Here is a 72,089-nt window from a genome sequence, read left to right as displayed (position 1 = left end):
GTGATACGGAAACCCATGGTCCCGAGCGGGATAAATGCAATCTTAGTGTGTAAGTCTTTTAGCCTTGCCGCCAAAGAATTAAAACTTGATGTGAAATAAATTAGATTTTTTTTATTAGAATATTTCTGCATTGAAGATTGAAAATATTTTTGAACTTTACCTTCGAAAGTTGTTCGGAGCAACATGGCTCTAAATGCGTTTGTTTTTTCAGATAATCGTTCAAATTTACAAAAAATTGAACTCCTTAAAGAAGAAAATAAAAATTGGAGTTTGGGGAATCGGTTCTTTCGAAAACAGATGCAGCAAATCAAAGTGAAAATTGGATATCTTTTTTTATTCCCGCAAGTCTCCACATTAATCATCTACAAGTTCGGGTTTACTATGATGGAGTGCAGAACAAATGCTTCGGTTGTGGAGCAACCGATCATCTCAGAGCGTCGTGCACTAACCGTTCATCGGTTAACGCACGTGTGCTGAGAGCCGGCACCACTGGTTCTCTTTCGCTCCCTTCGGCAACTGCTGAAAGAGAGACGAGAGTGAGCTTTCGGTATACTTTGCTCGGAAAAGTTTCACTCGGTGACGATCAGAGAGAGACGGATACAAACGAAAACGAACCAATAGATAATGGAAAGAAAGCTCCGGCTACCGACTCTCGGAAGCCGTCGGTGAGTTTTGCCGACCCGATTATGGCTATGGACGACACAAACAATGGCGATGGTAAAGCTGACGTGGAGGCCACAGGCATAGTCGGCATGATGGAAACTCCTGAAACAAGACCACAGAGTGGAGAGCTGATTGAAACAAGGAAACGTGCCAGGAAAACTCCGAGTAACCAGAAGGGGAAGAAACAAGGAGTGGATTCTGATACGTCGTCAACGGAAAAAGAATACGAGAGAACTAAGTTGGTACCTCCGAAACAAAGAACAGAGAACAAAACAATTAAAGATCAATAAAAGTTAGCTTGAAATGTATTAAAAATTGTTAACCGTGAAAATGCTTAACCTTGTAATTAGTTTTTAATGTTTTTATTTTAAATAAATATATAAGAAAAAAAATTAATTTTAACGGATATTTTGCGAACAACTTGCAAGGTTAAGTTCACGTAAAAACATTAATTTTTGAACTAGAAGAACTTCAAAGATGGCATTTAATTGAAGTTTACACAGTTGCGCAAAGAATAGAAATGAGAGCTATGAAAGATGTTGACAGTACAAAATGGTTCCGCTCAAGATCATATTTTGATTCCACTCAGATTCTCAGATCAGAATTCTTTCTTCAGTAAAAGAGCTCTAGAATAATTGAGACAAACTTTAAAATATTCTGCAAATCATCATTAGAAAGCAGAAACCAAGATCTATCCACAGAACTCAAAAAAAAAAATCATTCGGAAGTAACCCCTATCCATACCTTTTGATCATCTGTTCCGAGTTGCGTTGAATTGAGCTATTTAGTTTAGCTCAAGATCTTACTTCTGAGTGAAGGAAATGTATGTATGGCGTCAGAGAAAATAATATTTAATGAATTTCTTCCAAAGAACTTCATTCACTTGTTTAATTTCGGTCAAAATTCATTCATCTCATCAAAATTTAAAAGATAATTCAGAAGCTAAGAAGTTGAAATGAATATGAAATTGGTAACTGTTCATTAGAATAAAGTTGACGCATATACATAAGGGACAAATCGAGACAATATTTCGATTAAACAAAACTCTTCATTTCATTTCGTTGTTCAAATTTTGGTAATATGTAGTAAATAAATAGTCAACGAGCCTAAATTTCACACAAGAAGTAAATCAACAAAAGTTATTCGGTAAAATTCAGCCGAGGAAACTGAAAGTGACAGCTTTTTGAATTTGGATGATGGAACTTTTTCGACCATAGGCCTTAAGTGTTAAGAACATCAAACATGAATTTAAATAATTAAAGAAATAAAAATTTTCATAAAAAAAGATTCATATAATTTTTTATTCTTTTGAATCTTTTGCGACAACCTCGGATAATTGATGCATCACGAATTTGATCCGTTTGCTTGGCACGTAATCGATAAAAGCTTCTCCTTCCAATTTGTTCTTTACAGGGCTGTTTTAGTGGCCATTTTTTAAGGACCCTCTTTAACCTCATAACTACAATACCGTATAACGTCCTGTCTCTAGCTAGAATTGATTTCTATTAAACTGTCGGAGAATGTGACGGAAAGATTCCTTGAGCCAATTTGCCATAAAGTATGTCGTAATAAAATCTGGCACATGGACATTCTCGAAGAAAATGTACCTGTCATGCCAACGACACCTTCGGGTTTTGCGTTTGTTGCATGGGGAGGAAAGCAAGTCAAGAATTGAAAAAAAAAATTCGCCCATAATGAATGAGTTTCTTCGGTGCATTTGCTGTTAGTGCTCACTTAGACTCGAGAAACCCATATCGAATCCTCGGAATGAAGCAAACAACAGCAACAGCAAAAAACTTGAAAGAACTACACAGGCAAACAAGCACGTTTGGGTGGCGCGACTTTCGACGAACATAATCCAACATGTTGCATGATTTTCGCTTTGATTTGTTTCCAACCTCATCGGCTGATGTCGTTTCTCCTAAATAAATCTGGTCGCGCCGCCCGCCATCGTCTTGTAAGAATCCAAAACTTCCACCGATGCCAACATTGGCACAAAACACCCACATTTTTCCCGACCTTCCTTCCGCTTCCATCAGAGATTCTGGGGTTCCTTACCGATTATATCTTTTTTCTTAGATTTTTTTTTTCTCCGGTACAAATTATTTTGTTTTTATTTACAACACCTTTTTCGGACCGAGCAACACCAAAAGGCATGTCTTCGTTTTGAGCACGTGTTGATTACGGCGGGAAGGCTCGGCGTTTTTTTTTCTTCTGCATGACGTTCGGTCCTCTTATTTTGCACTTTTATTTGCGCGGTAATAATTCCTTCCCCCATTCATTGGCGTTTAATCCTTTTTTCCGCGTGTTGACTGGCTTAAGGTGCCAGTTTGATAGTTCCAGCTGCGTTATGTAAAATAAATTAAAGTTTGTTGAAATGTTTAACAACTAAAAGGTTCATTAGAAAAGTGGATCAATTACTTTACAACTTTTTTAATTTGTCAATTTCATCTGATTTTCAATGCTTAACAATTTAGAAACATTTCGCCTTAATTTTTTCTGACTCATTCAACTGGATACAGAGTTGAGCAGCATCCAAAGAAAGGTGAATGAGCATTATAAACCGAGCACACCTTCAAGATTATTCATGCCAAATTTTTCAGTGAATGCATTATTCTTTTTCTTGCTAACATTTTCCTCTTCTACTCCAAAGCGTTTTGGGATGAATGAGTGCGTAAAAGAGCGAGCTTCTAACGTCTGGAGATGCAGACAGACGACTTAAACATACCGAAAGGCTGGGTTTGGTTTAGCGTTGCCCACCTTTAGACCTGATTTCAGGCTTGGATCACACCGATGCCTCATTGACAGATTCCGATGATGTCAACAGATTGTGACGGTACGCATAAAACGGAAGATAAAAGCATGAAGGTGATTTCAGAATAATCGTTTTCTTCATCATCTTTCAGCATCATGCTAGGTGTATGAAACTGATCGCGAACGTAATTGAAAACAAAATCGGCATGAAGGTGGGATATGAGGCGATGTCAAAAAAAATTCAATCTTGTTCTTCTCTTATTCATACGTCGGGCGAAATAAACAGAATTCAATCTATTATGAAATAATACTTACTTACTTACTTACTTAATAATAATAATTTCTTTATTTGAATTCACTTGATGATTTCTAACATTCCCAGTGAACATATTGTTCTTTTAAGGGGTTGTTAAATATGATCGTTAATTGGTGGCTAACTTATTACTGTATGTTATAATTTTCACTTTACAATTTTCAACAGTTTTTTTTCTCATCTCTTTTCACTTCATTTGTGTTTGATATCGTTAGTTTGAATAGTTGATTCTGCTGCGATTTCTAATTGGGGGTTTTTGGCGGTGGCTGGTGGTGTTGGCGATTAAATGAGCAGGTGGGCGATGGTGATGGCAGTTGGTGGTGGCGGTGGGTGGAGGCTGTGGTTGGAGGCGGTTGGCGGAGGTGTTGGCGGAGGTGGCTGAAAGCGAATGTTAAAAGAAAATAGCAAACAGATTTTAGGCCAATAGTCTTTCAACGTTGCTCTTGAGGTGGAGTTTCAGGCGATGTTTGAAGTTTGATGAAGGGCAAGATTTAATGGTGGCAGGGATACTGTTGTAAAGCCTAGCACCTATCAGGCTGAACCTTTTCTTTCCAAACTCAGGGTTAGATCTCTGAATTGCTAGTCGACCAGCTTGTCTTCTTGCTCTGCTTGATCCAGTTCGTTGTACCGATACACTGGGTTGAATGATTTGTCCTGACGCTATAGAATGCATATGAGCAATCGTTTGAAATTCAAAAAGTCCTCTGATTGGAAGAAACGAGTCCTTCTCGTTGTGGTAGAGCGATATTGTCGGGAACAGATGAGGTTTTCTAAACACTGCCTTCAAGCATCGATTTTGGAGGATCTGGAGTTCACGCAGTCTAGATTTGCTTGCATTTCCCCAAACTGATACAGGATATTGTAATCTAGAGTGTACCAGAGAGAAGTACAGTTTTTTTAGCCAAGACACAGGAACATATGAAGATATTTTCCGAAATATTCCACATATAGGAGCAATTTTCTTTTTAAGTAGGTCGAGATGAAATTCCCAGCTCAGCGTGGTGTCAATAACGAGGCCAAGATATTTACACGATAGGACTTGATTGACTTGTGAGTTTCCCACAGGAATGCTCATAAACTCGGACTCTGGACGCCTGGATGAGCGGAAGATCATATACGTCGTTTTGCTCAGATTTAGAGATAGTAAATTCGAATCGAAGTATTCCTTGAGCACAGTCAAATCCTGTTCCATGTGTTCTCTTATTCTTTCACAGTTAGGATTACTGTATGAAATACCTGTATCATCGGCAAAGAAACGTAGGGTAAAACTGTACAAGACGCACCAGTTAAGCATAATTGCTATTTACAGCGATACCAATAATTTAAGAACCAAATGGAAAGTTGACGACGATTCAGTGATCAGATTTACGTATTATTGAAAAGAAAAAATATGATAAAAACACCATTTTGACTATATTTTTGTAAAAAACAAAAACAGCCAGAAAACAAACCGCTGGGTAGAACGCCAAAGCTAGTGGACAGAACGCACCAAACATGAAGGGTGGTAAGAAATGGAACAACGATTATACGGAATGTAATTATTGAAACATCAAATGTTTGATTACATATTTATCGTATTTTTGTAAACTAACAATTCTTTGGCTAAAAATCATTTAGTATTGCTAAACTCTACGAAATTTTCGCTTTTCAAAATACACTTTTTAATACCCTTATATATAAAACGCCTTCAAGAAGGCAACGAAATTCAATTTTTTTGACTGATATAGTGATATCGCGGCAAACATGGCGGCCGATAATTTTTTCGAGTCGAATATAGGTGCACCGTTTTAACTCGAACAAGGACGAAATTTGTTATAATTATGCATTTTTATCGTAATTTGGGAGTCAGCAAATAAAAAGAATGGTATTTTGTTTTGATATTCGGGTTTTCTCAAAAGTTAAAAGCATTCAAAATTTGAGCGTAAAACACGTGGTCTTGTGGGCATTCTGCCCCAATTTGCATATGAACGATTTTTGATAAAATTTTGTAGGAAGTTAATAAAATACAACAAAAATTTTATAGTTTTTCGAAAGTGCACATAAGTGGATAAACGATAAGCTGTAGTTTTATCAGATTGCGCAGGCTGTTTTACCATAAAACCTTATATGTTACTTATGAAAAATAACAAGTTTCACGCTGATTCCATTAATTCTTCTGTTTCTAAGAAATGAAGTAGTTTTTGTGAACTTTTCATCTATTGAATGATGAAAAAGCTTGTTTGCTACAATATAAATGAAGAAAAACATCATTCGAAGCCGCTGGTTAGTGTATATATGCGAAATAATGGCATCGGCCATCTTACCCCGCTGGTGCGTCTTGTACAGTTTTACCCTATTTGGCCAATCAGCTTGAGGCGTGATAAATCATCAATAAATATCAAAAACAAGAGGGGGCCCAGTACACTACCCTGAGGAACACCAGTGTGAATAGATAGTAATTCGCTAATTTTTCCATTTGCTGATACACATTGCCATCGATTTTCTAAATAGTTGGTTAATATGTCGAGAGCTTTTCCTCTTATTCCATAGCACTGAAGTTTTTGCAGCAGCAGTCCATGATTAACAGTATCGAAGGCCTTTTGAAGATCCAAAAAGAGAGCTCCGGCTAACATTTTTCCATCGATTGCCTTGTAGATATCTTCAGTCAGCTCACATGTGGCGGAGAGAGTTTGTACCCTCGTCTGAATCCATACTGATGCTTTGACAACAAGTTAAATCGGCTAAGGTATTCCATTATCCTCGTAGCTAATAATTGTTCCAGAATCTTGTTCAAGATTGATAACAGTGATATTGGTCTATAGTTATTCAAGTCCATTGAATCTCCAGATTTCAATATAGGAACAACCTTAGCTGTTTTCAAGCAATCTGGATATCGACCTGTATCAATCATTTCATTGAACACGTTTTCTAAAAGTTTTGCAAAGGCTAGATGATGTTTCTTTATTGTGTTAGGGCTTACAGCATCAAGTCCAGGTGATTTTTTATTGTCTAATTTCGCAATGAGTATTATTATTTCCAGGGCAGATGTTCTTTTCAAAAACATAGAACAATCATTGTTGGGAAGGGTTCAAAACTTGAAAATGTTTCTATCACTTTTCAGCGTGCTTGCTACGTTGGATCCAATTGAGCAGAAAACATTATTTAGTAAATTACTAACAATATTCCCATCATTCCCTTCTGCATTCGGTGTTCTCAATGTTATAATTGAAGATTTTTTCTTATTTGCTGCCAAGATTCTTTCTGCGATGCATTACCGAGGAGCTGATGATAATAGTTTTTTTTACAGATTGCCTTTTCACGCTACAGTTTTTGTGAGACATGTTTGAAAAGTTCTTTGGAGTGAGTGTCGGTTGGATTGCGTTTACAACGTTTAAGTAGATTATCTTTGTTTCTGATTAGTTGCCACAGGTTTACAGTCATCCATGGACAATGTCCTTTTATACTAGCTTGAATATTAACAGTTTTTGTACAGTTTTGCCGGATTTCTTTATATTTTTGAAGAACGTATTCGAGCTTTCCTTCACCACTTAGTGTTGTTGGAATATTGGCAAGGACGGATGTCAACAAATCATTGAGTTTTTGATAGTTTATAACTTCTTTTGAAAGTACTTGGATTTTCGAGCTATGTTTGCAGTTGAAAGTTGATAGAATTATGCTGTGGTCGCTTACATCAGTAAAAACTGTCTCATTCATCATTGATGATAACATAGATTTTGAGCAGATGGTGTGGTCTAAGATATTGTTACTGCTGGATCTTGTCGTAACATTATTGGTCACTTCAAGATTGAAAGAACTTAGAAGTCGAGTGTATTCCTCAACAACAGGGTTGGATGATAGGTTAGTTGGAACATTCATATCGCCCACAATAACAGTATTTTGGTCACATTTTCTACTCGCAAGAATGTTTTCAAGTTTATTGAAAAGGTTGGCTACAGCATAATTGGGAGGCCTATATACAGCATGAAAGTTGATATATTTCCCTTTGATTAATAGCTTCAGTTGAATGTAATGCAGCCCGTCATCTTCCTCTACTTTCGTCACAATGAAGTCTATGTTGTTCCAGACATATACTACTAACCAACCGTGAGAGGATTGCCGACAGGAGAATATAGCTTGATAACCATCTAGGTTGTACAAATTGACTACGGACTACGGACTGCTTCAACCAAGTTTCGCCAATGACCAACACATCGACGTCATTTTCGTATCGATCTAAAAACTCTTTAACGAAATCAAATTTTTCGATGTTATTCATCCCTCGTATATTCCAGTGTAAAATACGAAATGTTGATGGAAAATTAAGTTTATTATTTAACAAATCTTGGATACAATTGTTAGAATAGTTTTTAAAAGTAGTATCGTTCATATTTAATTTTGTTATTTGTGATGGCTCTTGGAAGACATTGCTGAAGACGTGGATATCTCGAGACGCCGGCCGTTTAGATGCTCCTTCAACTAGATTTTTCACATCAGTACGATTGCGGATGGTTTCAATTTTCGAGTTCTGATCACGTTTAACCAAAACTACTCCGTTTCTCCCTGGCCATACATACTTCAGCTTGAGTACATCCTGTGATTCACGAACGTCACGCAGAAGAGCCATACCATACGCCATACCATAGTCGCAGTCTCATCACGGATCGTTGTGTATCCTGACTTTTCACTAAAAGCTCCACCCAGCAAGTTGGCCGTGGTTACGTTTTTTTTTTTCTAAAAGAAGCTCTTTTGGATTCACTTCCATGAAAACAACTTTAATCGGTGTGTGAGTATTTTCGATCCTTGAGTCCTTTAGTCGCCTTACTTCTTCTAGAGCATCCGTTGACAGGTATAGTCCTAAACCACTGCAGACGTTGCGTATGACTTCGGGAAGCAATTCATCTTTCAGGACTGGTACTCCCAAAAAAATTGCGTTACGTGACAAAGCGGCTCGGTTGAGCCTATCTACCTCACACTCCAGGCGCTCAACATCCGAGTTGATGCTGTTGCACTTGCGTTCGAGCGCATTGCCGTGTGGTCATGTTTCAGCTCCTTGATTTCATGAAGAATATCGTCGAATGTATCCGAGAGGTATGCCTGACTGTTTTGAATCTCCTTGATGGCAGTTTCCATAGATTCACGTGACGATGCATTTTCTTGACGAAGGGCTTTCATTTCTACGAGCAGTTGATGTAATTGATCCGTAGGCTGGTTGTTGAGCTCCTTTGACGACCGCTGATGCATTTCCTGGCAAGGAGCCGAACAAAAATATGGTTTGGAACGAACTTTTCATTTAGCGATTCCAATAATCCGCTTGCATTTGAAATGATTGAACTGATTGCAGTAAGAACACTCAATGCCTTTGTTTACATCGATTTCGGCTTTCTCACAGATGGTGCAAATCATTATGTCATCATCATCTTCCATGGTGATTGGCACAATGTCTCACGGTTAACGATTGTTATGATGACTAAAGACACTCGAAGTATTAGCGTGACAATAGATGTCAGATGACTAGCTCACGTCTCACGCTTGCTATAAATGTTGACGGCTAGTATTGGTGATGGTTTGGATGAAACACTGTGGCAACATATACAGAAAAATATCCGCGAAATAGTAAGCAAAATGGATGATAATCAATGCTATTCCAACAACGATGCTCAAATATATACATACGGTTTTCTGCACAGATATCAATCTATTTTTACTGCAATCAGCTCCAGAGTATCCAAGCCTTATTCCGATACTGTTTTTTTTCCGAATAAGTGGCACGTAGTAAAAAGTTAGCAACCAATAGACCACAGTGTTGCCAGGATTTTACTTACTTACTTACTTACTTACTTACAGAGAACCATTGATCAGGACACGATGAACATTTTCTGCCATAGAAGCTAACAGCGAATTCAAATCGATGAAGTCACTTGAATTATAGAGCCAAAGCTTGACTAGTTTACATCTGACGATTAAGCCTATTGGTTAGGCGTCGGAGAGGCAATCACAAGATTCGAGTTCGTTTCCTGTTCGGTGTGATTGTTTTTTTTTTTTTTTTCATTTATCATTCATAATCGATTATATTGGTTGTTCCATTAAACGGCTTGCAGCATCATCCGGCAAACAAAGCACCAGAAACACAATGTATGAGTTTGTGTTAACTGTTTTTATTCTACAAACAGACATGTATTATTTTGTTATTGCTTTGTTTGAGCGATCTACGACTCACGTTAAGTGCAAAATGTCAAAGTGTTTTAATGTCTGAATACGAAACAATGATGTAAATAACATATTACCAGATAGACTTGAACCGATATACACCAATTAACGAGAAATCGGGAGACACTAATAGCGCTATCTGGCGTCAGAAATGGAAGTATTACACTGTAAATTTTTTTTCGGAGCTTTGATCAGAGATGCCAGGTGTCCTGATTTTTCAATTGACAATCGCATAAAGTGTGGCGTAGCATATAGAAAAGGTGGAAGTAAAATGAGTACTTTTTGAATAAATATAAATTATCAACAGCGCATATTCTTACAATTCTTAAAACATTATCCAAACCATTAATGCATCGGCAGCGGTAAGTGCTATCCCAGGTGTTAAACAGGGATACATTCTATGTCCTTTTTTAGTTTTAGCAGCTCATTTGCGCACAGGTAAGTGCTAAATTGGTTTCCATTTTTGCCACTGGTGACGCTCCGATAGGTGTTGTTGTTTTTTGTGGCTATTTTCGTTTGAAAAATTTTTCTAGACACTTTAGCACCTATCAAATCAAGAGCTGGTCGGTATTCAAATTCCTGGCTTGCTTTTTCAATAACAAGGAACAAGTGTCAAAATTGAGTTTTATTATAGCTATAGGATAGGAATCAACATGGTAAATCTCACTCGCTCCGAGTCAAAATTATATTTTAGCTTACCAGAAGGTCACATGCCAATTTTCAGAACGATCTGGCCATAGGGAAGGGTTTCTTGAGTCTCAAACATGAATATGATTTTAAGGTATAATGCTCGGGTGAAGCAAAAAATACTGTTTTTTTTTTTAATAATATCTTTTTTCTTCACCAGCCGATTGTTTTTTTCCAATTTATTTGATTAAAGTCTAATTTGAGACAAACATTTTACTCGAGGGCTGTAACACGATTGGACTTGAAACAAAAAAATTATTGCGGTTCAAAGATTATATTTCGGCCGAAAATTCTCGTATAAATCGCATTGCGTAAAAAGTACTCATTGCATTTCAGACAAAATTTTCGGCCTTTGAAACGCAATGAATTTTTTGTTTTAAGTCCAATCGTGTTACAGTCTTCGAATGAAATGTTTGTCTTGATTTAGGCTTCAATCAAATTAATCAGAAAAAACAATCGGCTGGAGAAGAAAAATGATATTATTGAAAAAACAGTAGGGGAGAGTGGGGATACTTGATCCCCTTTTCTTATTTTCACCACATCTTTTTGGAAAAATTTAGCAACTCCCCGTCTTTGACATTTTCTGACAGCTTGTAACTTCAAGTTTCTATGCTCCAAAAATTAGAACGATACTTGAACCCGTTGATGAACTAGAAGCATTTTCGTGGGAGTAAAAAAATTGCAATTTTACTGAAGTAAGGGGAGACTTGATCCTCTATTGAAGGAGACTTGATCTTTTATTCAGGAAGCCCTAATCCTTGTATAAAAATCAAACAAAACCCCAAGATAGAATGTTAATTGACTATTTTGGTCATGTTTGTTCTCATTTCACAATTTATAGCAGACATAAGAAGATAATTCTATAACTTTGTCTCAACGCTAATAACATTGCATACTTAAAGGCGATTTTTTATAATTTAGAGAAAATTAATTATTTTTACTCTTTTCATCAGACAATTGTTTGATAAATATTAGTTTTTGGATAAATATTAATAATTCCGTAATCAGCAATCATAACGATCAATTCAGAAGAAGAATATGCCGTTTAGAAGGGGGATCAGTTGTACCCAAATCTAGGGGATCAATTGTACCCATAATCAACATTTTAGAAAAAAAAATTCTGAAAAAAGTTGAGAGTTTTCCATTGCTTTGAAAATATGGCATTATGAAGTTCATCTTACGCTCGAAAGATTGATACATTTGAACAAATATTTTTTTCATAATTTTCCCATGTAAGGAACATTTTAAAGTGATGCAAAAAGATCTTCAAGTTACATTTTGTGAAATTTTTCAAACAAAGTTCAGTTACTCCAACAATTATTTTGTTAAAAAAATTTAAACTGCAAGCATTGTTATTTTGCTCATTTTGTCACATTTTTCTAGAACATTTGATCTTTGTAAGACATTCCAGTTTCGAGATATAGCTAAGGAATCAAGTATCCCCAGGGATCAAGTATCCTCATTCTCCCCTATTTTTTGACTCTCCCGAGCATTAGATATTAAAAGAGATATATTGAGACTCAAGAAACCCCTCCCCATGGTCATTACCGAAATTTACCATGTCGATTCCTTCCTATATTTACATAGTATTTCGTCTTACGACATAACTTGACGAACGTAATTCCTAAAATTCACTCGGTCCATGGCAACCGTTCTCCAATTTCTCGGGCACCCCACGTTCGCCAGATCACGCTCCACTTGGTCTAACCACCTCGCTCGTTGCGCCCCCGCTCGTCTTGTTCCTACCGGATTCGTGGCGAACACCTGTTTTGCAGGACAGTCATCCGGCATTCTCGCAACATGTCCCGCCCAGCGTATCCGGCCAGCCTTCACCACCTTCTGGATACTGGGTTCGCCGTAGAGTCGCGCGAGCTCGTGGTTCATCCTTCGCCTCCACACTCCGTTCTCCTGTACGCCGCCAAAGATGGTTCTTAACACTCGTCGCTCGAATACTCCGAGTGTACGCAGGTCCTCCTCGAGCAATATCCATGTCTCGTGCCCGTAGAGAACAACCGGTCTAATAAGCGTCATATACAGGTTACACTTCGTGCAAGGGCTAAGTCTTCTCGACCGTAGTTGCTTGTGGAGTCCATAGTAGGCACGACTTCCGCTGATAATTCGCCTCCGGATCTCACGGCTGGTGTCATTGTCTGCGGTCACCAGTGAGCCGAGATAGACAAAGTCTTCGACTATCTCCAGCTCGTCGCCGTCGATCGTGACCTTGTTCTTACTGGACAAGCGGGTTCGGTCGGCCTCGGATCCGCAGGCAGGCATGTACTTCGTCTTGGACGTATTAATCATCAACCCAATCCTTCCTGCTTCGCGTTTCAGTTTGCGGTAGATCTCCTCCACCGCCGCAGATGATCTGCCGACTATATCAATGTCATCGGCAAAGCAGATAAGTTGACTGGATCTGTTGAAAATCGTGCCCCGCATTTCGCCCACCGCTCGTCGAATAACACCTTCTAGCGCCACGTTGAACATCATGCAGGATAGACCATCACCTTGTCGAAGCCCCCTGCGCGATTCGAATGAACTCGACAATTCACCCGAAATCCGCACACAGCACTGCGTTCCATCCATCGTCGCCTTGATCAGTCTGATCAGCTTCCCGGAAAAGCCGTTCTCGTCCATGATTTTCCATAGCTCGTTACGGTCGATCGTGTCGTATGCGGCTTTGAAGTCGATGAATAGATGGTGCGTAGGGACTTGGTGTTCACGGCATTTTTGAAGGATATGCCTTAATGTGAATATCTGGTCCGTCGTAGACCGTCCCTCCATAAAGCCGGCCTGATGACTTCCCACGAATCTGTTTGCTTGTGGCGTTAGGCGGCGGAGTAGGATTCGGGACAACACTTTGTAGGCGGCATTGAGAACAGTGATCGCTCGGTAGTTCTCACAGTCCAATTTGTCGCCCTTCTTGTAGATGGGGCATATTACCTCCTCCTTCCACTCCTCCGGTAGCTGTTCTATGTCCCAGATCCCGATTATCAACCGGTGTAGGCAATCGGCCAACCTGTCCGGGCCCATTTTGATGAGTTCAGCTGCGATGCCATCCTTCCCAGCCGACTTGTTTCTATTCAGCTGGCGAATGGCTTCCTTAACTTCACTCATCGTTGGGAGTGGCTCGTCTTCGTCGTTGGCTACGCCGGCGATGTACCTTCCCCCACCGTCTTGATCTCCTGCATGTGCGCCGTTCAGGTGTTCATCAAAGTGCTGCTTCCACCTTTTCATCACCTCACGATTGCCCGTCAGGATACCCCCGTCCTTATCCCGGCACATTTCGGCTTGCGGCACGAAGCCTTTGCGGGATGCGTTGAGTTTCTGATAGAACTTTCGTGTTTCTTGGGAACGATGCAGCTGCTCCAGCTTCTCGAGCTCCTCCTCCAGGCGGCGCTTTTTCTCCTGGAAAAGTCGGACTCGCTGCCTCTTCCGCTGTCGGTGATTTTCCACATTTCGACGGGTGCCTCTCTGAACTACTGCCGCCCGCGCGGCATTCTCTTCGTCCATCACCCTCCTACACTCCTGGTCGAACCAGTCATTCCGTCGAGATCGCTCCACATAACCGATGACGTTCTCCGCAGCACTGTTGATGGCTGTTTTGATGGTATCCCAACAGTCCTCGAGAGGGGCTTCGTCAAGCTCGCCCTCTGCCGGCAGCGCTGCTTCGACCGATTGCGCGTAGTCTACCGCGACCTCAGGTTGCTTCAGTCGCGCGATATTTAACCGAGGCGGGCGCCGGTTTCGAGTGTTGTTCACTACGGAGAGTTTTGGGCGCATCTGCACCATCACCAGATAATGGTCCGACTCGATGTTGGCGCCCCGACAGGATCTGACGTCGATGATGTCCGAGAAGTGCCGGCTGTCGATCAAAACGTGGTCGATCTGTGATTGAGTTTGGTACGGTGATCTCCAGGTGTACTTGTGTGGGAGGCGGTGCTGAAAAAAGGTACTACGTACGGCCATTCGTTTGGAGGCGGCGAAATCTATCAGTCTGAGGCCGTTTTCGTTGGTCAGCTGGTGCGCACTGAACCTTCCAATTGTCGGTTTAAATTCCTCCTCCTGGCCGACCTGAGCATTGAAATCCCCGATGACGATCTTGATATCATGTTTTGGGCAACGGTCGTATTCACGCTCCAGCTGCGCGTAAAATTCGTCTTTGTCGTCACCGGTACTTCCGAGGTGAGGGCTGTGCACGTTGATGATGCTGATGTTGAAGAACCGGCCCTTGATTCTCAACCGGCACATTCGTGAGTTGATCGGCCACCACCCGATCACGCGCTTTTGCATCTTTCCCATCAATATAAAAGCTGTTCCAAGCTCGTGTGTGTTGCCGCAGCTCTGGTAGATGGCACGACCATCTGGATACGTTCGTACCGTGGAGCCCTTCCAGCATACCTCATGCAGCGCTACGATGTCGAATTTGCGGCTCTTCAATTCGTTGGAGAGCACGTGGGTACTGCCCACAAAATTTAGAGATCGGCAGTTCCATGTTCCAAGTTTCCAATCGCTAGTCCCTTTTCGTCGCGTGGGTCTTTGCCGATTTCCATCCGAAATTTGTTGTTCGTTGTTCGTTGCTTATGTTTTTTGTAGTCACAGGCTCGCAAGGCCCGCAGCTAACCCCACTATCTCGCAGGAGGACCGTCGTTATGTTGCTGGTTTGGGTCCCGAACACCACCAGGACGCTGTTGCACTCCGCACGCCGCCCCTGACATGGAGGACAGACGCGTACGAAGCCCCCTAACTCAGTCTGCATGCGACCAAAGCATCCACCGGGGTTGGGTACCCGATCTCCGCTAAGGTTGCTCGCACCCCAGCTAGCACCACGGGGAGGTAGAGAATCGGAGTTGCAGACAAGAGGTGATATGACCACTACCCGAAGGTTGGGTGTATGGGGTCTCGAGTTGCACATTGTCTACTTCGCTAGCCAGCGATAGGAGTATACTAATCATAGTATAGGAAGCGATTCCTTCCTATACTATGATTAGTATACTGCGGTTCGTGAAATTATTCAAAAAAGCAGAAAATTACTGTTTTGGTAAAGGAACCGTAACTTCTTCAATTTTCAACCGATTTTGAAAAATAATCCCTTAAAATCTTTGAATTGAATTCACATTTAAGACCAATAGAAAAACAGATTTTTTAAATGTTACTATCGAGTCTAAAACTTCCACTCGAACAAAATGTTATCTAAAAAAATGCATTTTATATTATTTTTTCTTCCATAAAGCCACCTATATCAACAATATTGTTGTTGAAGCGCAAAAATGATGTTCAGATGATCGATGGCAAATTTGTTCACCTTTAATCTGCAAAACAGAGATTTCAAATAACAGTTATGCAGTCCGAGATATTTCAATTTAAGTACTTTTTTTTATTTTTCCAAAATTTCATATTTGAAGCATAACTCAAAAACTGTTCTATTGAGATTTTTTTGAATTTCATTTTCGGATTCAGCGCCCGATTTCACATTAAAAATATGGGTCGGTCAATAAAGTTCACGATTTTTTTTGAAATTTTGTAAACTAGTGTTATTAAACTCAAAAACCTTAAGGTCAAGCATTTTCTCAAGCAAACTACATATTCTTAATCAAACATTTGCGCCTTTTTAGTTTCTTTAAATCGAATTCCCTAAAGTTTATTTCATCTTTGTCTTCATTTCGAGTTTTTAACAACGATCCGTTACCTAGAATATGTCACACAAAACGGCAAATCAAAATTAGCGGAGTCTTAATACAAATTTTAAATGCTTAGCTAAGAGACGAAAATTAAATATAGGGGAGATGAGGGCATAACGAGCACCCAGGGCATAGTGAGCACTCCTTTTTTCTCCTATTTTCATTAACAAATTTTCATAAGAACTTTTTCGTACTATCCATAGTATTAATTTTTCACCAAAAATGAAATATCCTTTTCATCTTTACAGAAATATTAAATAATTACCAGCTAGGTTCTCAAGTGACGAAAATATTATAATTTTTGAGCACCACCAAATAAGCTTTTATGACTTTTAAATCATCTTGATCTGAAATGTATGCACTGCAACATGATCTACGGATTGTTTCTCAATTTTCACCATCATAAATTTTTTGATTTTTCACATTAATCAATTTTAAAACGCTTTTTTACTTTAATTTGTTCACTAGAGGCGAACAGAGCACTTTCAATGAAGGCATAATGAGCATTTTCTGCCGGGGAATCTAGCAGCGAGTTCAACTCGATGAAGTCAACTGAATAATAGAGCTACAGCTTGACTTGTTTCGTCTGTCGATTTGGCCTATTGGTAAGGTGTCGGAGAGGTAATCAGTAGACTCGAGTTCGATTCCTGTTCGAGGGGATTTTTTTTGCACATACCATTCATGATTGATTTTTTTTATTGTTACAATATATGGCTAATAGCATTAAAGCATTATCCGTCAAACAAAACACCAGAAACATAATGCATGAGCATACGTTAATTCTTTGAATTCTACAAACAGACCTAGATTATTGCTTTGTTTGATGAATCTACGCCTCACCGTTTAGTGCAATCATGATCATGAATGATAAATGAATAAAAAAATCACCTCGACCAGGAATCGAACTCGGGCCTACTGATTACCTCTCCGACACCTTACCAATAGGCCAAATCGACAGACGATACAAGTCAAGCTGTAGCTCTATTACTCAGTTGACTTCATCGAGTCGAATTTGCTGCTAGAATCCCCCGCAGAAAACGCTCATTATGCCTTCATTAATGGTGGTCATACTGCCTCCGGGGGTTTCTCATTATGCCTCTACAGTGACTGGTTTTCAGCTTCTGGCAAAAAATTTTAAAATGCATTTTTAAACGTTTTTATCTACTTTTTCAAGTTTCATCCAAGTAGGCAATAGACTATTTGAGTGTCTGAACACGAAACAATGATGTAACTCACATATTACATCTGTTCTCTATGGTTAAATAAGCGTTTTCCTTAAGGTGGCCATTCTGCCCCCATCTCCCCTAGATAAGGTAATAAAAATGGGAATTCAAAAATGGTTATTATTATTTTTTCCTAGTTATATTTAAAAACATTTGTTGTGTTTTGGATTATCATTTGTTTTGTAATAGTAAAAAAAAAATAAAAATGTTTAATTTCAAAACCAACATACATGCCATTCGGAACCTGAGATGAATTTTTATTTAATTTCGCCACATTCCAAGGCGGGAACAGAATTTTTCCTTCTTGGTAATAACAAATTACATGATGCTTAATGTGCACACAATTTACGTGTTAATTTAAAAAATGTGCTTAAATTTTGTTTTCTCCTTGATAATCGTTTCTGTGAAACTTTTCCAGCATTGACTTTTTATTTGTTTAGATTTTTGTTTTGCGTTCACGTGCACAAATAAATAATGGGAAAACATTAAGAAATATATCGCATTCCGATGATTGATTGAGAATCGAAAGAGTTTTTTTTTTAAATTTATTTCAATACAATTGGTTAAATTAAAAAAAAAAAAACAATTTTGTTGCACACATTTGTCTCAATTAATAAAAACAACTAATTTGCGCCCTTTCAAAATGTAAATCTGAACCTGTCAAAATGCTGATCAGGGATGCTGTCCGAACATATTTTCATCACTTTTTCGTTTCGTTTAGGAACGCATAAAAAAATAAATTCCGCTCATTTAAGAAATGAATTCAAAATTCGCACCCCCAGCCTTCACTTCTTTCATGTTTTTCAGAAAATATGTCACAAGTCTCTTAGGCATAATTCCAAGTCCATTATCAGAAAACATGGATATTAGTTGTTAGTCTTTTATTTTTTTTGGAGCACTTGCATTTTGGAAACGATTTGTTAGCATTGATTTTTTTAATCAATTCATTAAATATAAATATTTAAAGGAGATTATTGTCATGTTATTGCTGGATAAAAGCTCGATATAATATCCGTTGACCTAAGATCTGGATTTGAGAAATGTTCTAACAAACTTAATAGTTTGATAATGATAAACCAATTTGTTTGTAAATGTTCAAATATTAACAAGAAACATCTAGCGTGAGACAAAAACAATACCATTTTTTAATAATTAAATTTTAATTTAATAATGAAGTCTTTATTTTAAATTTACATTTTAGGTCCATGGAAAAAGTGTCGTTAAATAAATTCTACTATAAAGTTCTTTTTTTTTGCATAAATTTAATAATACCAACAATACTATTCATCATACCCTTGAGTGAAGTTCAGAGCATCGATAGAAAAATTTCCACCTTTTAAAAACCAAAAGGAGTTTTCATATTATTGTTATACTGTCCGAGATATTTGAGTCGAAGCAACGTACTTTTTTATTTTCCGAAATCTATGATTTTACATAAAATATTTGGATTGGTCAATGAGGATATTTTGAAATTTATTTTCAGAATTAAGCGATTTTACAATAAAAATTTTGCTCGATCAATTAAGTTTGGTGTTTTTTTTTTTAATTTGGTAAACTAGTGTAATTGGTGTTGACAGTCTTTATTTTCTGTTTCGAAGTAGAATGCAATAGGAACTCAACATTGCGAATATTTTTTTATTGACTGTACCTACTGTTTTTTAATGTGAAAATTCAATTGAAAATGTTTTAATTCTTCCTAAGCTCTCCTACTTTTGCAGTCAGTTCATTGAAGCCTGTTTTTCAATTCCTAAAAAACTGACACGTGAGTTCAATAAGATGAACTATACTCCAGCCAAGCCAAGACATGAACGAAGGAACCAGATTGTAAGAAGAAGAAAAAAAAATGGTATGCCAGGTTTAATGACTTTTGAATTTTATGAATGAAACGGAGCCTGTGCACGACGTGAATGGGCAATGACAGATCACCGTTTTTTTTTTCGCTTGAGGCCTCATGCTGCTTGTTGATTATTTGGGGTTTAAAGGAGGATGGTAGGCAAAACACGTTTGAATTTTAATATGATTTTTTTGTCTACTTCATCTCCTAGCGTCAACTCTTGTTATGCCCAATGTATTTAGAAGAGATGTAATTTTGATCGTGTCTCGTTGTAATGTCGCTTACCTACTGGTTTTCCATTAAACGACCCCGTCACTCTAGCGATACCAGTTATTTTCAAGATCAGTCTAAGTGAGCCGACCTGAGTAACTAGCTACAGCGACGGGTGTGTGTAGCGATCGATCTGATCTAGCTTGGCCTAACCTGACTCTGACTCTGATTTGGTATCAGCCGGGTTGATCTAAATAAGAGCAAGAACATTTAATGCCTTGATTAATTGCAAACCGCCTCCAGGGCAAAAATTCCATCATCAACGTCAACAAAGCGCGTGGCCAGTTGACTCTATCTCGACTAGCGAGAGGGGACTTTGCATACGGGGGACACTTTGGCCGGACCCTAGATTCGGAAGAGCAGGAAACTGACGTCAACCCCCCTTCACAGACTCCACTCGAAAGGGAAGAGGGAAGCAACAAAACCTTTAGGGAAACACTTTTAACGCGGCAGCATTCACAAAGCACGGCTATCCCTAATCGAACCCGTTTTCCAGAAGCGATACCGGTGTCAGTTGCATCACGCGTCCTACCATAAATTGCACTGAACAACCCCCCTTTCCGCCTTCATCCTCGATTATCTGGACAAGCTACAGCCGATAATAATAGCAACAAATAGCTACGAATGTGAAGTTTGTCCCACAGCTTTGGCGAAACTAGAAGTAGAGGTATTTAGCTGTCACCTCGATGAACGAGTAATTCTACTGCGCATTAGAAGAGAATGGATGCAATAATCATCGCTGCACTACTGGCGTCATCATTGCTGTCATCATGATCATCGTTGAAGGAGATTAGGGCAAATTTTTAACTCTAGGAATCGGAAGACGAACTCTTACATCAGCCAATGAGGATTGGCGGATTTGAGTGAATAACGTCATTCGTTAGTAAATTTTCCTACAGTAATTTTGGAGCAATTCAATCGACATATCCTATAAATTACAGCCTTACAATAAGGAAGGTATTCAAAAAAATGCAAACCATTGTTTTTTGAATAATTTTTGCATGAATGGATGAAAATTGATGATATTTTCAGCGAAGCTGCCTAGTAAAGTAATGTTTACATGAGGAAATTTGTGTGACGTTTTGTCAAATAATTTTTGAGATAGCATCCAAAAAAGAAGTTTTTAGACTTTTATTTTTGGGCATAACTCGCGCCATGTAGAATGTTTATTGTGAATTTTTCAAATCAAGGCCATTTTTGATAAAGTTTACTGTTTCTTTAAGTTTGACCTTCAAGCGTACTCAAAATTTCTAATTTGTTCGTAGTTATGACAATTTTAGCCAATTGTCCTCCTTCGGCACAAAAACAGCATATTTGAATTTTCATCACCCTACTACAGTTTTCGCATAATGGCACGATTCTAGAACCAACCAAAACAAAGTTTAAATTAGAGATGAACCGAATAGTTGTATTCGGCGAACGGCCGAATGCCGAATATTGACCTACTCGACCAAACGAATATTCGGCCGAATATTCAGTCGAATATTCTGTTCAGTTTTTCATAGACAAACGAAAGCAATAATTTTATTTTTCTTCTATTTTTCCATCTTATTCCCCTGATGTTTTAAAGTCAATTATTTCCAGTCAGATGTATAAAACATCAGATCTTCTTTAAGTAGAGGTCGCTTTTCTTTTAAAATTATCACCATTAGCTGAAAGGACATCAGATGATTTGTCGCTTCTTGTGCGTTTATCACCGAAGAGCTTGGGATCCAGTAATATCTGGGTCGAAACATGTCAAAACAGGTGCCAAGCTATTTGAAATCGCTCATTTGATATCGAATTATATGAATGTCGGATTTCAACTAGATGTCTCCCAAAACATTTACCAAAAAGAACGATGATCTTTAACCTTAAGCATACCATACTTTCTACTACACGTATCCACACGGCCGGATCTGGACGAATTTTTCGAAAACTTGGAAAATACTTGAAATTTAAAACTTTTCTTTGAATCACAACAGCAGTGTTTTAACCGTATCTAAAGTTTACACAAAAATCGATGTTCATTTTCAAATTTACTCTTGAAAAATCGTTTTGTAACGCCAAATTTAAAAATAGAAATTTGAGTTTTTTTTCTGATTTTGCAAATAAAGTCTGTTTCACATAGAATCTGGTCGCATCTTTTCATTTACTGCAGCGCCCCTAGTTGTCACATCACGAATCTATTGACAGTGTTTTGATCCGGATGGTTTGTTTACTTAGTGGTGAAAATTCCATCAAGATTGAAGCAGTCAGTCAAAAGTTATCGACGATGGAACGCGAAACGTGAGAGAAAATTCAGCACACTCACGTAAAGAAACCGACATGGTCAGGGGTAAAGATCGCGAAATTCCTGAAATATCCAAAATCGGCTGTAAATTCGGTGCTGCAACGTTACCGGAGGACCCTTACGGGAGATCGAGCAACATTTGACCGGAAGCTGCGAGCAAAGGTAATTCGATCAGTTAACAATAATCCTAGAGTCTCTTTGCGTGATTTGGCGAAAAAGTTCAAGACGAACCACAGTACAGATCGACGAATTTGTTTGCAAGAAGGCTTGCGGTCGTATCATGCAAGCAAACACCCCAACATGACGCCGAAACAAAACCTGGTTGCCAAAACCAGGGCAAGGAAGTTGTACGAGAAAGTGTTGACCAAGTACAACGGATGCATTTTTATGGACGACGAAACTTACGTCAAAATGGATTTTGGACAAATACCCGGTAACAAATTTTATCTTGCGAAGCGTAAAGAGAATGTTGCGGGTAGATTCAAGTTTGTTTTCGCAGATAAATTTGCTCATAAATAAGTTGAGGATTTGGCAAGGAATCTGTTTGTAGTTGTGGGAAGAAGACTAAGATTTTCATCACTGGGGACACAATGAATGGAAATGTTTACAAAGAAGAATGTCTCCAGAAGAGGGTTTTGCCATTCATTCGGTCCCACAAAGGTCCGGTGAAGTTCTGGCCGGACCTGGAAAGCTGCCACTACAGCCATGATGTTTTTAAATGGTATAAGGAGAACAAGATAGATTTTTTTGAAAAAAAAGTATCAATCCACCAAACTGTCCGGATTTTCGTCCCATCGAGAAATATTGGGCAATAGTTGAGGGAAAATTGAAGAAATGTGGCAGACAAAACCCGCTGAAATGGAAAAGTTTTGGAACAAGATGGCGAATGAGGTTACCAGCAGTACTGCACCAGCAGTAGTTCATCCGAAAAGCTGACAAATGATTTTTATGATTTTTTTTTAAAGTGCAATGAAAACCCTACAAAATGATATTTTTACGTTTGTTGTCCGTTATTTCTTTGCGGAGAAATGATCTATTTTATCCGACCAGATTCTATGTGAAACAGACTTTAATATGATTTAATTCGGGTAAAATCTGGAAAGTTTTTATAATACCTGGCTTTTCCAATCAGATTTAACTTTTCTCGAATTTTTCAATGAATTTATGTCTAAGCCTGGATATTTCAAGAAAATTTTTTAATAACGATAATCAAAATATAAAGCTATCTACAGTGAAGGATATCTAAAGGGTGATACGGTCAAAATTTCTTCAAGGGAAAACGCGTGTAAATCGGTGAAAACGTTTATTTAATAAATCAAATTAAATTTCATTTTCAAGTTTAATTGGTATAAAATTCAGGAAAATATTCAGTTAGGCTTCCACTTTTCCAAATCCGAATTACCGGGCCTTACGATTAACCCCTGCCATCAGATTTTGTACAGCCACCTTGTCCACCTTCTTCGCCGCAAAAAGCCAGTTTGCCTTGAACTGCTGCTCGTCCTTAGCAGTTTTTTTGGTCTTCTTTAGGTTCCGCTTGACAATAGCCCAAAATTTCTCAATTGGGCGGAGCTCTGGCGTGTTGGGAGGGTTCTTGTCCTTGGGAACCACCTGCACGTTGTTGGCGGCGTACCACTCCATGGCCTTTTTACCGTAATGGCAAGATGCCAAATCCGGCCAAATATGTACGGAACAACCGTGTTTCTTCAGGAAAGGCAGCAGACGTTTATTCAAACACTCTTCCACGTAAATTTCTTGGTTGACAGTCCCGGAAGATATGAAAATGCTGCTTTTTAAAACACAGGTTTAGGTGGCTTGCCAAACCAGATATTTCTTCGCGAAATTTGACAGTTTCATGTGTTTGAAAATATCTGCTACCTTTCCCCTTCCTTTGCCGTATAAAACTCCTGTCCCGAAAGCTGCTTGTAGTCAGCTTTGACGTAGGTTTCGTCGTCCATTACCACGCAGTCAAACTTCGTCGGCATCGTCGTGTACAGCCTCCGGGATCGAGCTTTGGCCGTCGTATTTTGTTTGTCATCGCGATTTGGAGTCACTACCTTCTTGTAAGTCGATAGTCCGGCTCGTTTTTTAGCTCGATGCACGGTTGTAGACGATACACCCAGCTTATTTGCGGCATCTCGGAGAGAGAGGTTAGGGTTTCGCTTAAAACTACCGGCAACTCTCTTTGTCGTCTCAGCGGCTTCCGGTTTTCGATTTACCCCCGATCCAGACTTCCTAGCTGTCGACAAACGTTCCACAAACATTTTAATTACATTTGTAACGGTTGGTTTGGCAACTTTTAGCGATTTTGTCAGCTTTGCGTGCGAGTAGCTCGGATTTTCGCGATGCGCGACCAAAATTTTGATACGCTGCTCTTCTTCCTTGGACGGCATTTTGACAACTTAAGAGTGAATGCCAAAATCAAATAGGAGCAACATTCTACACACACACACCTTCAAAATGAGGGGTGTTCAGGTTTTTCAAATGCAAAATTGAAAGAAATACGTCAAGTTGATATTGATCAATCCTATCCTTTAATATAATGCGATTCTTCAATGTAAAATTCATCTATTGTTTTCTTTAAGTAATGTCTTAAATGTTCTATCTCGCAAGTTTAAGTAGACAATTCGTGTGAGAAAAACTATTTCATAAATGTTTCAAAACTGAAAAAAAAAATTAAAAAAAATCAACTAGGCATGAAACAATCAAACAACGATAACCCTTTTTTCTACGTTTGATCCCTCAAGGGGGCTAAAGAAACGCCATCATTCGGATCTCGCCACCTGCAATCGCATGGCGACGGCTCACCTGGCGACTGACTGGTCTGGCGTCGAAGGCTGCCTGCCATCATCATCATCATCAGCGTTGGTTGCGATATCGAGCTGTTCTTCCGATTCCAAACTTAAGCGACAGTGTCAGAAAAAAAAGGTTGTGATCACATCGAATGGTATTCGATTTCAATTGTAACAAACATGAAAAGTTTTTCAGCTCACGCGCAGCTGACGACATCTCCTCACCTCAGCTCTGGCTGAATTGAAGCCTTGTCGATTGCTGTTGCTGTTTGTTGCTTGTTGCTTGTTGTTGTCATTGCGGCAACCTCCTGTCATTGTACATAAAAATGCAAGTAACTAGTTTGACCGCGGCGTTGCGCCTGGCCTCTTGCTCGGCATCCATCAGCCAGCCTCCATGCGTTTGGGTTGCGCGTCGAGGACACCTTGCTGCACCACAACGCTCGCTGTGATACATTGCCATTTTTTTTTTTTCCTTCGTCATTTCATTTACCTCTTCATATCCAGCTGCAGCCACAGAGCGCCACTCTCTAAAACTTTTGCGCATAAATTTCCACAAACTCGGTGTGCCACCGAACGCAATAAATCATGAAAAGAGCGCTTCTATGAGAATGATAAAAATACTGAAGTGGAGGGCAGCAGAAAAAAAAACACAGCGAAGTTAAAACAAGAACGAAAAACTGGTATCGCGCCTGCATCGGCCTCTCGCTCGCGAGGCACATTTCAATTTATAATTTATTGATTAAAATTCTTATCATTGCACATTGTAAAATTGTTTACAAATAACACAGAGAACGAAATGCCAACATGGGTCCTCGGTCGATTTGCTACAGTGCCATCCTGCTACCGATGCCGTGTTTTACTGTAACTTACCAATAGTGAACGGTTGTGGGGCAGCAGCAAAACAAAAAAAAAAACAAGTTAAATAAAAGTAAATGTACAATGCGCTGAACAAAAACTTCCTACGAATGACGACACATTCGAATTTTTTCTGTTTCCTGATGTGTCCACGCGGTGGAACCAACATTACATACGTTTCAATGCAATGCTTGTAACTGTTGAAGTTACAGGAAAATGGTTTTTTTTATTCACGAAAAATCCTATTCATAAACGTAATTGAACGGTAACTGAGTAAATATCTGGTTGCTAAAGATCTTTGCTTCAGGCTGGCTTTAAATTCTAGAAAGTCATCAGCTAAAAATATGAATTTATGAGTTCAAAACATATCCTTTTCGATAGTATTTTGGAATAAATAAAGAAACAGCAAACAATTTATCAGGGAAACTATCCTATAGATGCAAAAATTATTTCATTAAAAACATGTATCTATGTAGACAATTAAGAATTCGATCAAACTATTTATCTGTTTCTACTTAATCATGATTTCGAGATGGTTTTACAATCAATAAGGAGTGTATTCGAGAAAAGCATTACTTTGTTTTGTGAATAACTTTTGAATGCATGAATGTAAATTGATTAAATTTTCAGCGAATTTACCTGATAATGTAATGTATACAAATGTAAATTTTTGTAATGTTATGTCATCATCTGACCATCACCTCGTCCTTGGCGAGGGGGTGTCGATACGACGTCCGTCGGTTGGAGAATCCAGAGGTGAAAAGGGCATACGTTGAACAGCTAGAATCCCGAGCCTCGGAGTTGCTGACAGACGGAACAGTCGAAGAACAGTGGTGTGGAATCAAGAATGCTTTTTCGGTAAAGTTTGTGGAAGACAAAGTGAATGGATGTCGGATGAAACCTGGAGGATAATAATCGATGATCAGGGCCGGGTCAGCCAAAGCAGCCGCCCGCTTACGATATGCGGAGTTTGAAAAGGCAGTTAAACGAGCTTGTAGACGAGACAAGAGAGCCTAGACAAACTCCCTAGCCGAAGAGGGAGAAAGAGCCGCCGCCATTGGAGATATCCGATTATTATATAATATATCTCGCTGCCGTAGTGGTGCAAGGACTAATACAAGAATGCCGCTGAAAGGCCGAGCAGGTCAGCTGCTGACAGATCGAACAGATCAGCTCAAGCGTTGGACTGAGCATTTTCAACAACTCTTCCGAGTTACAAATAGCAATGGCCAACAGAACCCACAGCTCGAGGCGCCTTCAGTAAGTCGCATTGATGGCGTAAACTCGGAAGCGCCCTCGCTGGCTGAAATATAAGCGGCAATCAAGGTCATGAAATCCAACAAAGCGCCTGGAATCGATTGCTTTCCTGCTGAAATGCTCAAAGCCGACCCTGCCTTGTCAGCACAAATGTTGCACCGTCTTTTCGCTGACATTTGGGATACTGCAACATTCCCGGCCGACTGGATGCAGGGTATCCTTGTAAAGGTTCCGAAGAAAGGAGACCTGACCGAGTGCGGTAACTGGCGTGGCATAACTTGTACAGCTCTCAAAGTACTCTGCAAAGTAATCCTGAACAGGATTCAGGAGAAAATCGACGCTACACTCCGACGGCAACAAGCTGGATTCCAATTCGGACGATCATGTGTGGACCACATCACAACGCTACGAATAATACTGGAACAAATCAACGAATTCCAGGACTCTCTTCTGCTGGTGTTCGTTGATTTCGAAAAAGCATTTGACCGACTGAACCACGAAAACATCTGGGCTGCTCTTAGAACTGGCAGACGATATTGTTTTCCTCGCCCAAACACAACAAGACATGCAGAGCAAACTCGACGACCTCACCGAAAGCTCCAAGGCAGCAGGTCTAAAAATCAATGTCGGAAAGACCAAGTCGATGGAAATCATTACAGAATATCGTTCCAATTTCGTGGTAGCTGGACAACAGGTTGAGACAGTGGAGTACTTCCAGTATCTTGGTAGCCAGATTACGCCTGATGGTGGTACCAAGAAGGACATCGGAACCCGGATCAGAAAAGCTCGATTTGCGTTTGCGAGTCTCCGAAACATCTAGCGGTCACGCCAGATCTCTCTACGAACAAAAATCCGAATCTTCAACTCAAACGTCAAATCCGTATTGCTGTATGGGTGTGAAACTTGGTGCACATATGCGGTGACGACGCGAAAACTGCAAGTTTTTGTGAATTGCTGCCTGCGGAACATCATCCGCGCTTGGTGGCCTGGCAACTGGATCTCAAATATTGAACTTCATCGCCGGTGTCATCAAAAGGCGCCAGAAATCGAGATTCGGGAACGTAAGTGGAGATGGATTGGGCACACGCTACGAAGAGATGAAAACGAGATTTGCAGAGAGGCGCTAGATTGGAATCCAGAAGGTCATCGAAGAAGAGGCAGATTCAGAAAGTCGTGGCGGCGAAGCCTAGCCGCTGAAATCCGAACTGTCGACGAGAATCTTGACTGGGACCAGGTGAAGACGCTGACTCCGGATCGTCAACAGTGGAGGTCTTTTACCACGGCCCTATGCACCGGTGGATCGGCGCGGGATCATTAAGTAAGTTAAGTAAGCTTATCTCTGAAAAATTCTAGGCGAGGCTTGTCAACGAAAAGTTTTCCGTTGAAAACCTGCCTGATGACCGCCATAGAGTTCGTTTCACAGTCCATTATGCAATTTTTCAAAATATCTCTCCACAAGCCGTCTTAATATTTTGCGCAGGATTTCACCACCCGGTGACCACCGTATTTTGTTTATTGAACCGGTGGCCAGCTTTTCTACCTTATATAAATAAAGTCACGCCTATTCATAAGTCAGCTAGATGAACCAGTCAGAAAAAAATTGATTTTTTATCACTTCCTCTACCAAAATGTTCGGATTGAGCTTGAAAAAACCTTTCATATTTCTCTCACTTCATGGAATCAATAATCTTCACTTTTATTCAAATTTTAGGTCACTATTGGGTCCTTTCGGAACGATTTACCATGTACAATTTGGTAAAAAAGTTTATTCCCAGCTCTTTTGGGCTCTAATGGGGACTTTTCTGGATTTTTCTCAAACCAGCCCAAACAAATTTGTCGATGAATTCCAGTGTTGGACGCTATCTCAAAAATAACTAATCAGATTTTCATCAAATTGTGTACACGTACACATCCCAAGCAACCAAAAGTCTCATATCTACTTAAACTCGTTCCTCCAAAGTTCGAATTTCGCTGAATAAAGGTTTCAAAGGGAATTGGTGTGGGACACCATAAGACGAGCTTTTTGGACAGAACGAATAATTATAAATAGACAATTACACAATGCAACTATTCGACCATAAAGACGCCCCTCGGCGATACGTCATCAGATGCGTTCGGCTCTCACGCACACATTCACACACATCATCGTCGTCAGTCGAGATCCAGCACGCCGCGCGCGACGACCACCGCCTTCGACAGTGATGCGTAACCTCAGCGGTCTTGATCCGAAATGTCCAGGTTATCTCCAGGTAAGCGAGGTGTTTTCCCGGGAATAAACACTCTGACCCGACTAGGCCGCACAATTGGCTATCCTGCCATGTTTGTTCCATTTTCAAGGAGCAAATAAAACAGAACTGAAGATTAAGAGAGGAGATTGAAACGTTTGAGGAAGCCATTTTGATTTCATGGTGTGTCATAAATTTTCAAATAATTAGTTGCCCTACGGGAGACGTTGATATGTTCTAATAATATGTTCTGAGTTGCTGCTTCTTTAAAATAGTTATTTAAGATTTTACTTATATGAAAAATAGCATTACCATTGTGATTATAGGGAGGATTTCAGACAGTGGATATGGACAGTGGATATGGATAGTGGACTCTAAAATGGCTGCCCCTCGGTGAAATAAAAGCTTTCTACGGGGCCAAGTTTCCACCCAAAAAAAAAATAGAAAAGCCCTCAAATGTCAAAACAATCTGATTAAATCGCCGACCAGTGAGCAGGTATCGAATTTTGTTTCATTAGAATGATCATTCTTAAAACTCTTAAGTTTTTGGGAGATATTGGATAAGTTAACAAGTTTCACCAAACTGAGCATGCCTCATCTATGAAACAATAGCTTTGTTGATTTTTTTTTTGGTTCCTGAACGAATTTTTATCATAAACGATTACATATCTTTTCAAAAAGTGCTCATTTTTCAGTCGGAGAGTTAAAAATAATGCTGCAGCGAATTTCTATTTGCCTGATCCAGCTACGAGGAAACAAATATTGATACGGGTAATGATTGAATAACGAATATATATATAATAAGAAATAATAAAAGTATGTTTGAATGTTTAACAGAGCCAATATTGAAAAAAATAAGCCTGATCAAATGAAAATAAAAGTTGTTGTTTGGCGCGATGTGAACTTCCGCCTGTTGAAATAAAAAAAAAGTTTATGTTTGGCGCGATGTGGACTTCCGCCTGTTGCAATGGAAAAAGTTGTTTGGCGCGATGTGGACTTCCACCTAATTAAATAGAGATAAAAATTGTTTTGGTGCGATGTGGACTTCCGCCTGTTCAAATGAAAAAGTTGTTGTTTGGCGAGATGTGGACTGCCGCCTGTTGAAATGGAAAAAGTTGCTTGGCGCGATGTGGACTTCCGCCTAATTAAAAAAGTGGTAAAGTGAACTTTTTTTGTGGTTTTTGTGATAAAAAATTAGAAATCTGGAAATGGAATTGACAAGCAATCTTATGCTCATGATCTCTTGAATTTCACAACAATTTATGTTGATTGTTAAATTCATTAACTAGCTGAATCTTTTTCTGAATTATGAATCCGTACAAAATGTACAAAAAAACGATTTCCTAATCTTATTTCAGATCAGAATTTTCAGTGTTCGGTACAAAAACGCTAATTCGCTAATCGCTAGTTAGTCCGATAACTTTTTGTTAGCGGTTTAATTTTGCCGCTAAATTTTGATCGAGCTAGTGAATTAAAAAGTTCCGCTATTTTTTGGTTCCGCTAAATGAAGACCGCTAACTTGCATTTACTTTTTCAAATTCACGAATTATTACTGATAGAAGAAAACTTTTTGTCGTTTGACAAATTAAGGAGACATCGGGTATCATTCTTACACCAATCTGCGCTCCAAGTGAAAGTGGTCACTTCGAATGGTCTCAGGGCAGGAATGCTTCATACAGATTAACTTTTTTTTCTCTTTTAGTACTTTTTTTCTCAACATTCTTAGAAAAAGAATTCAAGAAATATAGTTTAGCAGTATTAAACTATTTTAAGCATCCTTTATGTAATTCATAGCTAAAAGATCAACTTTTCGATACTGTTTTTTTGCCTGCAAAAGTACAGTCTACGGCCTACTTGATCAATATTTTACGTGACTTTAGCATGGTCACCCACATGCGGTGATTTGTTTAAATGTGCTTTTTAGGCAGGGCCGGATTAAGCCATCGGGGGGCCCCTATAATTCGATTTTTGTTCAAATGCTACCCAGAAAATAATCTGGGGATGAGTTCAGTATACTATCTTAAAATAGCCATGTTGTCTGCGTAGAAAATAGTTTCTTGTATCTTCAAACAGAAATTGTGCAAACATTGCGGAAGAGTTTAAAAATTTCTTAGAAATGAAAACTCTGATTTAAGCGTCAAAATGAAAAATTTATTTCTCATTTTTTTTTTAAACTCTTATCACCAACTAAAATTCTCTAATTTAAAAAAAAAGTCACCTGAGAGATACCTATTTTAAATGATTTTCATACCATCCTTGATCGTTTGGTTTGTGCTTATTCGAGAAATAGTTACCTAGTGACAATTAGGAAATATCATGAAGACATAGAAAACAAAATTTTAAAAAAAATAAACAAAATAATTTAATCCACATTCCATAGAGATACAGATATAAGAGTTTAGGAATTCAAAACTTTAAAACACGTCATATTCAGAACAAAAAACTCAGTATCTCAATCATAATTTCAAATAATGTTTTGAGAAACAATATATGAATTTAATTTCAAAAGCAGAGATACAAAGTTACAATCAGAGCGAAAGCAAAAATTGCACAAAATGTGAAATTTCAATTCTATGTCTTTGAAAAACAAAAAAATCTTTTCATCGGATGTTTTTGAATATGATTCTCATCAGATAATTTTTTTTTATTAAATTGTTATTTTAAATGTGACGAAAGTTTCATTCGATGCCCTCAAAGCCAAAGAAGGGCCATTAGTGCAAAAATGATCGCTTGAAAAAAAATTGAGTATAAAAATTAAATATTTAAAACACAGAATTAGTTATCATTGAAAAATATCAGAAAAGGAATCCAAATGAGTTTAGTACCTTAAACAAAGATCCTGAATTTTCAAAATTCAGAAAAAATGATGAAACTGAACTTCAGTAACTGATAAAACAACACAAGACGTGAAAATCCCAATGAATTGAATCTGGAAAAAGATAAGAATAAGATCATAGAAATATTCATGTTTAGAAAATCGTTCAATGATACTAGCAACTCAACTGTCAGATCGTTTTTATGATAATTTGAGAATGATCATTTAGAAAATGATATGCTGAATTTTGGTTTAAACAGTTGAAAATGTTCCAATACAAATTGCTAATCTAAGACAGAAATTGGGATGGAAATTCAATAAAGAAACCCAGACCGCTGCAAGCTTTATATGGAAATTTTTAATTCTCAAATTTTTACACCTCCCATAATTTTTGGTTGTTGTTTTTGTTGCCAGAAAACTCAATGAAAATTTTGGATGCGATCCGTCCAGTCCTGAATTAGCGCAACGAGTTTTAATTTTGTATGCAAATTTGATTGGAAAAATAAAATTTCTCATTCAAAATTTTCCAGAGATGTACTGAAAGTTCCAAAAAATATAAATTTTCCTTGATTCTTGCATTTTAATTCATGTGAACAAAGCACAAACCTAACTTGTACCCCAGAAAAGATGTTCAATATTTAAAAAAAAAATTAAAATTATTTTTTTTTTAAATTTTAGAGTTTTTACTGAAAGCTGTGTAGCCGTAGGATGAGAATAAAAAATCTCAGAAAAATGCGGTGCATAGCCAGTAAAGTAATTGATTTACATAACCTTAGCAAAAACATTTCATGAAATTATTAAAAGCTACAACAAGCAAAGTCTGCTATATTTTGATACTTTTCAATGGATTCAGATTGTTTATTTTGAAATGGTTATAACTTTTTTCATGAAATGTTAAGCTGCTTGTCATGTTAGCAAAAAATGAAGCTTAAGAATAGTCAAAACACAAAAATCAATGGCCAATTTAAATTCAAGTTTATTGGAATTTTCTGGATGATTTAATGTGTAAATATTTCTTCCTCCAGACAAAATTGAAATCAGGAATAAACCAAATAGTCTTAAATTTTACACTCATGCTTGGTGAATCAAAAGGCACCGAAAAAACATATGAGAGCAAAAAGTTATTTTTTGCAGCAGTCTACCCTGTACTGTCGATTGGTCCAATTAAAGCAACTACAGTTTTTTTTTAAGATTTTACTTTTAAAAAAGGGAGGGAAAAGGGTTTAGAATTTATAAACCAATGAAAATTTCAATAACAATGATTGAAAGGTGAAAAGTCTTCTTAATTTTTTTTCGAATTCGGTTTTGTCCAGAAGATTTTGATATTCTCAGCTCGCAAAATGTGGGAGAGCTCCTTCACTGCTTTCTCTAGGGGGCCCCTTAACTTTTTTAAGACAAAAACTAATCTAGATATTATTTCACGGGGGCTCTTTAGTTTTTATATTTCAAGTTTTCATTCCGATTTTCTAGTATTGATTTCTTTTCATAGAATTGTAGTAATATGATTAAACTTTTTTTCCCTCGGGAGGCCCCCCTAATCGATGGATTTTCAAAGGCTTTTCCAAATTTCCAAGTTTTTTATTTTATTTTAGATCTCAACGTTACTATCCCACCCGGCAAGTCTCGTTTAATACATGTACGAATCGTGCTGGAAAAATCCACTCTGAAGTGGATGAGATATTTTCTTTTCACAATACAGTTTTTCACTGGTATTTCAAATCAGGAAAAATAATGATATAATATAATCGCCATAGAATGAATTTTCATTAACATTTCATTTAGTTTTTATAGATCCACGTTTGGCAATGCTCCTATCATAAGAATTTTGCATTTCTATTTTGAAAGTTTGAAAAAAAGTTAAACCTGGTTAAAAAAATTTCAATAGACTGGGCACAATTAAAAATCCACTATATTTTTAAAGTTTTTGAGCAAATGAATTGAGATGCAACAATAATCCATGCTGTTGCCATGTTATTTACGTTATTGTTTGTCAACAGTTACCGATTAGCGATTAGCGCTTTAAACTTGAAGCGATAACTTTTTCAGCTGATTTAGCGGTTTAAATTAGCGATCGCTAAATTTGAATGAGATAGCGATTTAATTGGCGCCGCTAACTTTTCAATTAGAGATGCCGAACACTAAGAATTCTATGAGCCCTCGTTCATGAACATTTTATTGAAATACTTTTATTCAGTTTTAATCTCAATAAACTAATTTGATTATTTATTTTTTATCTGTACTGTTTTTAAATGATTTGAATATCAGTTTTCAATTCGGGATTGCAATTTCGAAGCTTTAAATGTTTGAATTTTGTGTAAAAACCAAGCTTAAGAACTTCGTATTTGAATGTAAAACATCGATTTTTGATTGTTCATATTCAGAAAACTGTTTAAAAATAATAAAAACGCATATTTTCTTGAAAACCATGCTTCAAATTTAATATGAAATGCCAAACTTAACTTGATTCAAAATTTCAAAGCAGTTTTTTATTTTTTATTTCCTATGATTATAAGTACTGAAAATCATACGAATACGATTTTGGTAATGTGAATTATTGAATCAGAACCTCTGAAATGGATTTAATTCAATTTGAAATTTCATATTTAGACCTGAATTTGTATTATTTTTTTTTTTTTAAGTGTAGCGGAATTTTGAACTTTGGATGAGTTTTTGAGGTTTTGGCATTTCTTTATAGTCTAGATTGTTACTCTTGAATAACCTTACTCTGTTATCATAATTTGGATCTGAGTTTAAAATTATAAGTGTAGAGTAGAACACCTGAATCCTGTATTGAAATTTCCACTATGGATTAAATATGTCTAAATAGATTTTGAAAAGAAGGTGCTGATGAATATTATCTACAAAGTCTGAATCTTCCATTCCATCTTAAACTGTTATCAAAATTCTGGACCAGACATAGAGTTTTCAATTTTTTATTTATGAAGATTTTGACTCTCTAGTTACCATTGCTTTTCATCGTGGCAACATTAGGTTGAGAATTTGAATTTTATATTAAAATTAGAATATATCTGGGAACCTCCAAGGGGGTGAGGGTGAGGTTGATATAAGTTTTAACCAATACGATTTTTTATTTCTTGTTGAAAATTTCTTCAATTTATAGTTGTTGAAATCGAAAATTTAAATTCGTTAAAAAGAATTTGCAGTTCATTACAGATTTTTTAAATGCATTTTTTGTAACCTTGAAAATTTGATAAGATTTAAAAATTTTCTCGAAGCAAATTTTTATTTTAAAGAAATCAAAGCTTTCTTTGAACAGATGACGAATAACCAATTTAGTAAAATATAAACTTAACAAAAATTGAAAAAAATGGTTTAAGGCACATTGTGGAATTTGTTTAATGTTAATTCATTTGTGAACCATTATAGTAAAAAAAAAATCAGTTGTCACGGATAAGTTTTTCGATAAGTGATCGCCAACTGCAACGCTGACACAAATTCGCAAGTGCCATAAATATGGTAAAACGACTGTGTTCGAAAAATAATTATCAAATCAAATTAAAATTCTTGTTTGCCTAAACTTTAAATAACTGTTATTTTAATATTGCTGGGACTTTTTTTTTTCATAATTTTTACCCTTCTATTTGTCACAGGGATAGGTCTTTCGATTCATTATGCTAATTCAAGTCTACAAAAATAACCCATTTGTTAAATTTCGGTAATTTAATGTGTTTTTTTTTTATCCAGACCATCTCTACCAAAACATGGACTGATGAAATAAAATACAACGGAAAGATTCAAGGAAGGACGACACTATTGGATTGGAATACTTTAAAAATAAAAGAAAAGAATAACTTTGGAACCATCCCAATCCTATTCATCATTAGAGAATGATATTAAATTCATCGATCCCCTAGAATTGGAGTTTGAAAAATTTGAAATTCTACTCTCAACTTAAAATCTCATATTAATTTTCAAATTTTGATAAACGACCAAAATTTTTCTAAAATAACAATTTGGACTACAGGTCCACAAATCAACTTTTTTTTTATTATCTCACTTGTTGAAATATAGTCTCGAATATTTCAATTTCAATAACATAAGAATAAGCTTGTAAGATTCCCCAAGTGTTTCCGGATTCTCTACACTTTTTTGCAAAATAAAACCAATAAACTGTATAATTTGCAATCTTATTTTAAATATTTCCAAATTGATAAAATTTTAGATATCCCTTAAGGAAAGCCAAGACCAAAGACCGGAGCGTCGAGCAAATTGTAAATTTTGTATTTGCTTCCTTTTGACTGAAATGCCAATCAAAATTAAAAAAAAAAGTCTTTGGATTTACCGTAAAACGGGATAACTTTGATCACCGGGGTAATTTTGACCAACAATAATTTTTTGCACATTATCATCAATAACTTAGTCTATAGTTTGAATTTTTGAAAACTGTTTCCTACGTTTAAAAGCCTATTAATTCAGTATCAAAAAGGCAAAATTTTGTTTGTATTTGAAATATTTTTCTGTTAGTAAAAATGCTATTTCAAAATCTTAAAATATCTATTTTTTCCGAGGCTCGCAAACAAACAACTCTCCTGAAGAAACTAAAAAGCATTCAGAAGCAAACGGGATGTTGAATGTGGAAGAACTTCTTCTTATATATTATTTGCATAGTTAAAGTGCTTTTTTAATACTCATTTAGCGACAAATTTTTGATATTCGAAAAATAAGGACATTTTCGCCGAGTAATCCTGTATTGGACAAATGGATACGAACCCAATCAAATCGTTTACTTTGAAGAAAAAGTGAAAACGGAAATAGTCGGAGGGCCTGAAAGAATGTGTGAAGGTGTTTCATTTGTATTTTGTAGCTCAAATTATTTAGCAATTATTTTATGATTCCCTTAAATGTATGCATCATTTTAGTTCTTTTTTCGATTGTAAATGTTTTTAAAAGAAAACTTTAGAAAGCAAAGTAAAATTGTTAAAAAAAAATTTGTTATTATTGTGAAGGTGTTTTGTATCCTTTATGATCAAGGAAACTCGTTTAAACCGTCAAAATAGAGACTGATCAATGTTGCCCCAAAGCATCGAATTCTAAAAAGAGACGAAATGGATTTTCAAATCAAATTCAAAGAAGTCTAATACATTTCTGCAACCATGTTTTACGTTCATAGGAGTCCAGTACTGGTTTCAAAAATATGAAACATGCCAAATTTCTCTTAGAAGAAAATAATAATCGAAAAGTGTTGAAAAAAATGATCAATATTACCCCGGAAGACGATATGACCCATTCCAAGCACCCCTCAACTGGAGAACCGATTTTTATTTTTCATTATCCAAAAATAAATTACATAGCGTTAGAAAGGTTATTTCTTGAGTGTCATTTTCCATTAAAAGATTTTCAGCTACCTTTTTTTAGAATTGCGTATGTTAACGTTGAAATTTAAAAATTTTAGTATGAAATTAAATTGATTTTTGCAGATATTTTTTATTTATAACATAACTTTGTCCAAAATTTAGCTATGTCAAAAACGATAATTGCAAAATGATGGTAGAAAATCCATCTTTTAAGCATGATATAAGATAAATAACAGTCACTCCAAGTTTATGCTCCAGAATCGCTGATAAAGGTATCTATTTTTAAGCGTTGTGACGTCACGAAAATTCTACTGTTTTTAAATTTATGATTTACTGAAATTTCACATATTGTCGAAAATTGGAGGTCTCTTCAAACTTTTTGAGTGGAATTTAATGCAATTTTTAGATTGAAAATCGGTTTAGCAGGTTGTGAGTTGCACCCGGGTAAAGAATGCGTTGTGACGTCACGAAAATTTATTTACTTTTTTTCGAAAACGTTCAAGACTTTTTACTTCAACACTATGATAGTATTCTTCAATACAAGTTCAACACAACAATATGCTTCAATAAACGAATTCTATTATCAAGTTTTTAAAGAAACTAAAATTTTTTTGGCATTAACTCAGTTGTTTTTAATCATTTCTAATAAAAAATATAAAACAGCGCTTTAAAACGCTTGCTTCAAGAATAAACAAAGTATCGAATAAATGAAATCCTCATCGATTTTGTAAAAGAATATTTGTGAATCATAAATCAGGTAGTTATCTGTGATTTGAATAAAAACCTTGCAAAATATCAAGTTCTTCATATATCTATGTTAGAATGAAAATCACCGCTAGTAGCTTCTATTTCTTTCTGGCATTGTTCAAACAAAATAAGTTCCATGAAATAAATGTAATGAGATTCAAAGAAATCTTTGAACATGGTAAACTTTATAGATCAACTTTTTTATAAATAAAATTTCATAAGATTTTCAAAGAAAATTAATTAATAAAATTATTTACATTATTTTAATTAAAAAAAACTGCCCTTATTGGAATTTCCACCTCACAGAATGTCACTAGGTAATCCAAATCTAACCCCGTGTTCACATAAAATCTCACAAAAGAGACTTTGAACTGAATTACAAAATTAAATAAATTCAAATATGTACTAGCACAAGGTCTCATGCAGAATTTGGGTCATATCATTCTAAGGGAAGGGGCTGCGCAACGCACCAGAAGTTTGTATGGAATTATGTAGATTTTGTTCGTCATGATAAAAAAAACCGTTTTCCGTCAATAATTTGGGTCTTTATCAACCAATTTTTCTTTTAATTTTAATATTTTAAAGCTTTGATTATGACAATATTTCATCTGAGGAACGCGTTTCGATTAGAGTTATCATAAAACAGCTATAACGTTCAAATAAAGCGTCGATTAACGATCAGGTATTTTTTTGTATTTGACCCATCAGAAGCTAATTTTTGAAACTCAAAAACCTTTTAAACTAAATTATTGTCGAAACGGGATCTTGAGATCAACTTTTTGTCATTTTGTAAATGACTATAATTAAAACAAATCAGCCGATAGGGACTTCAGAAATTGGTGCATAACTTGGTTTTCATGTCCTTCCAAACCCAATTTCTCATAATTCCATACAAATTTTAGGCTCATTGTGCCATCTATTTCCGTAGGCCAATCCCCAAATTTGGCACTGTACTTTGTGTTAGGCCTAGGATCTATTTAAGCTTGCAACTTATAAGATTTTCATTAGATGGCTGATTTAGGCACTCCAGTGTCGATAAACTATCTTTGAAAAGATCGAAGGCTTTGAAATTATCATTTATTTTTCCTTTCCTTTGCCATTAAAGATTAAAAAGATTCAGAAACACATTTCAACGCTTTAACGAATAAATATTTCCTAGTTTTAGTTTTGTCCTAAATAATATTCACATGATCGCACAAAAAAACTTCCAATAAAATTGATGTGAGCAGCGTTGCAAATCTTATCTGCTTATATGGGCCATTGAGATTTAATTCCTTTTAATTTTTGGGAATAAATGGATCGACTTCATCACCAATTCACATTATTTAGTAAGTTTTTAAGCATTTTAAATAAATTAAGCATTAATTTTAAGATTATACTTTGATTTATTTCATGTAGCTAACCATAAAATTTCGTGACGTCACAACGCTTCGCAAAACCTTGCTTAAAAAAAATGGTGCGTTGTGACGTCACGAAACTGAATCGCCCTAAAATAAATTGAAATCAACATTTGAAAAAATCAAAAACAGCGATTTGTTGGTTGTAATGAAACGATACTTTCCTGAAATTTTCATAAAATTTGATCAAATAGAAGAGCAGAAAAATGCGGCGTTGTAAAAAAAACTGAAAAGTGGAAAAAGAGGCGCGTTGTGACGTCACGATTCCTTTTGCTTATATTTTGTTAACTATTTATTCTATACAAATACTTTTGGTTTCAAATTGTAGAGAATTAAATTTTGACCTTATAATGTACAATTTTTAACAATGTGCGATATGACCTGTAAAACTTACATACAATATACCAAAAAATTGTTTTGCAAACGTTGTGACGTCACGCTGGAATGGGTCATATGTATTTTTCGTCTAAATTTGTTGTGAAAATTTTATCTAAATTAACATGAAACTTTTTTTAAGTTTGGAATATGGTTGACTGATGTGTTTCTATTAAAAAAACAAAATTTCAATTGTTTCCCTTAAAAATTTCAATGGAACTATTTGGATGTTGCGGAAAATAGCTCGGATTCGTACGGTTCGAATCCTTGCGGGAAAAAAATCTGGGAAGCTTAGGTCAGAATCTCTCCGGATTTTGTTGTTCCGAATTTTCCTAAACATAAAATTTCAACATCTGTGAATAATTTTCAGATTCTGTTAACAAATTATTTTTCTTCAAATTCAGTTTGGATCATCATTTGGACAAAGTTTGTTTTTTAAACTTAAAATTGTTGCATGTTCCATGTTCGAATGTATAAATTCAAAATATCAATAGTAAACGTTCAAAATTTCAAACCAATTTTAAGATTTTAATTGGAAAAATCCTTTGCAGTATCGGAACTTTCGAAACATTCAAAGCTTGCAATTTTCGTTTCAATTCACAAGTAAAATTTCTAATTAATTACTGAAGAACGAATTCCTATTTGAATCCAAAAATTCAGAATTCAAATATAAGATATCTAGTTGAAGGTTGTGATGCAAATTTCACTTTCATTATCAATAGGAATTCTTATCTGAAACTTTGATTCAAAAATCGTTTTTTATTCTCAATTCAATTTTTAAACTCAGATTTAAAGACAGAATCGGATTCGGTATACAAATTTTAAAAAAAAAATTGATTTTGATTTAGCGCGAAGCTATGTTTTTAAACCAAGATTAAAATATCACTGAAGGAATATGATGAAAAATCAAACTGCTGAAGTTTATTTTCAAAATTTCAAAACCTAAACTAAATAAATCAAAAAATTGTAAAAAAAAAATAAGAGTTCATTATAAGGATTTTGTTTATTTTATAAGTATTATTAGTATATTAGAGATAAATTGCTGTTTTTCGAAGAGCATTTGCTTCACTTTTAAGTAAACAAATTTAATTTGTTTGATGTTAAATATTTTTAACAATGGAAATTCTTCAAAACAAAGTTACAAATTCTTTAATTGAAATCACTTCAACAGTGGAGAAAATATACTGATAAGAACTGCAAACTTGATCTCTTACCTATTTCGTAAATATTTGATAAATTTTCACCGATACTAAAAATGGTTATGCTTGTGGTTGCCGAAACGTTCGCAAGCCAGGAATTAGGAACTATTCGATCATACACAACTCTGTTTTTTATTTCCTCATGCGAAATTGCTTTATAATAGTTAAAAGATTTATGAAATTTCAGTTTTGGGTCAACTCTTAACTTTTGCACGTTATATAGTCAATTTAGATTTGGTGGCCCACGTTTCCCCACTGTTTCTCAAAAAAAAAAAAATTTTAAACAGTCAGAACTCGGGAAATTCATGTATTTTAAAAATAAAAAAATGCCCAATGATACCTTGAAAATGAAGAAAACCTTTCCATTTTTTTTTTTATCTTTCATTAAAAATCAATTATGAAGCAAAGAAAAAAATATGGTCCATAATATCCCACTCTCCACTATTTTTAATGTGAAATACCTCTATCCTGAATTATTATGCAGAACCTAATTTTGTTTTGCTTTTTTTATGTATGCATCGTTCAAACAAGAATGATATAGGCAAAATTTTTTCACCAAACATGTGCCATGTGCCGGTACTTTCTTTTAGCCAGAAATATACTACTTCGTGGCATTCTTTCCTAGGTTGTCCCGGTTCTTCGTACGGCCCTGACTATTATCTACGTTTAGCAGTTTCGATTAGCGATCGGTAACTTTCCGTTCATCGATGCCGAGCTTTGCTATTCTGTCGTTAGTCACTTGAGGTTGTCAATTTTCTGCATTGGAGGCCCTTTTTTAAGCATAAAAAATATGTAGGGGAGAGTGGGGTAACGTGGGCCATGGGGAAACGTGGGCCACTTCAAATATCTCAGCTGTGTGTTGAGATAAAAATCCCAATCCAACTGTCATCGTCGTCGTTTTGCGTAAGCATGTTTTTCTATATGTTGTTGACTTATTTACGTACCATATGGTTCTATTATTAAACTAGCCTAGAAAAATGTACTTACATAATTAAACAAGCACCCGCAAAATTGCATCCGTGCGAGACCTCAAGAACATAACAAAAATATGCTCATATGCTTATGATCTTGGTTTTTTTATGTTCTTTCACGTGGAAAAAAATTTTTGATGAAACATAAATAGGTCACACAAACGCAACCAATTTCCAAATCATTGCTTGTGGGGAATCGTGGGCCACATTTTGTGGGGTATCTTGGGCCACCTATATTTTGGTGTTTTTATACACATTCAGAACTTAAAATACGTTATAACTATTTGTAAAGTTTTCTTATGCCAAATGAAGAATTATAAAAAATGATTTGCCCATCTTTTCTAATGCGGTAGAGACGAACAAAAACCCTATATATGGAATTTTGCCAAAACGTTCGCGAGCCAGGTTTTAGGATCTATTCGATCATACACAATTCTCTTTTTAGTTTCCTCATCTGAAATCGCTTTAAAATAACTAAATGAATTATAAAATTTCAATTTTGGGTCAACTCATAAACTTTGCACGTTATCTAGTCAATTTGGATTTGGTGGCCCACGTTTCCCCACAGTTTTTAAAAATCCTGAAAAATCTACTTTTTTTTAAACAGTCAAAACTCATGAAATTTATGTATTTCAAAAATAACAAAAAATGCCTTATGATACCTCGAAAATGTAGAAAACCTTTCCATTTATTTTTTTCGTTTTTTCTTTTCTAATAAAGAAGTTATGAAACAAAGAAAAAAAGTGGCCCATGATACCCCACTCTCCCCTACCATAAATGTTAATGTGAAAACATTTAAAAAATAACTACTTCATAACTGGCTGAAACTTAAAAAAATAAATCAAAACGTTTGAAAATGAATTATAATTTTTTTTTTGAAGAAAGCTGAAAAACAGTCACTGTAGAGGCGCAATGAGAACCCCCACTGGGGCAGAATAAGCACCATAAATCGGGGCATGATGAGCGTTTTTTTTTTAGAAATAAAATCAAAATCAAAATTGAGGAGCTGAGAAGTTGAAGTAGATATACAATATTAATGACCATGCTGTCGAGATGAATTTGGTCATATAATGATAGAGTAGTGACCTTTTTTTTTTTAAATTAAAGTTGCCTCCACATTTCGTGAAATGAAATTTATAGTGGATGAAGGCCTCAAACTCAAACTCAATGAAAGTTTTTTTTGTAAAATTATGCACAGGGCTTTACTAAAAACAGCTGTTGTGGTTTGAAAGACCGACTTTTATGCGATCCTGTGCCTTAAATATATAAAAATTCCTTGAAAATTTCAACAACAAGTCAAGAAAAGTTACTTTGGAATTCATTCGAAATATCAACAAACTGATCCCTGATGCAATGATTGATGCAATTCATCAATTGATTCAGATTGCGACGACTTGCCGAGCTACAGTGCACAATGCGTTCAGTGCACTGATAAGTCACCAATGGTTACGCAGCTCCTCGGCTTGCGTCTTAAGTTGACAAGAATGTTGAGCAGATAAAAACTTCGGTGCGTTTTCCATTGATCACAAAATCCAAGGTTCTCCGGCCTTCGGAATGGAACGGTTGAGACACATTTTCTGGCTTTCCTCTGCTAGATAGCCTCAGCCTCGATGAAGTTTTTCACGGTGCACCGGAATGATTGACCGGCTGGCTGCCTTGCTGAATGACTGACTCTGACTATCTGACTGGAACATGTTTTTCAATTGCGTCACCTTGAGAGGATAAGACGGAATTTTAGATAGTTAAGAGCAGCTGAAACGCGAAAATAAAAACTATCAAATTCAAGAAGCTGAACCCATACGGCAAACCGGTATTTTCCATGGCATTCGCGGGAAGAGAACTCGTTTTCATTTGCCGTCTAACGTCGATATGGCAAGTGTTTTCCAGCGTAAAACCACAAATGCCATGCTAAACTTTGTTTTTTTTTTTTAAACCGGAGCCTCTGTTATCTACCCTCTATCAATGGCCACTTGACTCAGAGAGAGGGGGCGTCGTCGTCACTAAATGGCTGGCCTTAGTAGATTGTACGGTGGAGAATAACTGCGCAGATTCTTGGCACTCTGATAAGAGGAAACTGTTATGAAGTGGCGTATAGCCTTTGAATGGTCGTGAAAAATATGATGAAATTGTGAACATAACTCTTGGACTATAGGAGAGCGCAAAGTGAAACTTTTTTTTATCATTGCGTGAACTAAACCGTTGTTGGAATACAATCACTAGTGAATGGGTCATTTTCAGGCACTTAAATCACTTTTTTTGCAAATTTACCCCCTAATCGGAAAACATCTGAAAACTGGAGTTAGGGCAAAACCAACAACAAAAAATAACTTGGTTGTTACACAAAACGAGATGAGTGGGAAAATTCTTGAGAAACAAAAAAGTTTCGTGTGGATTTTTAGTTCAGGGATCTAGATTGGGCTAGGATCCTTAACAACCGAGGGGTAATAAATTTGATTCCTAAAGCTCGCCCTTGAAAGCTCACCTCGTGATTAAGTACCTTCATTAGTAAGAAGATTCAATAATCCTATTAACTCATTTAAAAAAAAATCTATTTTAATGTTGTATTTCAACAAGATAACAAAATTTGTCCCATGCCATTATTTCCCAAAATTATGCTAACCTTTGGCTTCAAATGATGTTTATCTTTATTATTATTGTAGCGTTAGCACTTTTGGATGATTTTAAATATTTGGTTTTATTTCACCAGCTTCCCACATACACTGCCGGCCAAAAGTTTGGGATCACCCGCCTAAAAACATGCAAATTTTGATCGTTCATATCTCAGCCGTCTTAGGACATATTGCAAATCTTCTGATCTCATTTGAAAGATAATGAGCAATAGCTATTTCGGAGGTATTTTGCCCATAAATAATGTTTTAGTTTTGCACTTAAAACTTAACCTAAAGTTAGAGCATTTATAAAAAAACGCACTCAATATTCAAAGCCGATCATCTCGCGATAGGGTGGACCAAATTTCAAAATTTGAGTTGCATTAGAATCCTTATTCTATACTTCTCGAAATACAATCAAAAAATTTTGTGCAAAAATTTAAGAATGTACTTTTAATTGATAAAATAGACACTTAAGTTATCGTCCAAAAGTTTGGGATCACCCCTCAGTATGGTGTATTGGCCAAAAACATGCAAATTTATCTCATTCATATCTTTCTCATCTAACATCGTATTGCAGATCTGAAGGGTGCATTTGAAAGCTTAGGAATTTTTGTTTTTCCATAAATTCATACAAAAATTATATTTTAAAGTGATAACCATAAACAATTTACTTGAAATTAATTGTTTTTTGAAAATTCACACTTATGATTGAGAATTTTTTATGGTTATGGATTCAAAATATAATTTTTTAATGAATTTATGAAAAAACAACAATTCCTAAGCTTTCAAATGCACCCTTCAGATCTGCAATACGATGTTAGATGAGAAAGATATGAATGAGATAAATTTGCATGTTTTTGAAAAAATGATCCCAAACTTTTGGTCGATACACCATACTAGGGGTGATCCCAAACTTTTGGACGATAACTCAAGTGTCTATTTTATTAATTAAAAGTTAATTCTTAAATTTTTGCACAAAATTTTTTGATTGTGTTTTGAGAAGTATAGAATAAGGATTCTAATGCAACTCAAATTTTAAAATTTGGTCCACCCTATCGCGAGATGATCGGCTTTGAATATTGAGTGTGTTTTTTCGAAAATGCTCTAACTTTAGGTTAAGTTTTAGGTGCAAAACTAAAACATTATTTCTGGGCAAAATAACTCCGAAATAGCTATTGCTCATTATCTTTCAAATGAGTTCAGAAGATTTGCAATATGTCCTAAGACGGCTGAGATATGAACGATCAAAATTTGCATGTTTTTTAGTGGGTGATCCCAAACTTTTGGCCGGCAGTGTATAAGAGTTTAAACAACCATATTAAAACTGGGGCTGAATGCGCGCACCACCACGTGTTTCCGCTAAAATTTTGAATGCTGTTAACTTTTGAGAAAAAAACAAAATGTGAGTTTTTTCATTTGCTAAATCCCAAATTACGATAAATATGCATGATTATCACCAATTTCGTACTTGTTCAAGGTTGAAGGATGCAACAATGTTCGACTCCAAGAAATATTAAAAATGGCAGTTCCAAGGCAGCCCTGCTCTAGTATTGGTACAGGCTGATGTCACAATCAGAAAAAAATCTGTTGATTTATTAGAAAACTTTCCTTTTTTGATGATAATTAGAAGAATCTGATAGAAATTTTCCAATTTGAAAACATGTTATTCAAGAAGGATGCAAATAAGTTGCATTTTCAAATATTTTTTCTTTAAAAAAGACCAAAAAAAAAAGGTGAATTTTCACCAGTGAAATTTGCAAAACTATAAAATAAGTTCAAAATCTTCTATGAAAATGTCCAAGTCAGTGCAGTTCAAGCTTCATTACAATAAAGTGATCAAACCCAATTTTTTTATGCAAAGCCACAATCTTTTATAGGCATTCTAGTAAACTGAGTTAACAATCATGAATTGAAGTTAATTGTTCTACACAAGAAATGTATATGGTTAACCGGTTGAATTAAAATCATTACAATCAGTTGAAAACTCAATATCTATTAGCTAGACCTTTTTGAAGTTGATATTTCTTTCATTTTTGCACGTTTTAGCTTCAAGGCGACATTGCATTCATTAATTAGATATGAAAAAACACTATGCAATCTTCAAAGGACCAAAAAATTTCATAACATAGTAAAATTACAAAACATCAAAATAAAATTGGAGTTCGATTTCGTTCAAAAATGTGTTTTTCTTTGAAATTACTACCATTCTTACATAAATTCTTCAGATTTGAGCTTTCATCTCTTATGCTCTTTAAAACAGCTTAAAAAAGAGATTCACCAGCATTTATTTAAAAGATAACATAGACGAATCCAGTATCGTTGTCGGGACCTGATTATTCGAAAAGGATTTCCTTCGTGAAAAAGCAATAATTCACTCAAACACAACCAATTTACAAATCATAACTTGTGGGGTATCATGGGACACCTTTATTTTAGTTTTTTTTATACAAATTCAAAGCTTAAAATACATTATTTCTTTTGATAAACACGCTAAACAAAAACATGGCTATACCCATTAGGAATTTTTCCAAAACCTTCGCGAGCCAGATTATAGAAACTATTTGATCCAAACACACCTCTCTTTTTTTCCTCATCTGAAATTGCTTTAAAATAACAAAAGGAATTATTAAATTACTGATTTGGGTCAATTCATTAATTTTGCATGTCATTTATTAATTTTGGATTCAATGGCCCACCATTTTTTTTTAAATCCAAAAAATACTTTTTTAAATAGACAGAACTTGGGAAAATTTATTTATTAAAAAATAAATAAAATTGCTAAATGATACGTTAGCAATGTAGAAAACCATAGCTTTTTTTCATTTTACTTTACATAACAAAGAAATTGTGATGCAAAGAAAAATGGTGGCCCATGATACTCCACTCTCCTCTATTCTGTTGAATAAATCAAGATTTCCTCATCCACAAAGTTTTCTGCTGATGAAAAATGGTTTCTGATATCAAATCCCAGCTTCTTATTTACTTCAAGATCCGGGCCGTAGGATGAACCGACTCATGGGTGGGGTTTTGGTGACTTATTTTTACCTATTATTTTTTGCCCAACAACACACGAATAAAAAAAATTAAAACAAATAATGTTTTTTTTTTACTTTATTCTATTAAAAAAACCGAAGAAGTTTAAAAAAAACTGTTGACGGCCCTATACGGTGTTACAATTCCAGTGTTGTGTGTGTTTGCTTAAAGCACTATGCTATCATTTTATTTTTAGATTGTCGTAACTATATGATTATTCATTTTTTAGTTCTCATTAAAAGTTTTTGTATGAAATCGTAACTTTAGAGAAGACACGAATGCCACAAGGATGGTAAAGTGTCATTTAATAAAACCTTAAAAAAGTAGCTTGAAAACAGTGGTTCTTAGCCTAAAGTGTGAGTTCAATTTTTATAATGAAGCCAAAATATTAAATTTGTTTTCATCGATGGTTAAAATTTTTGAATTTGTTTAAAAGTCTGATAGATCAAAGTTATTTCATTTGAGCATAAAATAATTTTTTTTGGGTAACCTATAATTTATTAAAAAAATAATCTATACTCAAACCAAACAAGCCCAATCTTCTAAACTCTTTCGGAAATTCTAAAATTCTAACCTTTGATGAAAATAAATAAAATTTTACAAATGAAAAACAGTAAGAGTTAAAAAAATTGCGTATCAAATATGTTTGATGCAAACTTGAACTGAATTAATTAATTTTTTTTGTTTCGATTATTATACGTTTTACTCGTTATCTTTATGGCATTCGCGACTTTATCAACATTGCAGTTGGTGTCCCGTACAACTGTGTTCGATGTTTACTCATGGGCTCGAACTCGCGGACATCGACTCAGGAGACAGCAGACTTACCAACTGAGCAATATCACAAGCCCAAACTAAATTTATGATGTTAGTTTGAAATTTGGCTTAAAAACCTGCAATATTAATAATGTTGAACAATACACTGAAAGAAATAAACCATTTTATGCAGATTTTTATGTGAAGATCAGGTACATGTTTTTTTAACTGGAAATATTTTTCATGAAGAATCAATTCCATAATAAAAATCTTGTGGATGATTTTTTAAAATATAATTTAGAATGTTTTGCAGGAATCAAAACTTTGAAAGTTTACTAATATTCTACTTTATATTTGTGATTTTCAGTTGAATTGTATGTACAAACTAATTCTGATTAAAAATATGATATCGGGAAATTAAATTGACAAGCAAATTTTTAAGTTCATGTTCTCTTGAATTTCCCAACAATTTTATGTTGATTGAAAAGTCATTCAATTAAACTATGAATCTGTTTCCTAATTTTTGAAATGTACATAAAATATGATTTAGGAATTTTAATTCTAGATTAGTATTTTATTAGCCAAGCCTTAGAGCCCTTATTCATGAATCTATTATTTTAATTCTGAAGAGCTGGTTTGATCTTCATTCATCATTTCAATTATTGATTTTTTAGCTGTTTTGTGATTCTGGTTTAAACTGTGAATTTCAAATGATGAATAAGAATATGAATTTTCAATTTTGAATCGCCAACTAGAAGCTTAATTGTGGGGTAAAAAAAACACCATACCACGATTTTTTTAGAGCTATCGTTCAAAAAAATGTATTCAAAGTTTTTTGCATTATACAAAGCATTGTTAAAAGAACATTTAGTAATTTTTTCGTAGAAAAATATTGAAAAATGAGCCGGTGACGGAGCACTTAAGAGGATGCCTTTTAGAAAACATGATTTGCGGTGGACACTGTATCTCAGCACAGAATCATCTGAAGTCAAAAAATCAGAGCAAGGGTTTGGTATTTTATATGTAGAAAATATGTTCTAAATTTGAAAAGAATCGGTGAAGTAGTTTTCAAATGACGATGTCCACGGAATTTAAAAATGTGCTTTCGAAAAAAACGCGTTTGAAGTTTCTGCGTTTGAAGTCTGGAAGTATTAGATAAAAGTAGATAAAGGCCTATAATTTCTACAGTTTTGCTTCGAATGACTTGAAAATTTGACACAACATTCTTGAAATGTTTTACAATAAGAAAAAAAAAATAAAAAAATCGATTTTTTGAAAGTGTTAGACCCTACTCTTCCCTTAAATGTTAAAATTTTGTGCTAAAATAAAGTTTAAGAACTTCCAATATGAATATAAAACAATATTATTCTTTTTTTTAAAACTTTGAAATCTACTGAAAATACATGTGATTTTCGGGAAACATTATTCAAATTTTATATGAAAAGCAAAACTGAATTTGAACCAGGATTTCAAAGCAGCTTTCCATTCCTAATTTCTTATGATTACTCGAACTGAAAATCAAGAATCCTTAACTTGATACAAAATCAGAAACACGAAAATATGTCGAAATATAATTTTGGTTATGGAAAAATGGAACCCGAACCTTCAAAATGGGATTGATTTGAAATTTAGTATTCAGAACGGAATTTCTATAATAAGGTTACCAGATTGCCTGGTTTTAACCGGATTAGCCCGGATATTTAATATAAAATTTGGGAAAAGTCCGGTCCGCCCCGTTTCCCGGATTTCATTGGAAAAAACCCGGATTTTGCCCGGATTTGTTTTCATTCTCATTCTTAAATAAAAAAAAACAAATTGTGTATTATTTTTTTTATTTATGCGTCCATAATTTTTGCAGCAAGTTTCAAAAAAATATTCTTGATAGGTTTTTTAAAGTTTTTTTTCTAGATTTTTGATATATTGCCTGGATTTTGGTCGATAATTTTGAAATCAATTACCCGGCTTTTGCCTGGATTTGTCCGGCCCAGATACGAGCTGAAAAAAATCTGACAACCTTATTCTATGAAGCAGTGGGAAAATTTTTGAAATTGTACACAGCAAAAAGTTTCTAAAAGTATACGCAATCTAAAACACGAGTGATCTATTTGTTCACCAGTGTAATTCAAATAAGATGTAGTTTTACACTCTTTCCGATCTATTTTTGGTTTGTTGGTATAAAATTTATTTGGTATGATTCAAACTTGCATGCCCTGGTCAAAAAAAAAATTTCTTAAATTACATCGAAAATAGTGTTAAACATTACAGATTCATTGTTTCCATTTTATTCACGACATAATTTTGTTAACTCTTAACGTTGAATCCCTCCCGGTGAAAACTCTTTTAGATTGTTGAATTTAAAAGTGGTTAGTTGGATAAATGAAATAAAAAAGTGGAACTCAAAAATTCCCTTCCGATTTCAGGGATGATGTCGATTTTTTCTCGTGTTAAGAAGATTCCGGTTACTTCGTTGTTCCAGACAAATTCGAGCAAATGCTGACGCTGAAATACAAAACGGGATCGGGGAATCATCGAATAATACAATAAATCCAGTCTGACCCTGACCGTTATGGGGGATGATTTTTGTCATACGTATGACAATTTATGTCATACGATTTCGTGCATTGTTTTTGATAAAAATTTACACGCTCGCTGTAGAAATTTAGATCAAAAGCGATATTCCGTTTTCGTGCATCGTTTTCGATCGAAATTACACGATTTTTTCTTACTGTATAGCAGAATTTTAAGCTTGGGATGATTTTTTGAGGTTTTTGCATTAGTTTTTAGTCCAGATAATTATTCTTAAATATCTAGAGAAGAATACCTCGCTTGCTTTTTTAAACCCTCATGGGGGGGGGGGGTTAACCTCCAACCCCCCCCCCCCCCCCCCGTTCTTACGGCCATGTTCAAGATATTGGTTTGTAAATAACATTTGGGCATGTACTTTCGGATTCAATTAAAAAACAAAAACAAACTTAATCCAGAGAATTAGAAGTCCCAAAAATTGCAGTTCTGTTGAATGCCTTTCCAGTTTCCGGCATTTAAACGTTACTCGCTGATCTGTCTGCTCCATTTTTGTTAAATAATTATAGTTTCCATTTATTTTTTCACCAATCTTTTGTATACTACACAGCAAGAAAAATTCGTGTAATTTTAGACCGAAAACGATGCACGAAAACGGAACATCGATTTTGATGTAAAATTCTATCACGATGTAGGCGACGAAAGGCGTCGTGTAAAAATACATGGGGATGTAAAATTTAAGATTTATTATCGTAAATATTAGACATCTTTGCTAAATAATTAGGATTTGCTGTTGTCTATGAATGAATATGCTGCTTTTAAAATTTTAATTTCGCATATATTTCCAAAAATAACCTAAAAAGACATACATCATCACGCACAGCGTCAGCCTGCAATTTTTGTTTCATCCGATGATTCCCAGCACGGTGATGTTGTAAAGATGGCCGTCACCAGGATCCTCGATTCGTCCCAGAACACCATTATTTTTCGGTCAGCGTCACCTCCGCCTGACGAAAATTTCTCCGAAAAATCCCTGCCGCTGCGAAAAATATTATCTTGCTACAATGGAGAGAAAACTGATTAATTTCAACAGCATTCTTTTGTCAATATGACATTATTATGGACCTTCCAGCTAGACAAACTCAACCACAAGCAATCAGTCCAGGAAGAATGCTGATACATGTTGTTTTTGGTCTCAAACGATAAGTCGCTAATCGTTTATCAGTCTGCGACTGTTTTGTTGACGAATTTATTTTTTTCTGGTGATATAACGGATATACAATCTGCTCAAGGTGCAATTATATTCAAAAAAGAATGCTGATGAATGTTATTTCCACAAGTTAAAAAATAATAAGGAATACAAACAAAAATGGAGCAAACTAACTAGAATCTCAGCCTTTGACACATGATTTTCAGATATTCTTGTCATTCAGATGTCGATCCTCAAATGTAGCAGATACGCATACGATTCTCAAATTTCACTAGCCTTTCCATTGCTACCAGCTTCTGAGAAGATGAACAGTAGGAGAAAAGGTGTAAAACACTTGCCAATTGCATCTGCTGCAGAGTATCCGGTTGCCACATTTTCCCCGGTTGGAACTTTTTTCGCTGATTCCAGCCTTACGGCATTGCGGATTCGCCAGCCAACAACTGGAACAGGAACGGAACGGGAAGGTGCTCAATTTGGCCACTTTCATACCACTGACGATGACGCGTCAACTTCGCTCTGAAAGGGTAGATAACAACAAACAGCCATCACAGGCGTTTCATTTGAACCGAACGCCCTACCAAAAAAGGGAAAAAGAACAGGGAGTCCAGGACTCGAAAGTGTCGATCCCCCAGGGGGTGGTTTTAAAATTAAGACCGTTAAAAAGAAAATAGGGGCTGCTGCTGCTTCTCGGCGGGTGGAAAACCCGAAACGGATCAAACCTAGGGACGAGGGTGTAACGTATCTCGTTTGTATTTTTGTTTCAGTCTGTGGATGCGAAAAGCAGAAATCCCCCATCGACAGGGAGTGTGCAAAGGTATCATAGAACTGTGGAACCACTTTAGGTTCCACTTCAAGCTGCAGCAGTTCCGGGGAAAATATACGAGCTCACGGCACTCCTGAGATATTTGTTCTTTATCGTTCGCTATCATCTACGAGTTTATTTTAATGGATGGTTGAAAATATACATGGTTACCCCCACACCGATAATGGCAAGAAGGACGCCTTACCTTAGTTGCTGTGCCTCTCTTTCTAGGGTGCAATATTTGGCCCCTGAGGGGTTTATTCGGCTCGATTTTCCGATTAGTTTTAATCCAAAAATTGCTTGTGTTACGCAGTCATCCTTAAAATGTATTTTTTACTTAAAAAAAAACAAGAAACATTCAAAGATATTCTTTTAAAATTAAACATGTTCAGTATTTTTTATAAGAATCAAAAATGAGAATCAAGTTTGATCTCAAGTAAGAAGATCATCTGAAGGCGAAACGTAGAAAAAAAATCCAAACCCTAGAGAAGCAACATGTCTGAATACAACGAAGGTTAAAAGGGAGAAATTAATAAACATTTTACCTCCTGACATTTCAATTAATATACGACATAAATTCAATTAAACTATGCTTGTCCTTTTTATTTGTGTTTTTTTGCTTTCAGATTCGTTCTTCATGTTGTTACAGCCAGCCTGTGTGGGATTTTTAGACCTTGCTCTGTTGCCTGTTGCTTGCACTCTTTCTCTCGGCATAGCATCACCATCATCGTTTAATTCCTATTCAAATGCGAAATTATTGAATGGGATACGGACGGTGGGCATGAATGAACTTGGATGTTAAAGCAGACAACATGTACAAGTGAAATCATGCAAGCATTTTTTTGCACTTGCAATCCAATGAATGTTGTCACGAACTGATTTTTCTAGATTGTGCAAGTCTTAGCTCAATTAAGAACTAAAAAAATGAGAAGATGTTTGTCACGACAAATTTTATTTTATAACATTTATTTCCAAAGATTACAATTTCATACAGAACATGTACATGAGACCACAGCCAAATTGTCTTTTTGTTCCCATTTATTATTTGATGCCCTTTGGGTTACCAAGCATCAGTGAAAAATTTGAGATGATTTGATTGATCCTGAATTAAGCGCAGCGCGTTTGAATTTTGAATACCTTTAAGAAGAAACTTAGTATAGTAAATTTGTTGGCGAACGGTAGACAATGTGCAACTCGAGACCTCACACAGCCGGAGTCCCGGTTCTGGACCCTATTGAGGTCTAAATCCGGACTTGATTGCTGGCTAGACTCTGCAAAGATCAGTTGGGCTAGCGACTGCTCAACATCGTTGGTTCGGCTCTCATATAGTCTGTATGGTGGGAGCGCAAAAAGAACTTATATCAAGATGCCACACCAACCTTCGGGTAGTGGTCATTTCACCTCTTCTCTTACAACTCCAATTCTCAACCCCTGGTGCTAGCTGGGGTGCAAGCAACCTTAGCAGAGATCGAGTACCCGGTGGATGCTTTGGTCACATGTCAACTGAGATAGGGGGCTCCGTACGCGTCTGTTCACCATGTCACGGTTCCCCTGTTAGATAGTGAGGTTAGCCGCGGGCCTTGCGAGCCCGAGATTACACAAAAATTCAAGCATCGAAAAATACACAACGAATTTGGGATGGAAATCGGCAAAGACCCACGCGACGGAAAGAGACCAGCGACTGGGAACTTGAAACATGACACTTCCTATCTCTAAATTTTATGGGCTGTACTCAGAGCATTTGCTCTGCTACGAATTTAAGAGCCGCAAATTCGACATCGTAGTGCTGCAGAAGGTATTCTGGAAGGGCTCCACGGTACGAACGTTTCAAGATGGTCATGATATCTACCAGAGCTGCGGCAACACACACGAGCTTGGAACAGCTTTCAAGTGATAGAGAAGATAAAGGGGCGCGTGATCGGGTGGTAGCCGATCGACCCACGAATGTGCCGGTTGAGAATAAAGAGCCGGTTCTTTAACATCAGCATGATTAACGTGCACAGCTCTCAACTCGGAAGTGCCGGTGACGACAAAGACGAATTCTTCGCGCAATTGGAACGTGAATACGACCGCTGCCCAAAACATGATATCAAGATCGCCATTGGGGATATTAACGCTTAAGTCGGCCAAGAGGAGGAATTCAAACCGACAATTGGAAGGTTCTGCACGTACCAGCTAAACAACAAAAACGACCAAAGACAAATAGAATTTCGCCTCCGAACGAATGGCAGTACGTTATTTATACTTTCATAGCATACCGTCTCAATACAGAACTTGATGAACATAATTCCTCAAATGCACTCGGTCCATGGCAAGCGTTCTCCGATTTCTCGGACATCTTAACACTCAACTTGGTCTTATCGTACGTAACATCTATATCCGGCACCGCCTCCCACACAAGTACACCTGGAGATCACCGTACCAAACGCAAATACAGGTCGATCACATTTTGATAGACAGCTGGCACTTCTCGGACATCGTCAACCTCAGATCCTTCCGGGGCGTCAACATCGAGTCAGATCACTATCTGGTAATGATCAAGATGTGCCCAAAATTCTCCATACTGAACAAAATAAAGCACGACTGAACCAACCTGAGGTTGCGGCAGACTACGCGCAATCGGTCGAAGCAGCGCTCCCGGCAGAGAGCTAGCTTGACGAAACCTCTCTCGAAGACTGTTGGGATAGTATCAAAACAGCTATCAACAGCGTTGCGAAGAACATCATCGGGTATGTGAAACGAACTCGACGGAACGACTAATTAGACGAAGAGTGTGGAAAGGACGAAGAGAACGCCTTGCGGCCTGCAGTATTTAGTGCAAAAAAGCACATATCGAAACGTGGAAAATCACCAACAGCGGAGGAGGCAGAGCGTCCGAATTTATCAGGAGAAAAAGCGCCGCCTGAAGGAGAAGGAGGAGCTCGAGGAGCTGGAGCATTCCCAAGAAACAAGAAAGTTTTATCAGAAACTCAACGCATCATACAAAGGGTCCGTGCCACAAACCAAAATGTCCCGGGGTAAGGACGAAGGTGTTATAATGTACAATCGTGAAGTGAGGTGGAGGTGGAAGCATCACTTAGATGAACACCTGTACAGCACACATGCAAGTGATCAAGAAGGTGGGGAAAGCTACATCGTCGGCGTAGAAAACTACGTAGAGGAGCCAGGGATAGACGGTCAATGACGGACCAGAGAGAAAAATGCTGTGAATACCAAGTTCCTACGCACCATCGATTAAACGACTTAAATGTCGCATACGAGAACAGCTGCTCCGGGAAGCTGACAGGACCAGAGGTATGAAGTGTTCATCGAATTCCATGTAAATGGAAAATCAAAGATAGAACGCACATCTGGTGAACTTTTCTGCACACTTGGTGAATTTTTTTCTCACTTGATGAATTCAGCGGCACATCAGTTGAATTTGGCTGCACATCTAGTTGATTTTCTCCCGTTCCAGCGCACACTTCCGCACACTTCAGTGTGCTACCAATGTGATTTCCTTGTGTTTCAAATGCACATTTTTTACCTCAGAACAGGACTGATCAAGGCGACGATGGATGGAACGCAGTGCTGTGTTCGGATCTTGTGTGAATTGTCGAGTTCATTCAATTCACGCAATGGTGGCGATAAGGCGATGGTCTATCCTGTATGATTTTTAACGAGACGCCAGAAGGTATTATTCGAAGAGCGGTGGGCGAAATTTGGGACACGATTTTCAACAGATGCAGTCAGTTCGTGAAGCAGGAAGGATTAGGATGATGATTAATACGTCCAAGACGAAGTATATGCTGGCCTGCAGATCCGAGACCAACCGAACCCGCTTGTCCAGTAATAACAAGGTGACGGACGATGGCGAAGAGCTGGAGAAAGTCGAAGACTTTGTCTATCTCGACTCACTGGTGATCGCAGTCAATGACACCAGCCATATGAACCGGCAGCGAATGATCAATGGAATTAGTGCCTACTATGGACTCCAAAAGCAACTGCGATCGAGAAGACTTAGCCCGCGCCCAAAGTGCAACCTGAACACGACGCTGATTAAACAGATTGTCCTCTACGATTGCTTGTGAAAGACCTGCGCACACTCGAAGTATCCGAGTGACGAGTGTTAAGAAGAATCATCTTTGACGGTGTACAGGGGAACAAAGTGTGAAGGCGAAGGATGAACACGAGCTCGTGCAACTCTACGGAGAACCCAGTATACAGAAGGTGGTGAAGGCTAGCCGGATACGCTAGGCAGGACATGCTGCGAGTATGCCGGACAAATCCGGTAAGAGCGAGACAAGCAGGGGCGTAAGCATGGTGGTTAGACCAAGTAGGGCGTAAACTGGCGAATGTGGAATATCCAAGAATTTGGAGAGCGGTTGCCATGGATAGAGTGAATTTTAGGAATGTTCATCAAATTATGTCGTGATACGGAACACTACACTCAGAAAAATATTATTATGCAGTGGCATAAGAAAGATCTTGTGGAAACATAAAATATTTGATGCGAATAATCTAAGACAGTTGATGTAAAAATATTTTTTTATAATGCTTTTTTTTCAAACGGCTCGGACTTTTTCAGTTTTAAGGAGTCAATGTCCTTTGTTTTTTTTTCATGGATTACATCGATTACTTAATATTAATAAAAATATTGAAAAAGGAGAAGAAGTAGTTACAAACGAAGATCAATAGATTTTAGAAAAAGATAAATTTCAGACATATAGACAAGGTCCATCGTAGACAATACATCTTTCACTGGAACGTTGGTGAATTTTCCTCGAGCCCGCAGAGAATCTTCTAAATGTAAAAGACATATTATTTATGTTTTTGTTATTTTTTACATCATGGACACTACCAGCAACACATCATGTTCATTATTTTTCCAAAATGCTGCTACTTCTATTTTTCATAGTAACTTAGGGCAGAAACACAATTGTGTGCATTAATGCACGCGATCGAGCGAGCGATTTTTGAATGAACCCGAAATGAATTTCGCGCGAACATTTTTCAGGATCGATCACAGTGAACGAGACGAACACGATGCGATTTAAATACACAGAAAAAAACTAAATTGATAGGAAAGGAAAGGATATTCATATAAACCAATTTATAGGGAATTGGAAGAATATTTTTAAGAGATTTTTTTTTATTTAAACTTTAATAAAATAATTCGAAAGTGACATTCAATCAAAAATTTATACAGCGTCATAAAACCATCCAACCGGAGTTTTTATCAATATAAGCGTCGGCGACTTCCACTAACGTCAAATCATGTTGATCAGACATCTATCAAATATCTTCCAAGTGTCGGCACCAGTACAGCAAAAAGGGTTGCCGAATGCCGAGGTGATCGGCGACGCGCGAAAAATCTTCATTCCAAATGCATCGATAATACACAGCTAACTAGAATAAAAAATAAAAAAATTTATTGCCGATGCAGTTTAAATCCACGTCACGTGGCTCGCAGAATAAGCACCAAAGATTTTTTTTAAAACCATTTGAATGTAAGAAAAATTTGTTCTTGAGCCATATTTATCATTCAATTATAGGAGAGAGTGGGGATACTTGATCCCCTTTTCTTATTTCCACTTTATCTTTTTGGAAAAATTTAACAACTTGCCGTCTTTGACATTTTCTGACAGCTTGTAACTTCAAGTTTCTATGCTTCAAAAATTAGAAGGATACTTGAACCCGTTGATGAACTAGAAGCATTTTCGTGGGAGTAAAAAAATTGCGATTTTTCTGAAGTTATGGGAGACTTGATCCCCTATTGAAGGAGGCTTGATCTTTTATTCAGGAAGCCCTAATCCTTGTATAAAAATCAAACAAAACCCCAAGATGAAATGTTAATTGACTATTTTGGTCATGTTTGTTCTCATTTCACAATTTATAGCAGACATAAGAAGAAAATTCTATAACTTTGTCTCAACGCTAAAAACATTGCATACTTAAAGGCGCTATTTTTTATAATTAAGAGAAAATTAATTATGGTTGCTCTCTTCTTCAGACAACTGTTTGATAAATATTAGTTTTTGGATAAATATTAGTAATTTCGTAATCAGCAATCATAACGATCAATTCAGAAGAAGAATATGCCGTTTGGAGGGGGGATCAATTGTACCCATTGTGTGGGGCATAAACGAATGAACGCATACATCAGCACATTCTCTCAGGATGGACTCGAGTGTCATCCTCCGCATCCTCAGTCAGGACGCAGAGTCCGAGCAAGCAGGTGGTGTATTTACACAGTGTATGGCGGTGGGTGATTTCCAGTAATAAACCGAAGTGCACATTTGGCGACCGACAGGACTTCATGTCATTTGGCTGTTTTTTTTTTTTCTTCAACGAAAATAAGAAAATCTGCTAGAGAAATCACCCACCAAGTGAGATAAAGTTGAAAGAAACATCAGTTTGAGAAGGAAAAAAAGTGACCAGTGTTGCTATTTTTGCAGAATTTGTTCTATAGTGATAATATCATGAAATTGAAATTAGGAGGTAAGAAAAAGATGTTGAGGAGATAATGCGTGTTGGGAGGACCGCATGTTTCAACAAGCGTGTTGGGAGGACCGCTTAATTGTAATGAGTGTGTTGGGAGGACCACTCAGTAAATGCGTGTTGGGAGGACCGCATGAATGGCAAAATAGTTTAATTTGAACAGTGTGTTGGGAGGACCACTGTGTTAAACTCAGATGCAAGTAGCGTGTTGGGAGGACCGCTGAATTGTAATGAGTGTGTTGGGAGGACCACTAAGTTTGGAAAAATGTAAGAATATGATCAGTTGACATTCAAGGAAAATAGTAGAAAAGTTAAACAAGAACAGTATATTGGGAAGACCGCTGTGTTAAACTTAAATGCCAGCAGCGAGTTGGGAGGACCGCTAAATTATTTTGAGTGGGTTGGGAGGACCACTCAGTTTAAAGAAAACCTGAAAAGTGAAAAAAGGAAAAAATAACCTTATGATATTATACTCAAATAAAAAAAATCAAAAGATTTAAAGATAGCAAAAAAAAGCTGAAAAGAGGTTGAAGGACCGCACGGCTGTAAAAAAGATGTACTTATACAGTGTGATGCTCAGAATAATCCACCCGACGGCTAGCACGTAAGGAGGACAGCTTAATAGGACAGGATTTGTTGAGAAATGGGTAAGGATGACCGCTTATATAAAGCGTGTGAAGAATAATGTAACAAGAAGAATGAGAAGATGATTTAAATTTTCCATAAAATGTTCGCCTGGTAATACATAGCATAAGGCAGAGCAAAAGTAGAGAAATATTTTGAGATTGAAACCGGCATGTCTAGAGGACAATCTATTTTAAAGAAGTGTGCTATGGGATAGTACTAAGTAATTAACTAATTCAGATTAAAGGAAACATATTAGAAAATCGCACGGTTAATGCATGCAAAATTACAGATGAGGATAGCAGATGATTTAATGATAAAAGCAACATCTCATGATGCAAGCTTCTTCACGAGGGGCGACTTGAATGATTTGTCTTCTTTCGTCCCCCTGAGCGAATTAATAGATTGTTTCGAAACTAAAACGAGTTGGTTTCCTTTCGTATGAAATGTTAAAGAAAGTTATGTGTTGTCAATTCTCATATATTTTATATCGACGGATTTGGAATACGCGGTGGAGTGGTAAAAAAAAGAGAAAATAAATAATAGACGAATTTAAAAATTCAAAAAGTATTGAAATATGGCAACCCTGATGCAACAACCATAATCGTTTCATGTGTTTGTTAGCATAAATTTCGGTAATGATATTGTGGTGTGCGTGTGCAAGGGCTTGTTCTAGTAGAAGTAACATGAGAGAGCTGAAACTTCAGCGGCAAATCTACGCAGAGCAAACCTCTATAATAATACAACAAACTCAACTCGCTCAACTTTCAACTGCAAATTTATCTCGAGCATGTATTCGTATAGTACGAATAACAGCATCTCGCTTGCGCGCATTTAAACCTTCATACGGAGCGCAGGAGCGGAAGGGTGAACCAGCCGCTCGAGAAAATATCGGTTAGGGGAAAAGTTCATATAACGCCCCATGTGGCTAATATGCGCCACCCTTGTTTTGAAGAATCTGAAACATTTTTAGCCTGCAAAACATTGCCAATTTGTTTTAAATGCCGTGATTGGTCATGGCAAGTATGAAATTTTCCTTAAAATGCCCCTGTGTCGTGAAAATTTCACAATTTAGATTTTTCTTCATTTCGATCTAAATTTTAAAACACTTTCAATAAGGTGTCACCTAGCATAGAAAAACGAATAAGACAATATTTTCTGACACATCGATAGAGGAGAATCTAAACTATGATTTAATGCTAAAAAATCATACTGAACTCGCTGAAGTATGCTTTTTATGGGTATGTTCTTTCACGGCCCATGCGCTCGATATAACGCGCCAATCGTAGTAGGCTGAAAATAGCATTAATTTTTCAAAAAGGCCAATTTTCATCTAAAATGAACAAAAAGTCTAAAACCATATTTTGAGCGTTAATTCAGCCAAAAAAATCTACATTTAATTTTTTCAAATTTTGATTAGTCCATTTTGATTTTTTTTCTCAGTCAAAGGTCTGTAAGTATTGGTGTGTTTTCGGTCTTCGGCTGCTTTCGGGTGTGTTCGGCTGCTAGGCGCGTATTGAATACACAGCGGCGCGTATTTGCAACACAGTTTTGTTCTGTTGCTTTGGATAAGGTTTTTAAAAATTAAGTTTTAGAAGCAACTATAGCAATTTGAGTAATAAAAAATCATAGGCATTTGTAGAAAACAATTTTCTTCATCGTTTGCACCCATTTTGAACACAATTTGTACGTGGAATACATAGAAAATCAGCGATTCGCTTAGGTGGCGCATAATAGGACATGTTCCCCTATAGAGTATTTCCTGAGACAGATCGTGGTAGGGTAGCATTTTGTTTTTGTTTTGAAAAATGTTAACATCTACTGGTCGCCATTTTGAACTTGGGAGATTAGCACTGTTAAATTATTTCTTCAAAACATATAATTTATTCAAATTAACATCACATAACATCAACATTACCTTCAAAGTATGTCATGCCTACAATTTTTTAATTTAGGCTAGTTTAAAAAATCAAGAATTTTGCATAACCATTAATATTGCACTGCCAATTTGGTTTCGTTACTATCGCACCATTGAACATGCGTAGTGTTGTTGTTATTTTTACCCTACCACCAGATGCCGAAAATTATAAACATGAGAAATCAGCTGTTTTGTTGACAAGTCGGGAAATACCTTATTGTCTAGGGAGCTCATTACTTCATCTAAATCAGTATATGTGACATCGCCGGCGTACAGTTTCTTTCCGCCAAACAACAGCAGTCTCTCCCCGCCTAGTGGTGAAAAAAAAAGTAAAGAGAAAAACGACGAATAGACGGCGAAGCGAAGATATGCTCGAGTGACATCATGAAGTCGAGAGAGCAAACAGCGACTATTAGAATATTCCATAACCATGTTTCTTGGTGCCTACATCGAGGCACTTTTTCATAAATTGTATCTCAGTATGTGTTGTTAACGTGTGAACTCGCACGGGATGGATCTCAGCATACAGGGAAGTGTTCGAACATTGCGAGCGAAAGTGCTGGAACAGCGCACAGCGAAGTAGAGAAGAAAGGCTCGTGCCAGAAGGGGAACTTCCCATAGCTTATCACGGCGCGCAGGATCTAGACTACGGTGGTGAATGCAGGGCGACTATACTTTGTAATTGGTTTTAAAAAGAATCGATGTTGCGCCAACGACCAGCTACCGGAGCTGCAAGGCTGCTGCGGAATGAGTAGTATAATTCCATTATTCAGCTGCTGCACTTATTTATTTCTCATCTGCTCTATTTTCCTTCCCTGTACGCTAATTACAAACTTGACTACATCGCAGATTAAGTGGAACTAACTCTAGGCGCATTAAGGAATGCGCCCTTAAATAGGCTGACACGCGAGCACAAAGCCACGTGCTTGCACCAGATGGAAACGCCTTGATATTTCCAGGCTCACCACACACATCTTCTTCGGCGAGACCGAACGTTATGTTCTCTCGGGGCTGTATGTACGTTCCGTTCCGGCGCTCTCCTCTCATTGAAGGCCCAGGGCGTTGTTGCTAGACATCGGCTCGCGCGTGGGGAATCGTTCGCTGCTGATGTGAATATAATGTTCGCGAACAAAACATAGTACAATATAGGTACATAAAAGCGAAAGTGTATGACAATGATAATTAAAACTGAATGTTGAAATCCATGCTCATTTTTGTAAATAACGGATAAAATTATAAGAAATAATTGTAGTCTAATAAAACAGGAGCCAGAGAGATCGTTTAGTGGAGAATAAAGACGGTTGTTCTAAAAGGAAGATAATTTTCCTGTCCGATCAATGGAAAAAATCATTGTATAATTGTTTTAATGCTGGTCATTTTTAATTAAATTGTTTTTTTTTTCTTTTGAGAGGAAGGGAGATGTGTGGGGCATAAACGAATGAACGCATACATCAGCACATTCTCTCAGGATGGACTCGAGTGTCATCCTCCGCATCCTCAGTCAGGACGCAGAGTCCGAGCAAGCAGGTGGTGTATTTACACAGTGTATGGCGGTGGGTGATTTCCAGTAATAAACCGAAGTGCACACCCATAATCAACATTTTAGAAAACTTTTTCTGAAAAAAGTTGAGAGTTTTCCATTGCTTTGAAAATATGGCATTATGAAGTTCATTTTACGCTCGAACGATTGATACATTGGAACAAAAAATTTTTCATAATTTTCCCATGTAAGGAACATTTTAAAGTGATGAAAAAAGATCTTCAAGTTACATGTTGTGAAATTTTTCAAACAAAGTTCAATTACTCAAACAATTATTTTGTTAAGATTTTTTAAACTACAAGCATTGTTATTTTGCTCATTTTGGCACATTTTTCTAGAACATTTGATCTTTGTAAGACATTCCAGTTTCGAGATATAGCTAAGGAATCAAGTATCCCCAGGGATCAAGTATCCTCATTCTCCCCTATCGTTACCCTTGCTTATGTTACAGATTGCACAAGTTTACCTTTTTCTGGATATAAAAAATAACCATCTTATTTATTTTGGCGTCAAAATTCACGTTCTTAAATTATTCAAGCAATTAAAACTGGGGTGAAAAATTTGGGATCGTGGGAGACCTAATGATTAAACAATTCGTAAGTGGAATCTCCAAATGTTTCAAATATGAAAAGAAAAAAAACGCGCGGCCCCTGCACTGGCACATCGAATACTCATTTTATGCAGCTTGGTGATGAAATAAATTCACAATGTTTAAGTTTCCCTCGATATAAGGTTTTTTACAGCACAAAGAGCATTCATCATTTCAAATTCATCGTTCCGCAAATGCTACAAATTCCTCTTGAGAAATTTCTAGTCACTATTTCGTCCATAAACTGGACAATCGACAAGTATATGCTGGAAAAGCTTTGTCATAGTTGTAATTGACCTCTGATTTGAGTTCATAGAAGTATTCAAGGGACTTCTGCGACGGATAATTTTCGAAATGGTATTTCGCACGAATAGTTCGAACCACGTCGCTTGCACTTCGCGCGAATCGTTTGCTCGCTCACTCGCGTTTGCGTGCACTCTGTTTCTGCCCTTACATTGAAAATTGAAAAAAAAATCATACGACGCATCTTATGAAAACTGTAATAAGAATTTGCCTGGGTGCATGAAAATAAAAAAAAAAAGTTTTTGAAATAATTGATACTTCCTAGAAAGTATCATTTTTAAAACTTTTAACACCATATCACCATAACTGCATGCGAAAGACAAAATCTGACATATGAATCGAACCCGAAATGAAAAAATCTCTCAAAATAAGTTATTATAATATAGGTAGGAGCTAAAAATATAATTCCAGCCTTGTGCTACTTTGACCTTCTAAAGCTGTTCGCAAAATATTCGTTTCGGGGAAATTTGGATGATTTTTTTTTTTTTTTTTTCCTGTTGGGGAGAGAGTCCACTGCGACCATTAAGTTGATCTATTGTGGTATTACCCCGCGTTATTATTTTTACTTTGCTATGCTACTTGACACACCTGCACTATTGGTTGAAGTTGCAGTTGTTTACCGGTAGCACTACGAGCACACACATAACTAGGAAGATCTCCAAGTGCAATCTAAGTTCCCTTGAAAAGATCCATCCACATGCATGTGCTGCATCATTGAGGCGTACAATTCCAAGATATACACGGCTAGCATTTCACTAATGCTAAAACCGCCAACCTTCATCATACTATGTGTGCCAGGTTATGTAACGACCGGGATTCGATCTCATGAACGTTGGCTTAGAAGACAAATATGCTATCCTCTAGGCCACGATCTGCTGGCTGGATGATGGATTCATTGTTTAAGTAATTGATTCTAGTTTCTGAATCTTTTAATTAAAGTTGATATGGTTTACCGGAGACTGGTTTCCAATGAAAGAAGTAAAAAAAATCATTTTATTTTCTCAATCATGTTAAAGTTCTGACAGCTTTGTTATATTTGAGTGATTTAATGATTTTCGGAATCGCCAAGAATGCATCTTTCCAACAATGTTTAAGAATAATAGGGCTCAAATAATTTTCGGACCGCTATTTCGGATCTCCCGGAAAAAAAGTTTTACTTAAAGAAATGTATCATTTTTTCCATGACCGATTTTCAAAATTCAAATTTAATTTTTTTGTCAATTTGATTTTCATTTCCATATAACATATGTACTTAGTTTATCATTAATCTCTGTTCTTCAGTATATTGTTATAATCTTTGTAATGTTTGGAATGTGCGCCTCGGGTCATATTGACCCGATCAGCTTTGGAAGGTTAAGATGTTGATTTTATTTTTGTATACTAGAGTTTAAAAGAAAATAAGCATTTTATCCTTGTTTCCTCGAATGACTTCATCATTTGATCAATCAAGCACAACCCAAAAACGTCCATCTAGAGACTCCGGAAGTTCATGCGCCACGTGACACATTGCATGATTCTAACGATGGGCGATAAGACAGAAAACTACTTGACCAACGTTTGGCCCCAGGTCACAGCAGGAACTGAAACTGAAATAAAAATCCCCCATCTCCATCCCCAGACTTCGACGGGATCTCCTCGGTGGCTCCAAAGTTCCGTCCCATGATTCCTCCCACTGTTCTCCAATTCCTATGGTTAGCTGGCTGCAAAAATGTCGCTCACACATCAGCGACCAAGTGACAACTTAATTAATTAGAAAATAGTGTTTTGGGAATTGGTCGTGTCCATCCAGGCGTCTCCCTCTGACATTGCTGCTGGGGCGTTGAATTCACGCTGCCTGACTTCGGACTTGATTTGCTCAACTCAAACGCGCCCTTTGCCTACCGGTTCAAGTCCGCAATTCTAGGATACCAACGACCATTTAGCTTCCCTCTTATTAGCTAAGGCTAGTTGCCTTTCGATTTTTTTTTCTGATGGTAGGACCACGGTTCATGAGTGTTGTTTCTTTATTTCCCGGTTCCAATCCAACAACCAACAGCCGAAGGGATCCCAGGAGGGAAGGGATCACATTTCACAGACCTGTCGACGTCTGGGAGTGGACATGGGATGATGGATTGATGACGATTTCTCGGCATGGCTCCAGACCATCTATGAATCTTTGTATGTCGGTAAAGCCAGACCCCTTGGACAGGACCAGATGTTATCGACACGAAGCGCGGTGGGAATTTCTTCTAACTAAACAAACTAATGGCTAAGTGGGAACAAATCGTTGACGGGGTGGGTTGGGTTCTGGTTTTCCGAGGTGGTGTCAAACTTTTGAAACGATGACTGTTAAATCAGTTCGTGAGTTAATATTATTCAAATAAAGGTTAGATGATGTTGGAAAACTCTTCTGGGAATCTATTGCCCGCATAACAAATTTGACTATTGAAAAATGTTGCTTTTTTTATCCAACAATGGTTTTAGTTTTTTCCATCCTTCAAGGCCTCATTCAGAAAGCTTCGTTTCAAATCATTACCAAGTTCTATAAGTTCCTTCAAACACCTCTAAAAGTCAAAAAGCCCTCCGAGCGTCAGAAGATCGCAATGGGCAAAACAAAAAGCAATTATAAAACCTTGGAGTTTCCAAAAAACATCACTTAAGTTTGTCCACGATGAAATTACCACACACAAAATTGATTCGCAAAATTCGAGTTTCCATCCGATTGGCATCAAATTTTAAGGGGTTGGAATATAACTATTAGACTTCATTTAACTATTTTACTCGAATTTTATTTATTTATTTATTTATTTATTTATTATAATTGAATTCATCGAACATAAATGTTTAAATGAAAAGGTTTAGTTACAATCAAATTAGTAAAACAATTTGGACTGACGAATTCGACGAATAAATCGGCTGGATGATTCTTCAACTGATGCAGGTGCTCAGCATCCTGAAACATACGCATCATTGCACTGAGTGGTTCATTGTAGCCATACGATGTTCGGTGGATTTGATGTGACAGCAACGAATTAAATCGCAGAGTTCTCGATGGGGCACTGAGGTTTATCATCCTTAGAAGATTTGGCGATTGAACTTCTCCATTTATAATCTTAACAACGAAAGAAGCCTGTTGAGTCTTTCGGCGACATTCGAGGGTTTCGAGACCCAAAAGCTGACACCGATCTGAATATGCTGGAAGATCTTCGGGATGACGCCAAGGCAGGTGTCGCAAGGTGAATCTGACAAACCGCTTCTGTACACGTTCAATCCTCAAGATCCAACTTAGTTGATACGGAGCCCAAACTACAGCAGCATGCTCAGTTATAGATCTGACGAGGGCGCAGTACAGTGATTTTAAGCACAAAGGATCTTTGAATTCACGTGACACTTTGGTGATGAAGCCGAGCTGACGATTCGCTTTGTTGATAACTGAAGAGCGTTGACTGTTGAAAGTGAGCTGCGCATCAAGGATCACGCCAAGATCATCCACTTCAAAGACCCTTTTCAAAAACTGGCTGCCGATACTATAGTCATAGGGGATCGGTGTCTTATTCCGGTGAAAAGTTATCACAGAGCATTTTGAAACACTGACTGTTAGTTTGTTCAGTCTACACCATTCATCAAACTGGTTCAGCAGAGATTGGAGGCGAATGCAATCAGCAGTACATTCCACTGGCAGAAATATTTTAAGGTCATCAGCGTAACCAATTTTCGTTCCGTCTTCTAGGCTTGTAATCAAATCGTTAAAAAATAGCGCAAATAATAATGGCCCCAAATTACTCCCTTGAGGGACGCCAGATCGATTGGTAAAAGGATATGAAATGCTAGTGCCGTACTTGATCCTTATGCAGCGCTCGGTAAGAAAGGATTTCAGCCAAGCAATCATGTTGTCATGAATGCCAAGCTTGGCAAGCTTAGCGAGCAAAATCTTATGGTCAATCGCGTCAAAAGCGGCTTTGATATCTGTATACACCGCATCGACTTGTTTTTTATTTTCCAACTGATTGAGGCAAAACGACGTGTATTCTATGAGGTTAGTACTCACCGATCTACCAGGCATGAAACCATGCTGTTCAGGTGCGATGTACTGCGATGAAGCGCGTAAAAGGTCTTGACCAACAATTATTTCAAAGAGCTTAGACCCTGCAGACAAACTGGTAATACCACGATATTGCTTAACGTCTCGACGATCGCCATTTTTGTACACCGGAAACATAAACGAATTTTTCCATTTGTCTGGAAATTTTCTTTGCTGGAATGATCTGTTGTAGATTTTAGCCAGAGGCAAGGAAAGAGCTTCGATGCAGCGACGATAGATAACAGCTGGAATCCCATCAGGTCCAGGAGCAAATGAGCTTTTAAGCTTTTTCGCAGAGCGCTCAATAAGATCTTGATTAATTTCAAAAGTACTCAAGTCAAAAACATCGACAGGTACATGATTGATGGCTTCACTGCACTCTCTTTCGGATGAAACGGTGTTCAGAAAAACTGACTTGAAATGCTCTGCAAATAAGTTGCAACAGGTATCTGGGGAGTTACCGACAGCATCATTGTAGAAAACGGAAGTAGGTAAACAGCTCGTTTTACGTTTTGCGTTTACGAAAGTCCAAAAACTTCGCGGGTTACTGCGTAAACTAGATTGTAAGCGTAGGACGTGAAGCTTATACAACGATGCGTTTAGTCTACGGTAAGCGCCGCTTGCTGCTTTGAACTGTTGTTGAAAATCCTCTGTTCGATTTTTTCTCAGTCTGCGAAGACAAGCATTTTTTTCCCGTCGTAGTTGCCGCAAGGTGGGCGTGCTCCAAGCGGGTGTCATAGGCGCTTTAAATCTGGGAACGTGCGAATTCAACCAGGTACAGATCAAGTTGCAGAACGATTCTGTCATAGCATCAACTGATGAGTCTCCGAAAACTGCATCCCAGTCAATACTGTTCAAGTATTGAAAGAGCAACGAAAAGTCCGTTTTCCGGAAATTTAAAGGCCTATTCCTAGGTTCGGAGGTGTTTCGAGAACCGTAATTGGTAGACATAGCAACAGGTAAATCGAAGACGATAGGTGGGTGATGTATGTCTATCGGTACGAGCACATCGGGAGCATTTCTAGTTACAATTAGTTCCTCACTTGAGCCAAAAACAAGATCCAGTATCCGTCCGAGATGATTGCTGATAGCGTTGAATTGATTCAGATTGAGCGAATTCATTCCATCGATCAATGAGGCGGCGGAAGCACTAATAGGTGTAACATTCAAGAGTTTTGCACCTGCATCACTCGCCTCCCACAACAAACGAGGTTGGTTATAATCGCCACATACCAAGACGGATTCCTCAGCAGAAGCACGGGTGCACAACTCGCGTACGGTGGCCACATGGGACTCCAAAATGTGCATACAATTACTTTTATCAGGAGGCACATATATGGCACAGAAAATAAATTTTTTCCCGTTGATGTTCGCTGCAACACAGACTTGTTCTAAATCATATCCGCTATCAGTGGTAAAAATGCTGCTCACGTGCTGCTCATTTACAGTCCATACGAAAAAGCCCACACCTTGGCCTTAACTCCGACCATAAGATTATGCACAACCTGTGAATCAAACGTTTTTTTTTGCATGTAAACCCATACTTTCTTCAGTTTCTCGACTGTCTTTACTACCTTAGGTCGTTTAAGAAGGTGCTGCTTCATAATTGCCCAGTTCCAGAAGGCCAAAACTAAGGCTGGGCTTCGAACGTTCAAGGTACAAAAGACCCCTAATCGCGATGAGAAGCAGAACAAGTCCGCCAAAACCCGTGCCAGGAAGTTGTACCCCAGCATGCTGACGAAAGTTGAATGCTGCTTCATGGACGACGAAACATTTGTGAAGGCCGACTTCAAAGTTCAGTGTTCCGGAACATGTCTGCACTCAGAAGATATCCAAATTTGCGAAGAAATTCCTGGTTTGGCGGTTCTGTTCTGGCGGTTTGTTCTGTTTATCGTCGCGATTAGGGCCTTTTGTACCTTGAACATTCGAAACCCAGCCTTAGTTTTGGCCTTCTGGAACTGGGCGATTATGAAGCAGCACCTCCAGCACCTACTTAAATCTATAAAGTTCTCTGAACCATTAAAATTTGTCTTCGGAAAGAAGCCCTTGTAACGTCGAAGTCGAAGTACTCGGAGAAGCGGTTGTAAATTCTCAAAACTTCAATAAGAGCGCTGTTGGCTCCACAGGCTGGATAGGAACATAAAGTCTGCTTCACATAGAATCTGGTCGGATAAAATAGATCATTTCTCCGCAAAGAAATAACGTACAACAAAAGTAAAAATGTCATTTTGTAGGGTTTTTATTGCACTTTAAGGAAAAAATGCATAAAAATCATTCGTCAGCTTTTCGGATGAATTTTCCAACTTTGTTTGTGATACCACATATCATTTTCTGCACAGTACAGTTGGTAACCTCATTCGCCATCTTGTTCCACCACTTTTTCATTTCAGCGGGTTTTTCATGGTTCTGCCACATTTCTTCAGATTGCCCTTAATTATTGTTCAATATTTCTCGACGGGAGGAAAATCCGGACAGTTTGGTGGATTGGTACTTTTTTCAACAAAATCGTTGTTTGTTTGTTTCGATTATAGTCGTTTTACCATCTTTATGGCATTCGCGACTTTATCAACGTTACAGTTGGCGGATCGTTATTGAAAAACTTATCCGGTACAACTGTGTTCGATGTTTACTCTTGGGCTCGAACTCGCGGACATCGGCTCAGGAGACAACAGACTTGCCAACTGAGCTATATCACAAGCCACTAATAAAATCGATTTTGTTCTCCTTATACCACTTAACGACATCCCGGCTGTAGTGGCAGCTTGCCAGGTCCAGCCAGAACTTTACCGGATCTTTGTGGGACCGAATGAATGGCAAAACCCTCTTCTGGAGACATACTTCTTTGTAAACATTTCCATTCATTGTGCCCCCATTGTGATGAAAATCTTAGTCTTCTTCCCACAACTACAGATCCCTTGCCAAATCATCAACTTACGAGCAAATTTATCTGCAAAAACAAACTTGAATCTACCCGCAACATTCCCTTTACGCTTCGCAAGGTAAAATTTGTTACCGGGTATTTGTCAAGAATCCATTTTGACGTAAATTTCGTCGTCCATCAAAATCCATCCGTTGTACTTGGTCAACACTTTCTCGTACCACTTCCTTGCCCTGGTTTTGGCAACCAGGTTTTGTTTCAGCGTCCTGTTTGGGGTGTTTGCTTGCATGATACTACCGCAAGCCTTCTCGCAAACAAATTCGTCGAGCTGTACTATGGTTCGTCTTGAACTTTTTCGTCAAATCGCGTAAGGAGATTCCAGGATTATCGAGAACTGATCGAATTACCTTTTCTCGCAGCTTCCGGTCATATGTTCCACTTTTACGCCTTGTTTGTTTTGCTCGATCCACCGTGAGGGTCTCTCGGCAACGTTGCAGCTCCGAATTTACAGTCGATTTTGGATATTTCAGGAATTTCGCGATCTTCACCGCTGACCATGTCGGTTTCTTTACGTGAGTGTACAAAACTTTCTATCGCCTTTCGCGTTCCATCGTCGATAACTTTTGACTGACTGCTTCAATCTGCTTCACCACTAATACCGTATTTGTTTATGCCGAGTGTTGCACTAGTGTTGCACTGGTGCACCACTAGGTGCTGTCAAACTGTTTGTTTATTCGGACGGTGTTGCACTGGTTTTGACCTGTCGGAGTTCTGCTTACGGACGGTGGCCCACCGATAATTTTGCCAGTGTTGCGAGAGAGCGTGTGAGTGAGTGAGGTAGCAATACACTGGCGACGATTTGTGTTTGTTTTTATCGGGTACGGTGGAACACTCCACGAGTGGAGAAAACAAATACAGTATAAGTAAACAAACCATCCG

The sequence above is a fragment of the Uranotaenia lowii genome, chromosome 3, assembly GCF_029784155.1.
Source record: "Uranotaenia lowii strain MFRU-FL chromosome 3, ASM2978415v1, whole genome shotgun sequence".
Classification (NCBI taxonomy): domain Eukaryota; kingdom Metazoa; phylum Arthropoda; class Insecta; order Diptera; family Culicidae; genus Uranotaenia; species Uranotaenia lowii.
Note: the sequence above shows the minus strand (reverse complement) of the source record.